This window comes from Falco peregrinus, chromosome 14 (assembly GCF_023634155.1).
Source record: "Falco peregrinus isolate bFalPer1 chromosome 14, bFalPer1.pri, whole genome shotgun sequence".
NCBI lineage: Eukaryota > Metazoa > Chordata > Aves > Falconiformes > Falconidae > Falco > Falco peregrinus.
Window position 1 is genome coordinate 12,817,673 of NC_073734.1, and position 71,193 is coordinate 12,888,865.

General features: G+C 38.8%; 4 protein-coding genes across 11 annotated transcripts; 2 read left to right on the forward strand and 2 right to left on the reverse strand.

Annotated features, from left to right (window-relative positions):
• Positions 1–637: 637 nt before the first annotated feature.
• Positions 638–17,892, reverse strand: TERB1 (telomere repeat binding bouquet formation protein 1). Its single transcript, XM_055818677.1, has 20 exons — positions 17,816–17,892; positions 16,773–16,883; positions 16,448–16,576; positions 15,827–15,958; positions 15,319–15,379; positions 15,111–15,226; positions 14,851–14,973; positions 14,179–14,331; positions 12,946–13,077; positions 11,431–11,556; positions 10,286–10,443; positions 9,167–9,525; positions 7,944–8,005; positions 7,136–7,228; positions 5,590–5,760; positions 5,032–5,112; positions 3,541–3,654; positions 3,029–3,141; positions 2,295–2,500; positions 638–1,730 (listed from the first exon to the last, which is right to left on the reverse strand). The coding sequence occupies exons 1-20, from the start codon at positions 17,847–17,849 to the stop codon at positions 1,700–1,702; spliced, it is 2,505 nt and encodes an 834-aa protein (XP_055674652.1). The 5' UTR covers positions 17,850–17,892; the 3' UTR covers positions 638–1,699.
• A 2,666-nt stretch (positions 17,893–20,558) lies between these two features.
• On the reverse strand, positions 20,559–35,499 carry NAE1 (NEDD8 activating enzyme E1 subunit 1). Of its 2 annotated transcripts, none has more exons than XM_055818675.1 (20): positions 35,339–35,499; positions 34,265–34,368; positions 34,117–34,177; positions 33,262–33,292; positions 32,557–32,628; positions 32,181–32,260; positions 30,997–31,106; positions 30,548–30,657; positions 29,894–29,956; positions 29,555–29,618; positions 28,351–28,442; positions 27,001–27,060; positions 26,779–26,912; positions 25,088–25,163; positions 24,684–24,723; positions 23,609–23,695; positions 22,488–22,580; positions 21,950–22,064; positions 21,824–21,873; positions 20,559–20,851 (listed from the first exon to the last, which is right to left on the reverse strand). In XM_055818675.1, exons 1-20 carry the CDS (start codon positions 35,392–35,394, stop codon positions 20,742–20,744), a joined length of 1,608 nt encoding a protein of 535 aa, XP_055674650.1. In that variant the 5' UTR covers positions 35,395–35,499; the 3' UTR covers positions 20,559–20,741. The 2 variants fall into 2 exon arrangements, with proteins under 2 accessions (XP_055674650.1, XP_055674651.1); XM_055818676.1 differs by having other exon boundaries at positions 34,113–34,177; positions 35,339–35,372.
• Positions 35,500–40,715: 5,216 nt separating this feature from the next.
• On the forward strand, positions 40,716–51,019 carry CA7 (carbonic anhydrase 7). 2 transcript variants are annotated; one of them, XM_005229354.4, is made up of 7 exons: positions 40,716–40,790; positions 42,789–42,986; positions 45,516–45,634; positions 46,998–47,093; positions 47,330–47,392; positions 48,819–48,974; positions 49,256–51,019. In XM_005229354.4, exons 1-7 carry the CDS (start codon positions 40,751–40,753, stop codon positions 49,376–49,378), a joined length of 795 nt encoding a protein of 264 aa, XP_005229411.1. In that variant the 5' UTR covers positions 40,716–40,750; the 3' UTR covers positions 49,379–51,019. The 2 variants fall into 2 exon arrangements, with proteins under 2 accessions (XP_005229411.1, XP_027640157.1); XM_027784356.2 differs by lacking the exon at positions 47,330–47,392.
• Positions 51,020–59,613: 8,594 nt separating this feature from the next.
• On the forward strand, positions 59,614–64,577 carry PDP2 (pyruvate dehydrogenase phosphatase catalytic subunit 2). 6 transcript variants are annotated; one of them, XM_055818909.1, is made up of 4 exons: positions 59,614–59,755; positions 60,203–60,343; positions 60,603–60,694; positions 62,457–64,577. In XM_055818909.1, exon 4 carries the CDS (start codon positions 62,513–62,515, stop codon positions 64,115–64,117), a length of 1,605 nt encoding a protein of 534 aa, XP_055674884.1. In that variant the 5' UTR covers positions 59,614–59,755; positions 60,203–60,343; positions 60,603–60,694; positions 62,457–62,512; the 3' UTR covers positions 64,118–64,577. The 6 variants fall into 6 exon arrangements, with proteins under 6 accessions (XP_055674884.1, XP_055674882.1, XP_055674886.1 ...); XM_055818907.1 differs by having other exon boundaries at positions 60,203–60,339; XM_055818911.1 differs by having other exon boundaries at positions 60,203–60,339; positions 60,629–60,694.
• Positions 64,578–71,193: the final 6,616 nt, after the last annotated feature.

A 71,193-nucleotide genomic window follows, 5' to 3' on the forward strand; every position in this document is an offset into this window, starting at 1 on the left:
GACTTGCACAAATTCACACATCAGGTTTCCGCTTGCTTCTAGGCCATGACTCTTCCCTCTTTGGATTATACAAGAATGCTTTAATGATGTCTCTTTTTGGCAACCTGCATTACGAGAGCAGCTGAAGCACCACAAGAGGTTGCCCAAAGAGGCTGGGGGAGTTTCATCCCTGAACATTTTCAGAAGTTGGCATTAAGCAACTTGACTAACTTGGAAATTAGCTCCGCTCGGAGAACATGAGCTTATGGACATCAGAGGTCCTTTCTGACCTAAATTATACATAGGATTAGGTAAACAGTCAGTATTGTGATATTCTGACTTGATGTCAAGTAAAGATTGACACCTTACGTATTTTCTCCACTTGAAATATATTTAGGACAGAATCATATGGATTACTAATACACGTTCAGTCAATCAATAAAACAGCAGCTCATCTAAACTAGCTTTTGTACAGTGTACAACAGACCAAAATCTCCCCGTTGTGTGTACCACTCCTCAGTACTCCTTTCGGCTCATACTCTGCAAATACATATGCCAATATTTATCTACGCTGCTTTGAAAAGCTCCATTTAAAGATGTATTTTATAGGTACTTGAGTATTTTAATAATATAAAAACCAAACTGCAACAGCTGAAAGTATTAGAAGACCTATTTATTATGTCATTGGCATCACTTTACTGCAAGTCTTTCAGTTTTTTGTTATCTTGCTCGGTTTTGAGCATTTAAGCTACATCATAGTGCAAACCTAGTGCCAATAAGGTAACTAAACTTTTTCCACAATGAATTAATTAATTAATCATTCCTTTATCAAAATAGATAAAAAAATACAAAATAAATACAAAGGCTATCACTGAAAAATCAATTTACTAAGGTTTTCACTAAAGCTTTCTATAGAAATTGTGTAATTAGCAGAAACGGTGGTTCTGGTCACTGACTTGAATAATACATTAAAAAATATTCAACTGTAAACAGAAACCAAATGTCACGAGTACATGCATGCCACTTAGTTCAACATTGAAGTACTTTGGGTAGGTCCAGCCATTAATATCAGTCAAGAAATACTGCAGCTGAACCACACTAAAACCTCTACCAAGAAGTTCTGACATTTCCACAACTTTCTATTTCAATTTAGGTACCAATCTAAGATTTGCCTACTATATGCAGCAGTGTTTAACCGTACATTTGGTGTTTTCTGTCAAATGTAATTTTTTTACACATACAGCACATTAAACACATGAAAAATATTTCACCTGCTTTAAACATTTCACTGATTAAGAGGAAAAAAATTCAGACACAACATTAACCTCAGCAGTTTCTGACATAAAATATTAATTTTAGTAATATAGCCTTTTCTTACAAATGATAAAGCAAATTATAAAAAGATTCAAACAAAAAGCCAAATCAAATGTTACATAAATCAAATGTTCAAGGTTAAATTAAGGTAAAAAACATCCTTAAATTTTACTGCTGAAGATTTTGTTAGCTATGTTAGTATTCTTAAAAAAAACTCAAACAACTCTTATCAGATTACATGCAATTTAAATTTACAAAACATAACTGTCAGTGAATGTTATCATCCGAAAATATGAGTCCAAGAAATCTAAATTCTTCAAGGGTTCATACTGTTGTGACAATACCTCAGTTAGGAATGCTATTCTTCAACATTCTGCAACAAAATCCAAAATCCTCTTGAAAGATATTATTGATGATCTTTGCATTTTTTCTTGCTTCTGTAAAGCAGAGATAAAAGAGAAAGTATCACAACAAATGTTGACACAAAACACTGCACAATTTTAGAAAACATTTCAATAGAAAAACGCTTGCCATGAAATGCTCCCACACATCTCCAAAGCACAGCAGAGATGCTATCTACTCCATCCCATAGATAGCATCTCTGTGTAATCTCATATTAAACATGGTGAAAACTACCACAGAGATTTTCACAAACCATCATCAGAAAAGAGAGTCAGCAGAGAAAATATCAACTTCCTAATAAACATAGGGATTAGTTTAGAGTCCTTAACTGAAATTCTTATCCTTTCTCTATCCTGTCGGATGGCACTGGAAGGTTCAAAGTCTCTCTAATAGTCTCCCAGTTTAGTTCTCCCTCTCCAAGCACAGCCCCTGACTGAATTACGTCGGAGACTATTCTAACGCTCAGCCTGAGCTGATACAAAGCACAATACCAGGGGCTGACAGCTTGTCTTTTCCCCCCAGGTCAATTCAGGGACAGCAGCTGGTAACTGAGCTGACAGCATATATGATCAGTAGAAAATTAAATTATTATTACTTACAACAGTAACCTGTGGTATTTCTTGGAAAGATCAACACTTGTCCGTCCTTTCTGAAATGGATAAGACCACAAAATTACATTCCAGTGATTACCCATGGTTTTTACTCCACTCAAAAGACAGTTAATTTCTTCAGTCGTAAAATCTTTTCGTGTTCTTCTCTTCTCTAAAGTTCTTGTGTTCATGCCCAGGAAACTTATGTCATTGTTCTGCAAATATTTATTTTAGTGTAATTTAAAATTATGTAAATGTACATACTATTTTGCATTTGGATGTAATGCATTATTACTGACAACACAATCTTAAGTAGTTCTACAGAAATGATCACTTTGTCAAGACAACAACGGTTCTTCAAGGATGCTTCACCCACTTACTGAAATACAGTATTTTGTACATGACTTTCACCTTCATTTCTGCCATGCCTACATAGTTTATACCTTTAGTATGTTTACTCCTTTATGTTTCTGTTATTTACTACGTAAATTTTCATTAGTGCCAGAAGAAGCACACTTCCATATCCATTATTCAGAAAAGACTGCCAACTGAAAAATACTTAACTCTTTTCAGAGATAATCAGTATGACTGGAGTAGAATCAACAGAGTATCTTTTTCATAAGGTTCACTTTGCTACTGGGCTCCTGTTAAAGCAGACTTAAAAAGAAATTAAGCAATTCATAGTGATTTCGTTTGGATATTTATAAATATATGAGTGTATGATCAGGCTTTGCATAACTTACCTCATCTTTGTCAAGTAAATATTTGCAGTTTCCTTTTAAGCGCTGACATTCCTGGCTGCACATTTCTTTGACTCTTTGTCTCTTTAAGTTAGCATCTTGGTTTTTCTGGAAAACTATGGAATTGTGAACAAAGCCATCTTTTAGTTACTTTAACCTAATTGAAATCTACTGCAAAGCTGAATATAGTATGAATGCTGTAAAGGAACATTTCTTCTAATGAACTTAAATATGTAAATGTTGCTTTATTAGTAATGTCTTATTTTCATTAAAACTTTTTCTCATCATTAACACATGAAAATTATTTATGCACTGGAAGCAACTAGCAAATAATAGGAAATAACTCAAACATCAGTAATACTATGATAGAAGGTACAAGAATATAACCTGTTTAAATTCCTAGCCATTTGTCTCCAATAGCAAGCACAGGTGCTTTTCTCAATGCCCTGACCTAAATATAAAACCTAATCTTAAAGTTATGCTTATTACAGAATTAAAATACTGGTAATACTCACAGGTCTTATATGTAGGTATCAAGTTATAGTCGTCAGCCAACCTAGTATTTTTACTATGTTCGTCTCTACTTGAAATATTAGATTTGTTTTTTCTAACTGGAGTCAAAAGAATACCTTGAAAAAAAAAGCCAAAATAAATACATCTCCTGTATTATGCGTCTTTCTTATAAAAACCCAACCAACCAACCAACAAAAAAAACAAAACACAAAACACAGGTAATGTTTTAGGAATTAAAATTTAAGAAAGAACCATCTTTTGAGCCATACTACTATCTACTTGGAAGAAAGGCTGGAAAATTCAGTTTACTTTAGCAAATGGTTACTTGCTAAAAGTTCCGCTTTTACCGGAAATTAATTAAATAACAATGTAAACAAGGTTTTTAGAAATACGAAGCCAAAAATAAGTTCCTGATAGGTGGGCTTATTTTTCAAGAGACTTTTTTTAAAAAAGTAATATTAATGTTTTAGAATTTTACTTCTGATTTAGAGAGCTGCTTCAGCCTACTTTAAAATTTCTGGTCATTGATCATAAGAAACAGTATTGGTTACTAGTTGATGAATGTGGTAATGTATGACTGTAGTTGGAGTTCTGCAGGATGTACCCACAAACACCACATTCTGAAGAAAATTCCTTGTGAATTATGTAAAAATATGTATCTGCAGATTAAGGAAAAAAATTATAACCGTTAACTTTTTTGATGTATTACAGAATAAAACACTGTTAAACATATGTACTTAGCTATTTACAAATGGACAGTTGTGTATTATAAAGAATATCAGTTTTTATGGGCAACTGATGGGTCTGTAAACATAGAGTTCCTAAATTGCACTGCGGAAACTGAGGGAATTTACATTCACTTTTCCACCTTCACCTTGTTAATAACACGTTATTCAACACCTCATAATGCATATGTGTGGTAAATACATTTCCTGTACTTCATTTTCTGGTAGGTTGTTTTCAGTTGCTTGCTCTAGTATTGTTGCATACATCAAGGTTTACCCTTTTAACTTTTCAGCACACAGAGACCCAGGTCCTTAGCAGAGCTCCCATGCAAGAACAGAAACAGGTATAATATGATAACATAGCTATAACTGTGTAATAGAGTGATGCTGAATCCAGGAACAAGCAACTGTGCTGTGTTCTGATCCTGACTATATCTCTCCATTTTAAAAATTAATGCCGCAAAACTGAAAAATAGCAGATGGCATGGAAGTAACCCTGACAGGATTCAGAGCAGTATCTACAAAGCAAGTGCCAGATAACTTCGTTGTGAACTAATATGTGTAACATAATTCCACGACTACAGAATATGCATTTTCTGACTGATTATCATACAGTTTTTTCACAGAATTCACAGGGGGGGGGGGGGGGGGGGGGGGAAGGAGTAATTCCCTATCCATAGCCTCCCATGGTAAAGTCCTGCAAATCCTGCAAAAGCATTACTTAGACAGTAAGGGCTTTCTGCAGTAATTTTGAAACCAGGCCCTTACTCTGGAAAATATCCTTTTTGCTCCTAAAAGTTGATATTTCTGTATGCAGTCTTTCTTTCTTCACTGGGGTCAGCAGTGTTTCTGGAAAATATAAGATAGACACCAGTACAAATGCAAGTAAATAACAACTGTTTAATTTTCAAAATGCCTCCTTTAAACTAGAAAAATATAGGATGCGCTTTTATTTAATTCATTAAGAATTATAAGCTTCTTACATCTTAAGTCTGTAATATTAGAATGGAATGACCTTGTTATGATGTCATACACCATTCACACTTATTTCAACTTAATATATTTCCTTCTGTTAGTACTTGACTAACTGGCACACAGGAGACTCATCAAAGCCTGTAATGAGAATGTATCACTACTACCAAGAAATAGACAGAAAAAGATCCCCAAAACAGAAGTGGCTAGTTCTGATCTCACTTAGTACAAATCACTGGTCAATCAAATGAGTTTACAAAAGCAGGACAATCAGAATCAGACAAAAAAAAAAGTTCAGAATTTTAAAGACTATTTAAAACAATAGCAACAACAAGAAAAAATAATCATAATTACTCTCAGGAGTTACGTATCTACTGTTGTTACAAACAGCCAGTTTGCGAAGTTCCTTTTTATATCTTTCTTCAGCTTCCAGAATTACTTTGTGACGGTCACACTGGTATGGACAATTTTGCAACATCTTGGTAAAGGTTTTACTATTGAACAATAGCCCTCCTGCTCTACAGCCTGGAAAAAAAAAAGGATTATTGTACAAACAACAACTGCAAATGTTAAAGAAGCCATCACAAAGTCCAGCATTTTATTTTGCTCACTATGATCTACAATTTGACCTCCTATTTTCCATATACACATTTCAAAAGAGGTTATACTTTTATGTATGTCCTTGAACATACTTACTTCTTGTACTTGCTCTCTTGTATTTGTAAAAAAATAAACTGCCAGGTGAAAAAAAGCTGTTTTAACATGACCTGTGGGACCAAATTACACTGCGCTTCAACTCCTGAAGTACTAAATGAGGCACTGATCCTCTACAGAAGTAAAAATATTAGTGGGATGGGAAGAAAGGGGCTCAATTCCTTTTGCGCATTTATCCAGAAGCCAAAATGTAAGATGTCGTTGCTATACTTCGAAACTTTCTGTGTTGTAACTTTTACTTGTATTAAACTGAATAAATGGTAAGTCTGGATTCAGTACGGATTTCCTCACAGGAAGCCTTCCTGTTCGTTTTTGAGGACATTCCTAGGGTAATTTATGGTTTAGTTATTCTTGGATGTTCTCACAGCTAGTTACGTCAGCTGAAGGAGAACTTCTGTACTTTGAGGAATTATAAGAAGGGCACTGGTACATACCTGCAATATTCTAGTGTAAGATAAGCAGTGCTAAAGCTCAGGTTGAATTTAGTTTGACAACTCAGATTCATATGCCAAAATGATGTTCAAAAGCAGGTTATGGGCTTTTTTTTTTCCTTTTTTTTTTTTTTTTTTTTTTTGCACTTTTGGTGGGTTTTTTTGTTCTGTTTTACTAGAGACACAAGCTTGATTACAAAACCCACTTCCAAAACTGTACCAGCAGCATTCTTGTATAACCTATATAACCTACTGAAAGACCATGTCCAGGATGTGGAAGATGGGGTAACTGAGGGCTACAATCCTGGATTACTGTAAAACTGACTGCCTGTACTTAGCAGCAAAGCAGAGAAAATGGAAGGGCTGCAGAATAGTTAGGAGGCTTACCAGGGGAACACATGATGGAACTGAGCAGGGCTACATGTTTTTCCTCCCTCCTTCCCATCAGAGGAAGGGTGAAAACACCCACTCTTAAGTATTCTTGTAAGTAGAGTGTCATCTTTTAAGCTACTACATACTCTGTTTGTTAGTAAAGGCACATTAAGAAAAGATATATAGACTGAAACTGGAATATGTAGGCTTTAGTTCAATATTTGTTATGTTTTAGGGGCAGAGAAAGGAAAGGAAGCAGAAAAGAATTCCATAATAGGTAATCCAATAGATGTGTTAAAATTTCTGTAATGTCAGTTCACTTACTGCATTGCCGACTCTTGACTCCATAAAAAGAAGGCTTAAAAACCTAAGATAATACTTACCTAAACACCTTAAGTCTGCCATTTCATGGGATGCAGATGTAGTTGAAGTACTTTTTGCTTCCTTGGTTATCTCCGAGTAGAACAAATGTTGATCTACATTAGGAAGGAAAAAACTACTAAGAAAATTCAACCTGTCTTGCTGTTATCATGCATCAGCATACCTATATTCAATCGTATTTTCTATTTGTGGACTATTAAATTTTAATAATCCATGCATTTAATAATTCCAGCAGAAAATCCATGTGAAATTCAAGTTAAATGGATTATATTTACACTTTTCTAAATCAAGAATAATTACATTTAATTCAGTGCTTTTTCATCACACTTCCAAAGCATATTAGTTCAACTTGAACACTACAAAATAACCCTGTAAGCTTACATTGCTTAACTAAGCCCTATATACTTTTTCAGCATCTGATTCCAAACAGAAATAAATGTGATATACTAGAACAATACTTATTCTCAGTTTAAATAGGTATAACCTGGAAATCAGCTTAGTCACCTGTAAAACTACCATTATGGCAAATACTAATCTAATGCATAATTCTAAATTTTATAAATCAACAGGAAACTAAATTATAAATAAAGATTTGATTGCACAGATCCCAATTCTGAAATAAGTGTATCGGACTAAGAAGATAAACGCAAATCTGAAAAACATTTCTCTTACACAATGTACTCTGCCATCTAATGATACATAACATCTAAAAAAAAGGAGTTATAATAGTACACAAACCTAATTAAAATCTCATTAAGAATAAAATTGTCAAAATTAACAAAAGAAAGGAATATGTATAGCTATTTATACCTGATGTGCATGTCTGTTTCATATTTTTGACAATCTCTGCTGGTTGTTTAAATAAGTCTTCACTGGGAAGATCAAAATGTGAAGAAATTTTTAAAAAAAAATCAAATTCACAACGGACATTTACCTGTAAATTAATACACATGTTCCAAAGGCAAAACAAAAACCACATTAAAGATAAAAGAATTTTAAGAACTGATTCCAATTATCCCAAGTTACTGGGCTTGTAGTATCCAACACGTGATCATCGTGTGTTAAAAATCTACTTACCAGAGACCTCTGATTAGCATTCCTTGCAGTGCTGTTCAGCATGGCTGTTCCAGCATTTGGAATGCAGTGCTTTCAAGGGAAGGTGGTTTCCAGAGTCATTTGCAATTCTGATTCACATAAAGATTACTTAATGCATATAAAACTTTCACAAAATCTTCAAAATACTGTAGCCTTCACCAGATGTAGCAATTGCTCCAAAATGTAATTATTTTCTTCTTTTCTTACACTGATTAACTTCCATGCAACCAGCATGCTCCTATGATATGGCAATCATGCTTTTTTCTATGTCATAGACTACTTCTGAATGCTGCAGGAGCAAGCAGCCTAATCCATGGTTATGCTTGGATAACTCCTCTTTTCACACAAATACATATGCATTCTTTCCCCCCCAAAAAAATTTAATAGTTTTGTGCTTCAGAAATCAAAACATAAATAAAGAAGCTGTGTGAAGGTATGCTAATTAGTAGCAAAGCAAAAATTACCTGAATGTACCATGGAAAATATCCTAGGCCCTTGATAATTTCTGTGGTAGTTGCAAAGTTATGGTATAATGCATATAAAAAAACTGTATAGGAGCAGGGTCCGGCCAACCACATTAAAAAAGCACAATAAAAATGAGGAACTCAAAAAAGGGAGAAATGTAGTTTTGTTCACACTCACTGCCTGTCTTGAGGAATAAGTCCGGATACAAATTCAAGATAATGGAATCTGTATTTATCCTTGCAAGTTGCCTATAGCTATTTTTTTGTTTATCAATAGGAAAGATAACCATAGGAAGCAATGATGAGTTAATGTCAAAAACACTTCCACAGAATATTCTCTAGTGATCCACCAAAAGGCTATGTCTTTTCACCAGAGGAAAAAGACATAGTAACAGCTCATTTAAAAGGCTGACATTCAGTTTGGAAATTACTAAAGAACAACTTAATATTTCTGCTTAGGTATAAGATACTTACCTTAGTTGAAGAATAGACTGATTTTTTACACAAGCAGTTTTTTCATTCATACTGTGACTTTGAAGTACGCTGTCTGTTTGCAGTTCATTCACTGAGCATGGAATATTAATGTGTTTACTTTGTCTAGTAAAAGCATTTACTGGACCCATAGTGTTCAGTATTTTACTCTTCACTGGAGAAGAAATTACAGATGAAGCAAGAACCTTATCATCTGACTTAGATGCCAACTGCAGACAATGCACTTTATGTGTTCTTTCTGTGTAAGCTTTTAGATCAGCAGGATTCACTTCATGGTATTTTGATGCTTCCATATTGGATTCTGAAGATCTGTCTACAAGTACTCTTCCTTGCACTCTTTCCTGTATTGAAAAATACTAGTTAGTGACTATACAAGCTCTATAACAATATTAAATAAATTCAGTAACAAGATTAACTAGGATAGACCAGTCTAACTCTGTAGGTAAAGCAAATTCCAGAGAAGCTTGAAAAATCCCAGACTGAGTTGAGGGCCAACAAGACAGCAGTGCTGCTGAAGGCATTGAAGGAGGAGTTACTAAATGGTAATTCCAGGCTGAAGCGATGGATTTGCTACTAATACAAGGCACTTCTAGAAAAGAAAAGATTTAATTAAGATCCAACTAACTCAAAAATTGCTATTCCAGACCCAGAGATACCAAGTAGTTATACAGCACAAAGAAAATGTGAAATAACTTTATTTCAGTTTATGTTCACATTTTCCATTACCATCTATCTCACCATACCTGTACAATCACAGGCATTTTGTGCTTGCAAATATTAAAATTATAGGTTCAAATGATCAACAGTTAAAAATAACTTTGTCCAGATGATCTCAATTTTGTAGAAAATCTGGGTTTATAATAAACTGAAATGCTTCATAAAAATACAGATGCCTGAGTTCTCCAATTGTCCTGCATACTTCTAACTCTGTATGATATACAGTAATGGTAAAAATTGCAGGTTGTAGTTTCATACACATCCAGTGTTTTCCCCCTACTTTTCTAGCTCACGCTGAAATTATCTTAAGGGTTTACTTTCTATTTCTCCCTAAACTCTGGAAGGATTTGCTTAGTTTTATCCTACTTCGGTAAATAGGCCAACCTCATCATGTTCTTTTTCCATCAAGTTTATTCTGTCCAAAATTTCTTTTGCTTTCTTCCAGTAGTCTTGTAGACTTCTTTTTCTGACTGGCATATCCAACTCTTCTGCATTGTTCACATTTAATGAATTATCATTTATTTTCAGGGACAATTGTTCAGCTTTATAAAATATAAAACAGTATTAATATTCCAAATTTTATCACTAAACACCTTAATAATTATTTATTGTATTTTAGTATGCTGAGGGACAGCCTCAATAAAATAATGCAAAATATAACCTCTAAATAGTAATTTTTATACAACTTAAATTTACACATAAACATAATTCACTTCAAATATAAACTTGCAAACAAAAAGTTACAAGAGACAAACTTGCAACTACAGTTACTACCAGCTCTTTACACAATGATGCTGTGCTCTAAAAAATTACTTTATCATTGACTTATTCCTAACTCTATAGGTCCTTTACTAGTATGGATGCGTCTGTTTTTTTAAAAACTTCATATTAATGGTCACTGCAAATCAGCACAGCCTCTCAATCTTAAATATAACTCAGTTATGTTTTCAGTACAAAAACGCAGATACATGCTTTTTACTAATTACCAATTGCATAATACCTTCCATGCTATAGAGATTAAAGGGCAAGGTGTCTTTCTGTTTCATTGGTAGTATTATACAGTTAATTTTAAAAAAAACTTAAACAGGGTACTTCAGAATACCCAACTTTAAAAATGAAGATCAAGATTTTTTAGTATTGCCAAATAATTGTAGACATGGCGATTTCCAGCTTGATTATTCTCTACATACAATGGTACATACCCAGGAATAGAGTACCAGTTGCATGGTTAAATTACTTTAGTATTTTACATATAATTTATAGATGGGAATGCTTTTAAGAACTGGCCCTACATATATAATTTTCACAAATGCATTATTGCAACATCATTGGAATATGTACTTTTCTTTTTTCTGCCTAACTGCCATAAGCAGTCCATAGCGGCAAACATGCAACTCTTTTTGCAGAAATCAGACATCTCTGAGTACACAGAATTACAAACCTCCTACAGTTAAAAATAATTTAGAAAGTCAACAGAACTTTAAGACGGGAATCATCTTTAATTTTTAAAGCAGTAACAATAACCTTACTCATTTGTTTGCAGTTTTGCAGCACAAAAGTAGCAGCTTTGTTTAGTTCCTCATCCTGAGACTCGGTTAATACCTGAATCATAAGTGGAAGACCATTGTTCTGGAGCAGTTCACACTGGTTTTCTTCTAAAATTGGACATTGTAAAGGAAAACAGATTGGTTTCAGCCTCATACACAATCTTAGAGTAATTTAGAACCTAATACTTAGAACTTTCAGGGAAATTCTGAAAAAGAGATTTTCATTACAGATCCAAGCATGCTGTAATTAATGACCTACTACCAGGGCTGCAGCAGAAGTGCTCTAGATCACACAGGATGATTTGACTGCAGCTCAAAGTTCTTGTAAGAAAACTGAAGGAGGATTGAGACAAATTACATGACAGAGATCCAAACTCATTTAGTTGTTGCCTAAAATATTGAATTATGGTTTCTGTATTTCTTTTCCTCTGCTATATACTCCTAAAGTATATAGGCTACATTTACGTAAGCCTTGAGATGCAGAAATACCAAAAGTGTAAAGTTTATAATTAGCAAAACTCTCATAAAATTAGTAGTTTAATCCTGGTCTAGCTAATCTGTTCCTCCTTGTTAACCATGTAATTAGCTATTTTTTTTTAATGTGATCTCATTTGTACTATGTATTCATAAAACTGACAACTTTCAAAAAAATAATTCTTTGTTGTCTAAACTTGATAAAAAAGAATCAGCAAAAGATAAAATATGATTTTGTTAGTGTTGACATTTTAAGAGAAACTTTTATTCTGTTGGTTTAATTATATTTCTATTTGAAAGACACCTTCCATTGAGCTTTGTTTCAATTCGTCATGGAAACATGTCTTAAAATAATCAGACTGATGACTTGCTGAGCTAATTATTGAACTTGTTATTGACATTTAGAGGATGATAATCAGATTTGTGAACATAATGCCTTTTCTTTGAATTTCTGAACATACATGAGCAAAAATGGTAAGTATAAATAATGATCAGTATGTCACAACTTCCTATTCTATTGGCTTGTACTAACATAAAATACCAACTTAAGTGTTACATTTCTACCAGATACGCTTGGGAAAGCCCGGAGGAGCCTGGCAAAAATATTTCAAGTTACCTACTGCTTATGTTACTTCAAAAACAATACTGTAATATAGCTTTTTAAAAAAACATCAATAGCTGTGTAAACAGTGGACAGAAGCCATATATATCAAGGGTCATCTTTTGTTATGTATGTATTGTAGTAGTTACCAGGTCTTGAAGATTTTTACCCTGTGACACCTAGGCCCAGCTCTGAGTTCTTGCATAATAGTCTACTTTTTCTAAGCTCTTAAAAATACTATCTGCTAACATGTTTTAAAAGGTAAAAATTGAAAATAGCAAACATATTTTTCTTAATATTAATAGTACATTACTTAATAGAACTTTCCCTCATGTTCCAGTCTTGATGACATCACACCATGGAAGTAGTGTGTGAGAATTTAATAGAAACTGAGAGAAAAAAAAAATAAAAACAATTCTTACCACAAACTTCAGTACAGTGTCCAATTGTTAGAATAACACTAATTTTATCTCCTGTATCCAGAGTGTCATCCGACAGCAGCTTCAGTAGCTCTGACACAGCGTGATACTTTGTCAAGACAACACCCATGGCAGCTATTATGTTAAAAATAATTTGAAGGAAAATAAACTAGATGGTAAGCGTACAGACATCACCTAAGTATAAAATGTTCTTTTCCAAGGGATCTCTACAAACCTCTAAAAGCCTTGGGACTGCACAGTCCTTCTCTCCTCTCTCTTGCATTTTAACACTTCAAATTACCACATCCCTCCTGGTGCAGTAATTCTGCCCATGCTGTTCCCCATATCCAACACCGCCCTTTCTGCCAGATTGTGTTACACAAAGATGTGGTAGAAGCCCTGATAAACAAGGGCTTTGCAATGTGCCTCTGCTGAGTTTCTCCCCATCCTTTATCAGCTCCAGAATACAGCAAGAGTGGAATAAAGTTTGACACATAAACTATCTGACACAAAAAGAGCTAGGAACGTTTCTGACTGGGGACACCACTGCTACTACATACATGCTGAAACCTAATCCTGTCACATACCAACATCTTTGAAACTAGGCTCAAAACTAGTGCAGGTATATGCTTTCAAACTTCGTTGAACTTCTGTTAGCAAGTACTTATGGCAGAAGTGTCAAATAAAATAATCATAGCCAACAGCCCAGTTTCACACTCCCAGGTTTCTCAAAATCTTCTGATGAATACACAAAGACCTCATTCGGATAGCACTGTCCAGGCAGCAAATCAGAGTAAAGGTGTGTTATGCAGACATACCATGTTTGTTCAGCTCCACACCTGAGTTACTAAAGCCTCTTAAAGCTTACAAACCTTATTAGTTTAGGCATAAGCCTACAGAAACACAGCTCTAACTCCAGGATATGACGACTGACACATCCAGTTCTAAGCTTTACTTACACAAAACTAGCTCTAGCATCTTATTTTTAATTCTCAGTATAGTTTAACTTTCACTATGTTTATTTTAGCAACAAGGAGAAAGTAACCCACCTCAGATGAACTGAACCATTGCCCATATACATGTTTGAATTTTTAAGACTGCAATATCAGCTGGGATATATATAACTTCATTGCCTTTTAGCATCCATTCATATCACTTTTCCACCAGACCCAGACCTTAAAAATTGTAGTTTAAAATTACCATATATAAAAAAAAGGTAGTAGTCTTTTCACTCACAGTCATTAGCAATGCAGGCATCCAGAGTCTTTGTTACTACTACTGCAAGTTTTGTGCTTGAGTGACTCATACAGGAATCATGCATAAGCTTGATGAGAACTTTAGCTAATGTATCCAGTCCTCCAACAGAAACAAAATATTTCTGCACATATGCTTAGTGACAAAAAGAAAAAACGTGTCTTAAATAATACAAATGGCAAATTGTTTTAGCATTTTATCAATTAGGCTCATCACAATTTTTCTGTGCATGTATTAATCATTATATTTCCACACATACAACAGAACTTGGATATATGTTAATCCTAAGACATGTAGTTACAGGAAACACATGGCCCTAATACTTCCATACAAATGGAAAACATTATGCCGAAGTTCTACCCGAGTCATTGTTTTCAGAGATATAATAATGACTTTTATTTGTAAAAAGCTTTTAATCAAAATAGCTTCCAAGTAATTTTCACTAACCTTACTAAATACAGCAGCTTGTGGCTATTTATGGACTTAAGCACAACACAGTGTAAGTAAAGATGGTGGAATACAGTTTTCAGGGTGAAAGTTGGGAAAACAGCAAATGAATTTGTAGAGATTGACAGAAGGAAATCAAACATTTAACTATCAAATTAAACTTGCTTTTACAAAAGAAAAACTATTTAAAGCTTGAGTTGCACTTACAGTTATTTGCAACTGTGAGACCAACGAATGAACAAATAGGACGAACTATCTCAGGCTCCGTGCAACTTTCGAGCCACTCTTTGGCATACGGAAAAACTGAACAGCAAATGTTTTGATTATCTTCTGGAAAAGTAAAAACAAATAACCCCAAATCAAAATGTAAAATGAAATTTCAGTTGAACAGTAAAAATAAAAACAAACTGTTGTCACTTTGGAGAAATATTTCAAACATTTCTCACAATTTTAACAACACCACTTACCATTCTGAGGATTGTTAACACAGGCACAGAGAGTACTGCAGACTGAAGACCACAGCTGATAGCACTGATTAGTATTTTCATCTGACAAATTAATCTCAGAGGTGGAAAGAGTTGTTCTGTTAAGAACAATGCAAACAAGTCCCAAATAGTCAAAGGAAGTCCTAAATAGCGTATCATTTTTCTGTTTGAATTACAACTGTTTGCTTACCTGAATAACTGCAGCAGAAGACCAATGCAGCCTGTATCTCTGACATAGGTTTGCCCACTTTCTGAAAAAGAACACAACTCCAAAGACACATGCAACTTGAGACAAAAATCTTAATATCAAGTTTCATTTACATATATATATATTCTATTTCCATTTCCTAATCATATATCCAAAAAAACCCAGTCACACCAACACATTGACAAAAATGTTCCATTTCTTTCTATTTTTTTTTTACTATACATTGGCAGAAACTACAGGTTTGCATTATATTTTTTTAAACTGTAATTTCATTTTTAGAACTAAAACACTTTCTGCTATTTAAGGAAATCCCAGTGAGTGATGATCTACTTACACAATTCAGGTTCAGTTACATGCAACCATTCATCTTACAGAAATTAACTTTACCAAAAAATTATTTATTGAATGTCCCAAATTTCTGTACTGCAGATTGGCAAAGAGAAGAAAGTGCTGTTATAACACAGAAAAAATAAAAACAAAACCAACTTACTATTATTTGAAACCAGTACCAAGATGACATAAACAGACATTCTTTTCAGGTTCACACCAGAATCCTTATTAATTAAAAATAAAATGAGGTCTTCAAACAATGCAGAAGTACACAAAGTTTGTTGACAATAAACTGAAACCAGAAAAAAAAAATCATTAGGTCCTTAAGCAAGCCATTCATAATCCTAAATAATTTTTGTAATATAGTGACCAGAGTGTAGGTTGAATCCAGCATGTGGTGAGTGGAGACAAAACAGAACTACAAGGTAACTAAGGGCTTCCCCCTGTAGTCAGTTCTGAACCAACCAGGAGGTAGGCAAACTTTGGAACAATCTAGGGGTTATTTAACACTTGCTGCTGAGGAAGAGTAGTAGTACAGCTATCTGGTATCATAAAGACATGCTGTCTACACAAATCAGCAAGGTACTTCTCCAGATCTGGGGATGGACAGTGACACAGTGGCACCTTTACTAGTGGCACCTTTACTGCCCCTTCCTTGAACTGATAACCTTGTAATCTCATTTTTTGAGACCAAAAATATAATGGAGATAAAGCACAAGCAGAAGTAGTAACATGGGATTATAACTTATTCAGGAATACAAATAATATTACTTATTATTACCATTACTCTCTATTATAATTCCTAATGTAAATAAAGCTGCTTCCTTTACTATGCAATGAACACTTGACTTTGCAAGATCACTTATAAACATCAAACCACCAATTTCTTGAAAATACTCGCTTGCTTCACCTGTAACAGAAAAAATGAACAAAAGTTAAACCTTTGCTTTCAGTTCTCTGTAAAATGAAAACATTCCAAGATTTTGTGACTTCTCAAACCTTGTAACATGTAGAAAAAAATTTTTTTTTTACAGTGACAACCAGCTTCTTAACATACATTGTGAACGTAAATGATTGCATTGTTTCTATGGAAGAATGCTTCTTACTGTTTTGTTGACAAATTGAGTAAATAGTGATCAAAGCCTCTTTCTGAGATACAGGGCAGTCCATCTGATATTTAAGGCATTCAAGCAGTAAGTTCAGATCTGTTCTCACATCTAAGAGCAAACACAAAAAACTTCATGAAAATTATTCTTTTCTTTATGTTAATCTATTTAGTACTACAATAAACTTGCACCAAAATGTAGTATGTATACATATTTTAAAGAAAAAACTGCAAAAAATGGAGCCACACCACTTATATCCATCTATAAATAACACACAACGTAAAAATCTTCCATTCCATAGTTAGCTGTTTGAGCATGATTTCCTTTGCTAAAGTAACAGCCTCTTTAATATTTCTGGCTTTACATCACACTAACAGTTGCTAGTAATTTACATTACTAAATAGTAAATTTGCAAATGCAAGGTGCATTAAGTGTATTTAAGTGAATAATACAGAACCATGAAAATATTCAGAGTGAAAATACAACTACAAATCTGCAGAGTGAAGAGGGGAAGAATCCAACAAAGCAAGGCTTGCTATATGGTATTTAGTTACAGAAGACTTAATCACTTACCACAGCAGCTAGAATCTTGAATCAGGTTGTTAGGTTATTAAGTTAACACAAAGCTTTTTCTGGGTACCCATATAAAACCTAGGTAGGTAAACCACTTTGAAAAACCTGTTTCTTAGTCTTTTGGATATAGTAAAAAGACTTACTTGAAAATTATTTTCAACAGTAACAGCAGATATTGTATATTTAAAACACCTGTAATGTTTGGGGTTTCTTAAAGAAGTTAAAATACAATAAAAATGCGGGTAAATATTAGAAAAAAAAAAGTGACTTAGTGGTGGTATTATTTATTCCTTGCAAGTTTGTAATTACATTTGCCCTTTAGCTGTTCAATACAGAATCAAAAAAATTGGCAACAAGGAAAAAGAACATGCCCCCAACAGCTCACCACCCCATGACAGACCTATCACAGTCTACTAACACTTTGTAAAATTGATGCAACTAATAAATGATAAATCATATGCTTATCTTACCACACTGTTTTTTCTGCAGCTTTTGAGTTTCCATTTTGGGTTGTATCTCTGTTCTTGTTCTACAACAGTAAGGAAGAAATGTCTTTTCTATTCAGATTAGCAGTGTATATCATATACTGTATGAATTAAATAATTATTCTTAAAATGCATGCTTCCCAGTTTTATGGGTTTACTCTATCATCTGACACACACAGTTTAATATGCTCTTGCACAGCAATGATTTCCTGTAGAAATACAGTATTTTAGAGTAACACTGCATTTTTAACTATTGTGTTATTATCTTTTGACAGTTAACCTTATACAGAAGTCAGGGGATTCCATGTTACTATTGCATGGCAGCAAAAGCGTCCCTGTCATTAAAAACATACCTAGCTCTGTGTCATTTATCACAATAAATCTGATCCAATTTTCATTACAATAGGTTGCCAACTTTGTCATCAGCCAACAACTAGCAGTAAGACCATAAAGTAACATTATGTAGAGGATCAGGTATGTCTGACATCCACAATAACATGATCAGCCTCCTGCTGCTACTCAGTGAGCCACTAAACCATGCGTTGTCTGTATTGCTCAACACCAAAGACAATGAGCATGAATTGAGACATTGTTAAACTAAGATTTTAGTTCACCAAAGAAACGATTACATTACATGAACCATGTAAACCAGAAAAACCCATGGCATTGATTCTACGCAAACATGTGCCAGCATCTGAGTGTTAGTTGAGTAGCAGAGTCAAATTCAGATTTGGAAACAGAAAGATGGTCCCTTAACAATGCCCTAAGTCCCAAACACAAAAGGTTGATGCAAGCGTCACAGTAACCTATTTTGATCTCTCAAAAATTACTTAGCTCCAGGTAGAAACTCTAAATCAGTGATAAATCCAGCTTAATAATGGATTAGTTATCCTTCTCAAAGTAGAACAAAGGCTCTAAGAGATATCAGTGTAATCTTAATGAAGACATCCAGCCCTGCTTTCCATTCCTGTCCCCATTCCTTGGATGCTTCCATTAGTTCAAATGCTCCATATACGTCTTTACAGTAGCATTGGTGAAGCGTGTGTTTTAACAGGGAAAGTTTAAAAATAGTTCATCTGCCTTTACCCTTTCAGAAGTGATAGCATACGTGCATTTTGCTTTCTTGCAAATCTAAGCCTGCCTCAATAGTGGAAAGCTTGCAAGTCTTCCTCGCCGTTCTTTGCCCCTACTGTTACTACCTTGCTAGCCTAAGGGAAAACAAAAGCTACCTACATATTCCTTAACAGAGACTGTAAAAATGAGCTCCCTTCAAAGCCAATTTAATTTCATTAAACTTTAGTTAAATACACATTTATACAATTAAAGAGCCTTTAATAGAAGCACAAGGTTTTTTAGACACTATAGAAAGTTATGTCCTGACATTAGCTGGATCTTTTTCTTTTGCAACACATGGAAGGTACACAAAATCGTATTTATAAGCCAAACGTAAATAGCTCAACTCTGTTGTTGCATCACAGGGCAAAGATGAAAAGATCAATAACAGGATTTGCTGCAACAGACTTCCGGCAAGTGTTGCACGTAAAAGATTACCTCTTTCTCACCAGTTATGGGAAATAACTCAGTAACATCCCTTCAAACCTCAAAGAAACACTCATAGAAAGAGTTTACATATATTAATCTCGTTCAGCAGCATTAGAGCACATGGCTTGAACATGCAGAAGGGTGGGCATGGGAGGGCAGGGAGCCCACCCAGAGGCTGTGGGCACGTCCCCTGTCAGCCAGGCCTCGCTGATGGCCCACACCAGGACAGAAACTGCCAGTGCCAGGGGGAGCTTTTCCTTTTCAAAACGCAGTGGCCAAATCCTATACAGTGGGAGAAGTCTGGATAGTTGGTGTCCTACTGAAAACAAAATTCACACCATCAGCTGAGGATGCGTCTGCTAGAGACAGTGTTCAGTGTGACAGTGCTTTGAAGTCTTCCAGTGCTATTTTAGCATTCATCTCCTCCCTCTCCAACAAGCCATGTATGATTTATAGCCCATTATCAGAGTTTGGCTTTGAAGTGTAAGTCATAGCCAGTACTCAAGATTATCCCAAATATAAAAGGGAAAGCACATAGAAAGGATTTAAAAAAAAAAAAAAAAGGGGGGGTGGGGTGGTGGAAGAGGCCAACAGTCTAAGGATGAAACAGCAAAATCATTCTGCCGGCTCTGGGGAAGGGCGGGAAGCAGGGCAGATGAGGTACCTGCGGCCCGGCTCCGGTCAGCCACAGCGGCGGCACCGGGCCCGCCCCGCCTGAGGGGAGCCGCCACCCCGCGCCCTTCGCGCCAGCTGCGCGCGCCCCATCCCCCCCCCCCCCCCCCCGCCCCCTCACCGCCCTGCCCGCCCGGGAGCTGGCCCGTCTGCAGGCCAGCCGGCCATCGTCCGAGGTGTGGAAAAAAACCAACACCCCTTTTACCAGATGAACAGAGCCGAACGCGAAGCCTTCAGGCAGCAATCCCTCTCCGTAACACCTCTGAATCCACTAAAAGCCCCTGCAGCTCTCCCGAGTCCTCCTCACTTTACCCCCTCAGACCGCCGCCTGGCAGGCGCCATTTTCCCCCCGTGTGCGTCCCCCCCGCCAGCTGAAGGGCAGCTTTAAGGGAACACACTCAGCCCTGCTGCAAACCAAGAAAACTCATGTGTAAATGCAACCTACCCTGCCCACAAGCAGCTGCGGCTGCTTTTTAATTTTCAAGGTGAATCAGAAAATTCTAGATTTAAAATATTCAGGATTTGGTATTATTTTATTTGTCCTCAGGAAAAAAAGAAAAAAAAAAGATAAAGTTGTTACAAAGAAAGGAACTTTAATTCGCAGGCAATACAGAACAGTCCCGTCAGTGGCAGAATACCACAGTATATACAGAACACAGCAGCAGCACCTGGTGGCAACAAACACAACATCATTAACCTAAAGCTGGAAAGTTGCTGATGTCTGTGACATCCCACTGTAAATGTAGGTGTTATTAAAAATTACAAACTGCCCTGTAATGACTTTTATAACCTCCTGTGCAGCTGCTCCTGTAAAAAAAGAGAGACAAACCAGAAGTTAGTTAGCACATCGTATTTAAAAAAACAGTAAAAGACTTATTTATCTTGACACAAATTAATTTGGAAGCACCTGATACAACTCCTAGAAGTAGTGAAAGGCATTTTTTCCTCCTAAGTATACTAACAGGCTCAGAAAGCTGCTACTCCAAAGGTCAGCTTTACATACACTGTGCTGTATATACTTCCTCTCTGTGTGTTTGTGTACACACACAGAGTAAAAATGTGAGCAGACAGACCCATGAAAGTTGTGAATTCTCCGAATGAAACAGAGAAGTTCAATTAAAAAAAACAACCATGTACAGTTAAATGAACTGAAGGGTCAGTTGACTGTGATCCCTTTGTGTTCTGCTGTAGCATGAAATATTCTGTTATTTCTTTAATAGTTATCTTCACATATTTTTCTAATGCACTGCACATACAATTTTTCACTTAATCAGGAAAAGATACCTACATCCATGGAGTATTTAGTACATAATTATCTTCAGCACCATATGAAGCCAAATACCATAAGTTAACTGATATATCAATTTTGAGCATCCATTAAAATGAACTCAGTTTTGGTAATACCTGCAGGTTGAATTAAGGTAAGCAATCTATATTTAATAGATACTTAACATACATATATTGTGTTAAAGGATTAACACAAAGCCTTCCAAGCATTTTATTTTTAAACACATTTTTAAGCTACTAGAATTGATCTGCTGAGATTTAAGTTTATCTGGTTTCTTTTACTGACTTTAAACCCCTGCTGTGTCTTTTTCTATACGTCACATCTGGAGTATGAAGTGGGAGGATTTTGTTCTAATTCTTTGACTACAGTCTGTGATTACAGTCTCTGCTCTGACAATACAAAGTAATTAACAGCGGAGCTTCCGACTCAAGTATGTACTACAGCAGGTTGGTTGGTTTGTGTGGACCTCAGAAATACAGTGGCATTCTTACCTCCCATGAAGGCAGCAATAGCATGTGGCTCAGCAGCTCCATAGCGACAACTGGACAGCAAAGTAACAATTAGTACTTTCAGGTCAGTTTTACCCACAAAGTCGACCCTTAAGATACAATACTTACAACTCATGAACATAGTCATCTTTCACCACTACAGACAACCCATGTTCTTGTAAGAAACCAGTAAGGCATGATTTTAGTTTTCCAATATCATCTTCTACCTGATAGTTGTAGACACCTGGAAAATAAGTTACCTGTTTCATCACAGAACTGTAACTCATATTCAAAGTTAATGGGTTTAAATAGCAGCATATTTTATTTTTCTGAAAAGTTTCTATGTTGATTACTATACTGGAGTATTAATACTACAGCAATAACAATAATTGAGTATTCTGTTGTTGGTACTCATTGTAACAACAAATTACTGCATAGCTGAACAGATTTATAACCCATGGAACCCATTTCAGTGGTATAAATTCAGACTTCCTAAGTTCCCACACAGAAAAAAATCTTGCTTTAATTCTCACATTCTTCTAGTCACATTAATATGGCAACAAAACTACAACTAATGCCATATTTGTAGCTTATAGCTAGTATTATAGTAAGTATTGGATCTTCATATTTCTTTTGATGACATGAAGTAACTCTGGTATTAACATACCTGGATATCTACCATGCTGCTTGTAAAATCTATCTACAGCCCGTAGCATCAAGTACAGCACTACTTCACTGTCTGGGTTATCCATACGAGAAACTGCAAACAGCAAGAGAACTGGTTAGCTAGTACAGATGAAACGGGAAAAGAAAGGTTTTGTATTACTTGAAATCAAGTATTTTCCATGTGATTGAACTGTAAAATCTGCAGTAAAAAGAAGTCTGAATGGAAACAACCTGCAGCTGAGGATCTCAGTGAGCCAACTGCCAGATACACAATTTTGACTCGAGAGTATACGACAAAACCATACCATATGTATTTGATATAAACTTCAGTAAAGATATTCACATTTCAACTGTGACAGCTGTTACAACATCAAATGGGATATCCCTTACTTGTAATTTTGGGATTTGAAACATATGCTTCATGTATTTAACTAACAACTGCAATTATAAAACAGGTCTTAAATCCCTTAACATACAGCTCAGTAGTCTAACTACTTAACTCACATTGCATATTACCAATTAGTTCAAGGCGCTTTCACTTAAGTTATAAATATTACAAAATGTACGCGTAAGCAAAATGCATACACTTTGTATATGCAAGTCCTCTGAAAGTTTTGGACAAAATGTATAAGCTTAATTTAAAAAATCATGATAAAAAGTATTTCCAACTTTTAAAGTTTTTAATATATGCAGGTTCAAAAAATAAAATGCAGTATTAAGTAACTAGTTTGCTAGTTCGCATACTGAAAAGATAAGCTGACAGGGACCAATACAGTTATTCTCATATCTTTAGTCAGGTGGAAGCACCTTTCCAGCTCTGTCAGAAACAACTGAGGTACAGAAAAAGAGAAATTTGAAGAAAGCTGTGTTTTATCATGTGCTATCAAGAATAAAATCTGCAATGACAAAAAAACCCAAAACATGCAATCTCTAATGCCATTCTTGAACTTTCAAAATCAAACTGATTTCAACATTCTAGACTTCAAAAAACCCATACTTCTAGTTGACACCAAATTATAAAACTGCATAATGAAACAGCACGTGTAATATACAATTCTTTGTGATAACAAAACCATTTCAAGCTGAAAATGCAATTAAAGTAGGTGCCAAAAAAGTACTTACTGATTTCATCCTTGTTAAAGGTGTTTAAACCATATTCTTCAGATAGAGATCTACATCGCACTACTCTGAGAAAAGCTGAGTTGCTGCCTAAGCAGAGGATGCAGAAAGGAGAACATTACCTACTTGAATGCATCACAAATTACTAAACACTTGTATCTCTGATGTGTTAAACATGAAAGACTGAAATTATAATTTCATTTAACACTTTTCTGTTTCTTTCAGTGGCCTGGAGTCATAAAATCAATTAAACTACATTTAGGTCTATGATCACAAGTATTTTAGTGAAATACTTCATGCCGCTTTACTTCTAGAATCTAAACATATCTGCCATGTTAATGTAACAGCTCACATGTTTAGCTCTCCTATAGTAATTCATCAATCACTGCCATCAACTTCATGTTTGCCTCTTCCATGCTGCAAATGAACATGGGTTCTCTCCGTGACATCTACCACTGCCCCGCATATTCGCAATTAACATTCTAACAGTACAGCTATGAGCACGAGAAGGTTCTTCTTCAGTATCATCGCTATGAAACAATCCGATGTGCAGCTGCTATGACCTAGCACTCGGGTATGAGCAACTGCGAGGTTCTCAAAACTCCCAGCATATGATATGTCAACAGGGAGGCAGCATGCTCTTGGCTACGCGCTTACAGAACAATTTTCCAGTTGCTCATGGATGGATAATCATGAGATGGATGCTCATCTAGGCTGCTGTGTGGACACGTACACATATCCAGAACAGACATAACCTAAAATGCCATCAACAATACTGCTCACTGCATCCCTGTTTTACCTTTTCAGACTACCAGAAGTTTTCAGAGCCTGCAAAAGTGGAGGACAACTGCTACCTGTTGTTTGGACCTGAAAAAACATCGTATCTTTTAAAAGCCAACTTTTATGGCCTCACTACTGAGAGATGCTGAACATATGTTACTTACACTAAAGATGAGGGATGCAACTGCTAAACACTCAAAAAATTCAAATACCAAGTTACTAATAACATTATAATTCAAAAGTTTTGTATTATTTGATCATTTGCATAAACACAGCAACAGAATCCAAGCATACTCACAAAGCAATTTTAATTCTCTCTCTGAAATAGACTCAGGTGCCTAAAAGAGAGAATATACTCATTCCAGTACATACAATGACCAGAGAATTTATATTTCCAGAGATACTAATATATTAATTGCTAAATAGCTTTTTTTTTTTTTACAAGAACAACTAGTTATCTTAAACTGCAAATTATACATCCCTGTATGTCTTATGTCTTAATTTTATATGGCCAAACCAGAAGTGATAAATAAAACAGACCACAGATATTAAATTTCATTAGAACTTACTTAAGCCTTTTGAAAACAATGAGGTAATTAAGCCTTCTCTTTTCATATCTGTCTCCTGCGATTTATTTCTGTACAGAATGTCAGGGAAAAAAATATTTGTAACCTGTCAGAATGGCCGAACATTTGTAATTACCTTGCCTAGGGATTGTAACAATTTAGCAGCATGGTTACCAACAGCAGCGATATCCTTCTTTGCTTTTTCACGGTATCTGTTAATAATAAAATAAGTCTTAATAATTAGAGTATAAAGCCATTGACCTCACAGTGAAGATAATTCTTTTTATTTTGTATTATGAAGATAAAATACAAGGCACATTAACGGATGTGAGCTACCTATTATTACCTCTGTATGATATTTTGGCATGGCTGAGCTGTTCATTAAACGTGTGGCTTAAAAACTACATGCTGAACAGTTTTCTAGAAGCCATTTAAAATTACAATTAATATTACTACAGTCAGAGGAAGAATATTAAGTAGTTTCAGTAAAACAGCTGTATGCCCTTCATTGGGTTTCTTTTATTAATTTCTGTATTTTTCTATTTTTAGCCATAGCATATTAGTTCTGTTAATAACTATGACAATGCAAACACCTCAACAACAGAGTATTTAATAAAATTCTATTTAAGAGCTCACTTTAAGGACTGCAACTGTTTTATCTGCAAAGTAAAACCTGTAATGCTTATTGGAATTGAGAACTTAAGTATGTAATGATTTGTAAATTCAGGACTAATGCTTACAGAATTCAGATTTGCAGGCTAGAGTATCTGCAAATCCAAGCAATTATGGTTTCATGTAGCAAAACAACAACACAAATTCTTGGCTTTACTGTCGTTATACAAAGCAACTTCCATGAAGCAATAGCAATCAATTATTTTAGACATGTAACAGGTTTAGATTCTTGATATCCATCTTTTTAATGCTATTTGTCACAGTTCTGAGGAATGCATCTCTAAAATTACAGATTCCATTTTAATTAGTAAATACTATTAAGGCACAAAATCCTTTTTCTAGTAGAGGCTGTGTCTCAATCTATGAAGAAACGATCAAAATATGTTAGAAATAATACTTTCTTACTTAAACAATTGAACAGGACAACTGCACAGACAGATTTAGAGTCTTCTGAAAGATAATGCTTCACTAAAGATTATAAAAAAAGAGGAGGATGAAGCAATCAACTGTGAAGAAGCTGTGGTAACACTGTAAGACAGTCTTTTTGCCCCAGCAGTTTGCATCATGTCCAGGATGCACAGGAACAGTAAGTTTATGTTGAGGATACACGCATTCAGAGATGGTCTCCCTAAAATCTTGATCCGCACTGATGCTGTTCAGAATTTGCAGTTCATGTTCCCCCACAAAGACTCTGCCCTTCCTTACCTACCAAGCACTCAATTCTAATGAATGCCCTTTGAAGGAAGTAACTAGTAAACTACAATTCCTGTACCCAGGTTGACATATATATTGAGGAGAAAAAACACAAGGTTGTCTTTAAGCAACAATCTGCTTTGGACAGCAGCAGCTGGGCTATGGGATGTACCTACAGGAAAGCCTTTACTGGACCTGGAACTAAGAAAAGTAGTCACTTACTAGCCAACCTTAGGAAACTGGGATGCACTGAAGGCTTAGGCCCTGGTTCCAAACGGCAAATAACACCTATACAGACAGCAGATAGTGCCAGGCTGCTGTGCTTCCCACACCTCGTCTCACTCCAGCCCCACATACACACTTTTTTTTTTAAATACAGGAATCCATGCACTTTGTGAGGTGTGAAGTCATCACTACTTACTATCATTAGTAACTATTAAAGGAAAAAAATTTTATACTTACACATTTTGCAATTTGATAAATCTACTGGAGTCTGCTATCATATCAGGAATAGTGCCCCGGACAGGCAGGCCTCCTTGCCCCTCGTTTGCCACAAATTCCTTTACAGCTCGAGCCAAAATCCAGAAAGAGGGTGACTGCAAATGCATGAGACACAGTTATGTACACAAATGTTACTCATGATGCTTTTTCTACATTTAAGTCTTAATTTAATTAATTCATTACCTGCTCTGTGAGTTTTATGCAGCAATCATCATTAAAAATCTCTTCAATACATCTCGGAATCTACGAAAAAAATTGGAAGTCGAGTAAATAAACAACCCAATCCAATTTCTTGAATTATCTCAACACTCATTACATAGGTGAGCCAACTGCAAGTGACATCAAATTCATGCCAAAATATTCTCCGAATCTTACATAGTGCTTCTCAGACACATTTCAAATAGTAGCACTGCCTGAGAACAAGGCACATGCTTCTGATCAAGATGAATGTTACAAACAAAATCTCACCTTAAAGATTTAAAAAAAAAACCTGGTAGCAAGCATCAGCAAAAGGTACTACCAGTCCCAGCTACCCATCCTATCTGCTAGAGGCAGAGGAGCAAAAAGGCTGGGGAAGTGAAAAGGGGCTGCAAAAGTAAAGTGTTTTGACTCCTTAACTGCTGCAGTTCACCCTGGCACAGAAACTGAAACCACTCCTTAATATCCGGGGTCACAGCTTGTAGTAGCTGAGAGGACAGCACTAAGTTTTACCTGCTGCTTCCTTGGGAGATTTAACATGACAATCCAAGCAAGGATCAGCACAGTTCAAATGAAAATGAAAAGTAATCTAGAAAGAATCACAGAATGTGCTTTTACCCCATGCAGCTTTTACAATTTACCATGGATGAGAGATGAAGGAAATCAGAGCTCAATTCTAAATCATGAGTTACTACTTCAGTATTATTTAAAACAATGAAAACGTCAATTTTTATGTTTTTAAGCTTGATCAGTTTACAAAAGGAATTTAACATGTTTCTTCAAGAGGTAAGTAGTGAATTTGCCGAGTCAGAGGTCCCTTGCAGCCCTTGATTTCTATACAGAATAAATACTGTATTTATTGAAGCAACCAGCTTCAATATGGCACAATTTCCACAAATGCTTTCCAGGTCGCTCGGCAATGTATTTCAGTCTATCATCATCCACACCAGTGACTGCCAATTCTTTGTAACTGTACCAAGCACTTAACAGATTTTCTTTTACAGGCTAAACTGCAAAAGTCTAAGACAGGAATGAACTACTAATGAACTCTGGTTACTGACTCACTCTATACTTGAATTCAAGTCTTCAAGAAGGAAAAGTAACTTCCTTGCATGAGTGAGGAAATAAAAAGAATTGCCAGGTCAATTCTGATTTCCAGAATTTCTAGTCCTGTATTACTTCACATTATTTCATTTAAAAATTGTACTAATCCTGCTTTACCTAAAAATAGATGTTGCAAATGGAATTCCTGTCCTAGAAGTGCATAATATGATCTGAAAAAAACACAAAGCAGTTGAAATTTCTTTAGTTTTATCATATAAATGTTTATTTTACCTCTGTTGTATTTAATGCTGTGTTCACATTCTTTATAGCTTCTTCAAAGTTTTCCTCATCTTCTGGGGTCCCATTTTCATTCTTTAGGATACCTTATTGAAAAGAAATTCAACATGCAATTCCCTGAATTACATCTTATTTATGTCTTACCAAGAGAACAGACTGGCTCTGCGTGTTTTTGTGGCATTAAAGCTAATCAGCAAAGAACCGAATTACCAGTAAGATGTATACATAGTTAGTTTTAGCAGTAGATTCTGCATATAATTCATTCTCCTGTGATGTTTAATAGCAGTTACTTGTCTCAAAAATACCAGTTTGTGTGTGAGAGATAATAAAATTTAACAATAACTAAACTAACGTAGATGGAAATAAAAAGGCAGTTCAATTCTCTTCCCCTTTCCCAATAATGTGTTGGGGTTTTTTTCCTTAAATTTTTCAAATACTTGTGAACCCACACAGCATGCCAGACCAAGGAACGGACTCTACTAAAAACCCGATTTAAGCAAAGGTAATTACTAGAGATCAGAACGTTTCCATGGCCCAGCCTGGGGATAAGGATGACAAAACCACCCAGCAATTTGCACATATGCCAACGTGAAGTGACAAAATATCAAAAATTTAGTTAATGTTTTTATTCTACAATCAAATATTTAAGACAGATGCATTTGTAAGATCTAGAAATACGTCAATTTCAGCACCTGCAAAATTAGATTAAAACACTTGCACCAATGACATCTGTTCACACACTGGTTATAGTGTATTCAGTAGCTACATAATCTGTCTCTCTCGACTGGTCATTCAGAGATGCAATAACCTGCAGTTTGGCGAGTCAACTGCCCAACCAACTTGCAGTTAATAATAATTCCAGTGTCAAAAGCCACCTGGTTTCCTCTATCACATTTTCCATGTTAATTACCAACATCTTCTACAGGATTTTCTCTTAAGGCCTTTCCTCCCACCCACATCAAAACACACTCCTGATCTTCAACAGCAAACAGTATGAAACAATGCCAAACTGCATTTATAAGCAAGTTTGCGTTCTTAAGATCCACCTGTATAAAACAAGCATTTAGCAGAAGAATCATACTGCATAGGCCAGCAGATTTTTCATAAATTAACCCCAAGAGAACTTCTGATTATTTTTCAGGTATTGCCTTATATATTTCTGCCAGTAGGATTGGGTGACCCCTAGGCCATATATTACCTTGCCGTATCAGCTGTCTGAAGGCTTCTTTTTCTTTGTAAGTCTTAGGCAACTGCTCACTTTTCTGAATTGAAAAACACAAAAAGATTTTTTCTTTAAAATACCTACTACTAACCTCATTGTTAGTTCAGACTGCTGAACTCTAGGAGTCTGTCATTGTTCGCATACATTCACTTGTATTTCAATTAGTTGGGTTTTTTTTAATGATTCTACCTTGTTATCTTTGTTACACAGTGCCAAAATAACCACCTAGTTTAGAAAAGACATCAATAATAAGAACAACAACAACAACAATAATAACAACAATAGACAGGTGACTTATCCAGTTTCGCAACATACCTCGTTGAACCATTTTGTTAGATACTTGGCTACAATCACAATCCATGGAGTGTGACTATGGTCCTGTAATTGAACAGCAGAGAAATCTTTGTCAAGTTGAGAAAAGATAAAAACAGGAAACAAATTAAAAACCTATTTTAAATGTCTCCTAACATCCCTTCCACTATTCTGAAGACACAGAACATGTTCCAGATTTTGATTCAGAAAGAACATTCTCTAACTACAACACAAACCATTAAAGTATTATTCTTTTACTTTAAAAAAAGGGTGTCTCAGCCAAGTTCTCCAATATTTTTCTGGAGTGGAACTTATGCTGTGCACAAATACCCACACTGCAAAGTTCTGCATAAGTAGGTAATCATAAAAATAAAAATTAAAGAGGGAGTGAGGGGGAATCAGTCTAATGAAAGATCAAGTCATTCAAAAATATTCCCTACCTCCCAAGGCCCTGACTTGCTTAAGGTTTAAATACACACTGTAACACTGGGGCAGAGATCAAAAATAGCACCTCACAACTGATTCTACAGTTGTCTCTGGTTCAGGTGAGACCTGACATCACAAAACCCCAAGTAATCTCTCAAGAGTCACTTCCATAGCATCCCTGCTCTATGCCTGCATCTGTCTTAGAGAATGTAGTGCAAACCACATACCAACCTTCTTGTCCATATGATCCAAGTCATAAGACTGAATGTGTTCCCTTAATTCTGGAAATGGTTTGTCCAGTCTCAGATCTTCTAACGTATTGTCAGGATGAGATTCAATAACTGTGAAAAAAATTATACAATGTATTTCACTGTGTTATGTTCAGCCCTCAAATCAGAGCTATACATCACATACAGTGTATCACCTTCTCACTGCTCAATTCTCAAAATAAGTGTTTTGCTTAAGTTAACTTTAATAGCAGGATAATCTCAAATTTCACTATTTGTGGCAATTCATAATTACTATGCATTCCTCAAAGAATGCTGCTGGTGATGAACTGCAAACAATGTAAGACTTAAATATCAAATACATCACAAGATGAAAAAAAAAATTCAGACTGACATTACATATGGAAGCTTTAAACCTTTTAGAAAAGTGTTTATTTCAGAAAACCCTCTAACCTGTATGTTCTTTAATAATGACTCTCATATAACCAACCAGTCCATAAGTCCTGCAGACGAGCAGAGGAACATTAAAATTCCAGAGAAGTTCAGCCAAACGCAGCAACGTACTGTAAGGAAAAACATATTTTAATTTTTTCCCAGATGTACAAGAGGACAACCGTTAATTATAACATTAACTCTTGTATGAGTTATTTGTGAAAAAGAAGCTGAGAGAACTAGTATTACCATAATTCTAAGCATATACGAATAATTTTATATGTGAACTTACACTAGGGCAGAAACGTGTTTATCCAGTTGCTTACTTATATTTCACTCCAAATACCAAACAAAAAACTTCTTTTGAGTTGTGAAAAAAATAATTAGATCTGTGTGTTGCACAAATGTAAATTCCAGTAGAGGCAGTTCTAATGAGAGATTTTTGAACAACACATAAGAAATACACTTTATTTGCAAGGGAATCAACACCTCAAAGATACAAGTTGGCTCTTATTTCTATGAGAGACAGTATCTCCAGCTCCGCTGTAAGGAAGGGGAGGAACAGCCACTTCCTTAGAAAAGCAAGATTTAACAATCATCCGTCCAGCAACATCTTGCTTCTGTGGAGGCAGCATGTCTGGTGAAACAGAAGCATGTTCTTCTCCCCCAGGTTTCTCAGTACTCAGAGCTGTCATTCTTGATCTGCACCTCTTACTGGAAGGCAGCATACAAGAGGCCTCTCATGAGCAAGAGGTAAAAAAAAAAAAAAAAACAACTCAAACAACCCCCAGAACTTCTGGTCTTGACAAACTTTACATGGGAAATATAATTACATACACATGTAAATTGGAAAGAGTTATACAAACGATAAAATAAATTTCCAAAGATCTAAAGTTATCACATACCCTATCATCTGATAGGTTTTACATTAGAAAAATACTTGTTACAGTGATTTTGGACCAGAAACAATTTTCACTACAAAAAAAGTATGTGACAGACAAATGCACCTGAAACAGCACCTGGGAGTCACACATGGATCTGAAACAGATTTTAAACTATGTATTAACATATAGAAACATGCCATTTACCGTAATTTTCCTTCACAGTGACAGAGTTCTGTTTTGCCAAGTTTTCCTGCAAGAATAGCCTGCAGTTGAAACCCGCTTTTACAACTGAACAAAATCAAACTTTAGATGATTCTTTACCTTTCTGGTAGTTGTGTTGCAACCACTAAGTTAAACCGACTGAAAAAGGAAGGGTCATTGTCCAGAAGTTCTTCTGCACTCTAATTAGTAAGGGGGGGGGAAAAAAACTGTCAGGAAACACTGAAAATTTCTGAATACACATTGTCTGTTCAAAATTGATCATAAAGTGTGAAGTGAAAGTTACACAATTATGAAGTTACAAAATAACGTTTAAAGTACATCAATTGACTTTTTGCAGATAACTTAAGATCTCCTTCCTCCAATGCTGTTTTATCATGAAGCTATTTCAACATTAAAAAGACAACACTTAGCTATTATTTCATACTTTTATCACGTTGCATAACAGGAAACATACAACTAACACAGGAAAACAAACCTCTTCAACAAAGTTTCCAGTAACATCATTGTTCAATTCTTGCAAGAGCTCAGTGGCACTCTGGGCACGATTCTGTTTCAGAACAATCAAAACAACATTTAACCACTTGAAATGTAATTTATACAGTATAACAGTACCATATATGTTACATACTAAAAACCCAAACAAAACCAAACACCTCCACTGCCACCTCCCCCCCAAAAAACACAACACAATTTCATCATAAGCTAGGGTTTTTTATTCCAAGCCCTGCTTATCTGAAGAAAAAATAAACCCCATAACAGCTGGCACTTGTTTGAGACCATTTTTAATAGTATTTTAAAAACAAAACTTATGTAACAGTTATTTATTAATTTCCAGCTTTACTGCAGAATTTCCAGGAGTCACCCATGCCTTTCTGCGATTAGCCCTCCATTTACCTCTCTACTCTTATCTTTACTCCTTCAACCTCAATGCTCTTCCACCTCACCCTTCCAAAAATTTTCTTAACCCTGTTGCATTCATTTTTTTTTGTGCAATCTCGCCAAAACTGAGCTTATTTTCTCACGAGCAACTAAAAAGTAAGCATGGGGAACTCCATCAGAGTAAATCGACTTTAACTTAAACATGCATGTTTTTAGCATTACTCATACTACTGTATTTCACTATTTATGGAATACTTCCATGCTTTCAATACATCTAAAGTGACATTTATTACCACCTTACCTGACCGATATGGCTTTTTTGTAGAAAGAAACTGAAAAAGAGACAAGAAAAAAAGCTACATGTCAATTTTGGTTTGAAAAAAAACAACATTAAAGCTACACTGTGTAGGGCAGAATATGTTGTTGACTCATGCACAACAAACCAAAGGGGACTGTGCTTTTCTTCTCACTGCTGCTGTGTTTTCCTCACCATTAGGTTCGTAAGGAAACTCTTCAATGCCCAAGCCACAAACCTTCAAAGTAAGACACACCAAGCTCCTCTAGAAGCCAGGATCATACAGCAGATTTTTTTTCACTAGACTAATGAAGGACTCATCAGTATTAATTTCTGCATGTAATGGAATATCCTTCTCCCTCATATAACCCCTGTAAGTAGACCAATTTTGTAGGTATCTACCTCAACTGTAAGAGAAAGTGATCTAGAATTAGTAGACTTTTTTTTTTTAACAGGGTTTGTAAAGAATTTCTTATCCTTTCCCCTGCTGCGCAGTCTTTCAAAGCTATGAAAGCTAATAAATGGTTATCAGTCACACTTTCACAATGATAAACTAATGGAAAGTTAATTATCTTCATCACCAAAATAATGGAAAACACATGTAGCCATGCTGAAACACAAGAAAATCTTGCATTATCATAGACTTGTAAGGTACAAACACAGCAACTAAGAAAAACGTCGAATTTAGCAGCTAACATGAAAGGGCACGCCGCATATGTCAATATCCAAAACCACAAAACACTTAGAGAAACACAGGCTTTTAAAAGTATTTTATAGGACTTCTTAACAAGTATAGAGATGGAACTATTTATAAAACCCTGTTACTTCTCAAAATGTAATGGAAATCAGTAACAAACCTACTTATTTCCAACATCTTCTCCAGAAACCTGATGCCCATCGACAATTGTAAATGAACCAATACCTTGGAGAAAAAAAAAATTAATACAACTAGGCATTATGAAGTTAACAGATACATTACAACGAAAATACAGAAGAGGTATCTATTTACCTGGTAGCACTAAGTTTTTGAGTATTTCGGTTCCTGTTGCTGTTGCATTTATCACACAAACATGGGCAGATTCTAACGCTTCTTGTCCGTGGTCACCCCACAATCTATATGGGGATGGAAACCAAAATTATGAAATTATTTCATTTCACATCATAAAGTCAATACAAAGAAAGAAATGAAAACAATTACAAATGGAGGCTAGTGTGCTACTTTCCATTCATTGTTGACAGAAGCTGAATAGTACTAACCAGTATAAGTTTTCCCTAATAAAATGTACTGTGGCAAACTTCGAAGTTTCTAACGAGCCCCCCGATTTTACTGACGCTTTGTTCTCTCCATCTTTACGCCATATGAATGCACGCACCTTGCTCTGTTGTCATGTATTTAACTTTTAAAAAAGTCACCAGGAGTCAAAACACTCCTTAGGCACGTTTTGTCCTAAACCTTAACACTCTCTTTTTCATCTGTTCTTATGAATAATGCCTTCCTGTATCGTTTATAATTTATAATACAAGACACTGAAACGCACAAGCAGATGGAAATGCCTCTTAACGAGTGTAGTCAGGTATTTAAAGCATCTATAAAACAGCATTCAAGCTGACATCGGGACCCGTCGGTGCTCGGTCACAGACGGCCCTGATTTCACAGGGACGGGCACGTTACCCGCCGCAGCCGCGGCGGAGAGAGTTACCGCACAGAAGCCGCAATCCACGGCAGCTGCTACCGACACCGTCAAGCGTACGCCAGCATGGGGGAGCGGCCCGGGCCCGCCCGCCCGCCTCCGGCCGCCCCGCGACCCCGGCCCCGACCCGGCGAGCCCCACACGCGGCCGGCCCGGCCCCAGCCCCAGCCCCGCCGCAGCGCACGGCCCGGGGCTCGGCGGCAACCGCGGCCGCCAAGGGCAGCGCCCGGCGGGGCCCCCGCTCCGCAGGCCCGGCGCCTCAGCAGGCAGCCGCTGCCGCGGGCCCGGGCCCGGCCTGCCGCGACAGGCGGCGACAGGCACCGCGGCAACCCCTGCCCGCCCGGCCGGGACGGCGGAGCCCCGCACAGCCGGGCACGCCGCAGCCGCGCTACCTCAGCTGCCGGTCGTATCGCTGCTCCTTGAGGCTGGCCCTGCCCGCCTGCGCCATTGCCGCACGGCCCCGCTGCCGCCAGGCGCTGCGCAGGCGCGGCCAGGCCCAGGCGCTGGGGGCCGCCGGCCTGTGAGGGGCCAGGGCACCACCCCGCCCCTTCCCACCGCCCGCGCCGCCTCAGGGCCGGGCCGCGCCCGCGGGGTCGGGCGGCTTGCGGGAGCGGCTCGGTGCCGGCGGGCTGCGCCCCGCACGGCGCGTTGAAGCACGGCCCCCCCGCGGCACCGGGCCCCAGGGCCGAGGTGCCCCGGCCGCTACCGGGCGTTACCTCCGGGCCGCGGGGCTCGACCCCGGGCTCCTCCTGCGGGTCCCGGGCGGCGCCGAGGCGCGGGGGAAGCGGCGGGGGCTTTGGCCGGTCCCCTGGGACGCGGAGGGGCCCACGCAGCCCCCGCGGAGCTGAGAGTGGCGGCTGGAGAAGGCGCTGCGGGCAGGGCCGGGCCTGGTGGCCTTGGGCGGCACATGGGGCTGGGGAGCCGCCAGCACGGGGACGGGGGGTGCGCTCTCCTTCGGGGAGGTGTTCCTAAAAATGCGGTACCAGAATTTCTGTTCCAAATGGGCCTTTTCCCTGACCGCAGCCCGCTCGCTGGTACGCGGCTGTGAAGCATTTTACAGCGAGCCGGGGCAGCAGCCCTTGCAGTGCCTGCTCCCAGAGAGACCCCGTTAGATCTGCTCTGCGGGGCGGGGGTGCGGGTGGCACTGGTTGGTACTGGGACAGTAACATCTGAACTCTCTGGTGCCTATGTACTGAGACAATAAAATCTGAACTCTCCTCTGCCGATGTACTCCTGTTAAGAAAATCTTTCTGGACAGGATCAATGTAGACTGCGCTATGAATGCGTACAAAAAAAAAAAAGAGAGAAAACTCTCCTGTCTTTAAAAGTTTCAACCAACATCTCTGGCACTCGGCTGCAACAACAAAAGAGAGGTCCTGAAATGTGTGCACGGCTCCTGCTGATGTGTTAGCCCACAGAGGGGCACTCTGTTATCCTTTTAATGTGCTTCCCTTCAGTAAATTTTATTTGCTGTACATCTGCTGGAATGAAGTATACGACAGTGCAATTATAATTTAGTGGTTTATGCCTTGCAGATGACCTTGTAATACAATACAGTGCTTCCTCTTTTGTTTTCCCATATACAGTATCTCCTCCCAAGTTCATTTTTCTCAGGCCTTGTGTTTGCTGTGTCACAGTAAATCCTTCCTTCTCTTGAAATTTCAGTGACTGTTGCAGTATTTGTAGGAATGTTCCGTTTACCAAAATCAAAAGTTCTGTTCTTGCTATCTGCTATAATTACACAGTTTCAAACCATAAATTATCAGAATTACTAGTTCAGACATAGTTCCAAAATATTGTCCCTGTTTCTGGTATAAACCAGCCAACTGTGTATAGCTTTAAAAGTCAAAGACAAGTAATAAAAAATGGCATGTGAAGGCTGGGAAGCTCCTGGGGAGCTTGGTACCTCATTCTTTTTCTGCCCCGCTTTCCCAAGAATGCTCTGCATAAATTCCTTCTTTCCCTTTGGCCCTCTTGGCCCATATTTGATTCAAGTTTTTTCTCTTGAAAAATTGTCTGTTATTTTTATGCACATCCTTTTTGTCCTTTTCTTCTCAATCTCTGCTTTACTTGGGGACACTTTTGTAAATTTTCTTTCCTCCTCCTTGTGCCGGAAAGAGTTTCCCAGGAAATAAATGTGGAGTTCTTGCCCTTAGAAATCTCACGAATCTCGCTATGCAGCTGTGGGAGAAGGATTACCACTTTCAGCTCCTGAAGTCACACTGGATGCCTGGGAATCTCCATATACAGTCATCACATTTTTGTGTTTGCAAAGAAAAATCTGAGAATATAAAATCTGAAATTTCTATTGTTCATCAACGAGTGTAGGCAGTCACTTTTAAAATTAAATACTAAAAAATGAAAAATAAAATCTGGAACGGTTCTGCTTTTTAATGCTTAGTGTTGGCAGTACACCCTCCTGTTTATATTTACCTTGTGAAGTATTTTTGTGCAGTTTCTGGATTCATCATAAATTATTTTAAGGCACACATAAAGAACAGATCTCACCTTGGTATAACTCCCTTTTGGAAACTGCCAGCGTTAGTAATGGCAATGTAAGAAGAGAGATGAGCTGCCTGGATAAACAAGATACTCTTTCAAGAACCTGAGGTATAGGCAAGCTCTGGAGTGATGAATGTTTTAACATTTAATCTGCTCCTACCTATTGTACTTCAGAGGCTCTAGAGTGAAAGGCCTGAACCCAAACTGTATTTCTGCCATACTTTTGTTTCTAGGCAATGACACATCAGACACATACACACTAAAGAAGGCAAGAAGGCACATGACACCTCGTTCAAAAGCATGTTGCCATTGTTAAAGATGCTCAGCAAAGATAATTGCAAGTTGCCTAAGCAAATACACCAAATGCCAAGTAACTATTCTTCCATTTTATTTTACATCTCCTAAAATACAACTTTGCCCCTCTACAGTGACGCAGTAATATATCTCGAAAGCATTATTCTCAAGTGACATCACCTCCTTGCACGAGTACCTCCCAATGACTCTAGATCTGTGTTATAGAGGTGATTTGCCTTAGAGAGCCAAAAATTCAATTTCCTCAAACCTGCAAAGCTTAGTACGTTCAGCTTCTGTTTGGCATTCCAATTTTTACTTGGAGCTTTCTAACCATAATTGTTAGTTCCCATATAGCAATTTTAGTAAAGGGAGCTCAAATTAAACTATAAAGAAGATTACTCCATATACAGGAATGGGAAAACTGAAGTGTTTGTTGTTAGTTCAGTATCACAGCACGGTGACGGGCCAGGAGAACCCATGTATGTGTCCTAGGCTGCTGCTCTGTTCACTCATCATTGCTGTCAGAGGGGAATAAAACTCTGAGTATGAAAGCTGGGGAAGACAGAATTATTCTTTAAGGTAGCTTGAAACATTTCACTGTAGTTGATGGGGTTGTGCCTTCCTCTGATTCACTGCTAAGTAGACACTTTTGAGATGTAGTCAAAGCCTGTGAGAATTTCTGGAAATCATGAATACATCACTTTTAGCTCAGCCTCAGCATTGGAGAAATCCATCCTTTAAGCACCTACCACTCTGTTTTTCTCACTTCCATAAAAGTTCATGAGTGTGATGTAATTATCCTCCATTCAAGCTAGTAAAATTGTGAGGAGAATTAGATTATTACTGCAACTTTTGTAGTAATAAATGACAATTTGAGGACAAAATCAGTGAAAATCCATTCTTAGAGGCAGCCAGTATCAAGAAGCATCAGAGTTACAGAATAATGTGGTATTTGTACAAGCAGCGGTGGTATCCTAGCTTTAAGGAAAACTGAGTATTTTCCTCAAAAAGAAAGAAGGCTGCTTGGATGGGGGAGCACATTAAACTGTCACATACACACTGGCTATCCTTTATAGGTAACATCTTATTCAAGATATTTTTTCCCTTCCTCTCAGCTACTGTCATTCTCCCTTTTCCTGCCATGTCCTCAGCACGTTTTTTGTTGCCTGGGAGTTCTCCCTGTGCCCTGCCTTTGCAGTCCACCTATGCAGACATCTATGTGTTTTTGAACGTGAGAAGATAAAAGCTGAAGTGGTGAACGGTGTCAAATGCCTGTAGGCGTCGGGCCACTTCAATGGCACTGTGCCCTGCCAGCAAGATCTGAGGCTCAGTTTTCAAGTTTCTCTTGAAAATAGTTGCTCAGTACTTTCTGTCTTGCAGACAGTTTCCCCCAGTCTATAGTCTGCTTTTTTAACATACGCAGCTCCTCTTCCATTTCTTCTTTTCACTGGGAAGTTGGCATTTTTTGGTACTTTTCCCCACCGTCTAGAACAGCTTTTCTGACTATTTGCATCTGACTGACTCTCTTCGCATCTGGCTTCCCTGCCTACAAACACAGCACAGAGGCATGCAAGAATAAGAACCAAAGCATCACCACCTCTTGCAGCTCCTTTGTCCTACTAAACAGCAAAGTACTGTAACCCGATGGCAGTGCTGCTGTCCTCCTGCCAGTGTTGGGGTCACCACGAGGACCTGTGTGTGCTGACTGCCCCAGACATACCCACAGTGCCAGTGCCTGTGCCCGTGTCACGCCTGTGCAGGCACCTGAGTAGTTCACAGTAGTTTAACAGAAATAAATTGAGAAGTTGACCTGAGTACGTCATTGCAGAGCTGTTCTGTGGGCACCTTTACAGCAGTTTCTTCCCTTATTGAGTGATTTAGCTTGTATCAGTGAATCCCAAAGGTTTTATAGCTGACTCCTGTGGAAACCTCCTGGAAAAGGAAATAAATTCTTACAAGGCAGTACCACAACAGAAAAGTTGCATAAAATGCTTTCATTGATTTTTTTTCTTCCATTTTCTTGATTGCATAATAGCCGAATCCCTATTTCTGTGTGCTATTGACTTCACAAAAATCAATATGTTTATAAAATGTAGCCTTGACAGAGAGCACTTCCTCAGATCTAACAAAATTACTACCAAGGAGCTATATTTCTTGCCACAAAGATATCTTAAGGCATTTTACAGCTGCAGACAGGGTATCTCGTTGTAGCCCCTTCATGGGTTTAGCAGGGTGCAGGCAACTACTGGATCATAGCGGGTAACTGAAGCTTCACAGACCTGCTCCTTTCTCTAGAGTCTGCTGTGTTCTGTTCCCTAATATCACCACACTTTTATTCTTGCCTTTTTAAAAAGTTTCTTTAGAGTTAAAAAGAAAAAATATCTGATTACTAATTTATCCTTAATTGATGTGACTTTTACCTTGTTTAAAAGTAGCACAGGTCATTTTTTTCTGAGGTGAGAATGTTCTCCATCTCATCAAAGCACTGATTCTGAAGTCTGAATTACAAATGAGGTCGAAATATTCATTTTTTGCAGCTGGAGGGAGTGTTTAAGAGAAGAGGCAGCGATGTTTCTCCCTGCAGCACACAGAAGCCAGAAGGGCAGTTCCCGCTGCAATCTGCACACATCACTGTGCCCTGGTGCTCAGAGCAGGTTACAGCTCTTGCTTCCTTGTGATGCAGAATGGCAAAGTAATACTACTTTTTCCTAAATTTGATCCACATGCCACCTGGACAGTCCTGGTTCCTGTCTAAGTCCTGGGACTTCAGTTTTCTCAGTTTTACGTTTTCCTTCTCCTGTGCTGAATTAGCAATCAGTGAGCAGCAGCAGCAGCAAAGCTGGGAGCAGGAGGAGCGCGGGTGCGTTCCCTGTCCTGCGGGAATTGCTTTGGTTGCTCTGTATCTTTAAGGGGCTGACCCGATCCCACGGTGAGCCATTATAAATGCAGGTAAGCAGCAGTGCCCTGATCAAAGAGCTGAGAGCAAAGCAGGGTGCAGCTCCCCTATAATGACTGGCCACCACAGTTGGGGATATGGGCAGGATGACGGTAGGTTATAGCATTTCCGTGCTGCATCTCTCTGTCTTCCCCCACTCATTTTCTTTCTAGAACTGTTGTCTGAGCCCTGCAGAGCTGCCTGCGTTTTGATGTCTGCAAGCATCAAATATATATATATATAGCAGGTAATTAATTACTTTACTGATAATAAATAGCACCCAGAAAGTGGCACCAAAAGATGCACAAACTTACGGCTGCTGCCTTTCGTTGTCGCAATCAATGTTCCTGGACTGAGGGAAGCAGTACTGAGAGGGGTTTTTTTCAGGCTGCAGATAATACAGATGGGTCCTCTTCCAAAAAGCTGTTACGAAAAGGATTAACTGTGTCTGTCTCGCCAGAAGCAATTCTTTAAAGCAAAGATTTAGCAGAGCAGTAATACATCTTCTGATCCTGTGTAGCAGTTGAAATGTGATATCTAGGCTTCCATAGAAGTGAATAAAATAAGTTATATGCTGCATATTTCTAGAACATCAATAAATTGTACAGATCAGTATCAGAGACCTCTTACAGAACAACTTATGCTTTCTGATTTGACAGTTTTTAATTTAGTCATCCTCCTTGGCTTCCCACCTCCAAGAATGTGTGTCACAGAGCGAGAGGATATGTGAAGCTACTGAAAGATTCCTACAACAGTGTTCTATAGTACCTGTATCCTTTACAGGGAAGGCTGGATGAGTGACTTGTCTTGCCCAATAAGACTGTCTTTTGCATAACTTTCAGGAGCCTCTCTCTTTTGACAGCAGTTATTTTAGCTCCTGAGTGTCCAACAAGTATTTTGCGTAACCTTCAGGAGCCAGTCGCTCCATTAACAGCAACTTGAATGCTAAGTGAAGCTGGCTAGTGCTAGCAGATAGTGACGCATTTGGGCATATAGGTAGTAGTAACAAAGCCATGTATACTCTTACAGAGCTTGTAAGACAAATTATATTGCCTAAGCTTGTGTAACAGCATTTACATCCTAAATCTGCTTTATAGGCAGGCTGAGAGAAGATATTCTTTTATAAGCTTAGCTTTTCAGAAAATTCCAAAGGAAAGAGTATAATAGATGACTGTTTTGTTACATAAACTCAAGGAGGGTAAATACCTGTGCTTGATTAACAAAGTTTCCATTTGTCAAAGTATGTGAGAATGCTACAATTAGAAATGTGCTTGTTGGGAATCTTAAAGTAAAATTGTTACTGTTAATAATTCATCAACGTAAGCAGTAGAAGAATTTAATTGCTTCTTGCACCACCATACCAAAGTAGAAAAAGAAGTCATAAGAATAAGTAATTCTTTGATGCAGATAAGGTTTTGTTATCTCAAGCAGCATGACAATGTTCCAACTCTGGCAGCAGAGAGCTGTGCTATTAAATTGGCCTTTCTTCCCCACTCCGTTGAGGTCAGGAAGTCCAAAAATGTTAATTACTGCACTGTACCCTTTGCTCAGGGTAGAGATACCATAATGGGCATGAGTGAAGAATGAAGCTGCCTCAAAGATTTACTGCAATCATAAAATGGTTTTAAAAATAACTGCATAGTCAGTATCTAAGAGATTGAGTCATCTGCATCTAATTTGAATCACTGGAGCTTTTACACCATCTTCCCCAGGAAGAATTAAATGCTGTTTCTTTGGGGGAGTGTATGTGTGCATGCAAGTATGTTCACACTGCACCCACCTTGGAAGGTCTTCAGATACCTTTGCAATGTAATTTCAAACTCTGCAGAAAATCAGTGGCACAAGTAACTGCGGATACAGCAGTCTGTTGATGTGCTGTGCTTCCCTCAGTGTTTCGTACAAGACATTTGAATCCCCCCCCATCTTGTTGCAGCCTGTCTGTGCTAATAAAAACACACCAGCATAGAATTTAAATGAACTTCTCAGATACCAAATATTTCAAGCCACTCCTGCTCAGCAAGCTTTACTCCAAGCCTCATGAAAACCTGTAATGATTATTTTGGGTATAGTAGGAAGAAAATAATGGTGCTTTCCTTTCTTTCTTTTTGAAGGACCTTCAGAGTGGCACAAATCTTATCCTGTTGCCCAAGGGAACCGCCAATCACCTATTGACATAGTTCCTGCAAAAGCAGTTTATGACCCTAAGCTGAAGCCACTTATTATCTCCTATGACTCATGTACGTCTCTCAGCATCTCCAACAACGGCCATTCAGTTATGGTTGAGTTTGAAGATACTGATGACAAGGCAGGTGAGACTAACACACAGCCAACTAACTCAGAATACCATTTTGTGACTTAGTGAGGGGAAACAATTAAGTACATGCTGTACACTATATGATGCATAATTGAGCCTCGCGTTTCCTGTCTTCAGTAGAGTCTCTAGCGTGGCAGCGCTGCACAGCAGAACAGTGTTTCTCTGTTAGGAAAAGCCTTTGCATCGGGGACAATCAGAAGTTTGCTTGCAGTGCTTCCCTTTTCAATTGGGATTGTCAGTTTGCTAGACAGGGCATCCATGCATCTCTCCAGCACTTCTAGACCACATCCAGCCTGCAGAGGATGTATGTACGCTCCTTACTGCCCGTTTCCATGATCATCCAAGTCAAAGATGCTAACACACTATGCCAGTTCTGTCTGGCTCACTGCCCAGTTTCCATCCACAGGGGTAGGGAAGAGAAGAGGATTAGCGGAGATTAGGTCATACAGCATAATCGTCATAATCATAGTCACTACACCAAGTTGTACCTGGAGCAGTCACTGTTACCTTGCATCATTTTCTTCTCTCCTCCCTGCCTCATAGCGGTTCAGTTTTTTCCGAAATTATAGAATCTTCAGCTAGTTCTGAGTTGGTAGCAGCTTGTGGATGTTGGACTATCTGCAGCTGTTTATTTTTCTTGCCTCTTAGTCCTTGGCAAAGAATACTAATGCTTTAAGTGATTGATTACTTCTGTTAATTCTACTTCTATGCTTCTATGTCTGGGGTGTAGGGTCAGAACATTCAAATAGATATGGTAAAGTAACTGATAAATGGAAAGAGTGCATTTAAAAACCCCCTCTGAACAATTTTCAAAGCTATCAGATGATTTCATCTTCCGTTTATGTGTGTTTATTGATTCTAGCTAAACAGGATATCTGTCCTAGGTAGTCAAAACAAGTTACTTGTTCTGTGAAGTGACTTGTCTGTGCTGGTAACCCTTTGAAATAAGGGCTGGGGGCTAAAATTCTAGCCATTTCATTTTACAATTTCTCTTCTGGAATGAATTTAAAACTGCCCAACTGAACAGTTCAGGTTTTCAAGCATCTTAACCAGATTTGAAAAGAAGGCTGGATATGTATTTTCCAAAATCTTACTACACAGATCCATTAAGCATGCCACCCTACAAAGAATATTTGTAAAATATACCTGCAGGTATTTTCTTAACTTGCTAACTACTTCTGCACAATTCTAAGCTGAACTGTATCTATGTAACAGTGAACTTTTATTCAGCTTCAGAAGTTTAAGATCATCATCTATTACTCTGTATTGAGAGAGATGGGCTCAGAGCACTTGCAGGAATGGAGATCTATCCCCTTTCTACACAAAGCACATGGCTTGTTTTAATAACACTTTCAAGGAAGATGACTGCTAGCAGTGGAAAACATGGTTTAAAGTGTCTTTAGTTGTGTTGAAACAGATCTAGTGACTCACAGCTCTGCATAAATGGCATAACAGAATTTTGACAGTAGCCCACGATAGCTAGATTTCTTGAAATAATATTTGAGACAGGTGTTGCATTCCATTGCTAAGTTCAGAAGAACATACTAGGAGATAGTTATATTCTTAATTAATACTAATACCTTTGCTTTGGCATGGCAAGTTTCCTGTGTAAAGGCCATCTGTGGTAGCACTGTCAGTCCCAGCTTTAATTCTCTTAAATAAAATGTTACGGACTACACAGAGGATAAGTGCTTTACAGATACTAAATGTAATTTTAATTCTCTTACTATAAGAATTTTATCAGGTTTTCATGTCTGAGCAGAATTTATTTGATTTAGTGCCATATAAAAGTACAGAAGAATTACTGGTGGTGTTGATAAAGTATCTTTTATAGGTGGCATCTTAAACATTCATCTGTTCTTAGGTGTTATTTCTAAATGATGTATGAAGTTCTCTGTAGCATTTCCTCACCTTTATAAGGTGATTTCAGATTCTGAATGGTGTCATGTAAAGTACAAGCTATTATATTACCTTTTTTATAGGATCGGGTATTTGGAGGAAACAGAATATAGATAACCTCCACTGGAAGTAGAGATACACTAAAGAGGAAATACTTAGCTGTAGTGTCTACCTGATGTTGAAGGTATCTACATTCTTTCTCACAAAATCTCAAGTAGCACTGTCAAAAGTATTTTAGGTACACAAGTTTCAAATTGTGATATTTTTTAATATTCAACATGGATTTATTGTGTTTAATAGGAAAAGTATAACTCTAACAATGGCTACCACATCTTCATATGTCAAATTCTCCTTCAAAAAAGCTACAAAATTCTGTACAAGTAGCCACTCAATGTTTTTAACTTATATTTTTACATGAATTCAGGTGCTTCTCATGAAGAAATCCAACCCTTCTAAATGTTTGGATGATGCATCTCTTTCACGTTGGCAACTGGGAGAGGCTGCTGGCTTTTCTTCACTGTTGGGCCAACAGCGGTTAGTTTTACTAACAGGAAGCTAAAAAGCTGGAACGCTTAAGCTTTTCCCTCTTTTCTTCTTATTTATTTCTCTTTTTCCCCTTGCCTAGCTATCAGCGGTGGTCCCTTTGAGAATCCATTCCGCCTAAAGCAGTTTCACTTTCACTGGGGGACTAAGCACAGCGAGGGATCAGAGCATACAGTTGACGGCAAATCTTTTCCCTGTGAGGTAATGACATGTTTTTACTGGTGGGATTAATTCATGCAAATGATGTTGACAAATGACCTCATCTGCAGCGGGGACTGGATGCAAGTAAGGATTCTGATTGCTTACCCACCATGGTTAGGTCAGCACAGACTTTAATGAGCTGGTGCCATCCACAGTTTAGAAATGGCTTCATCTGGGGGCTCCCGAGGAAGTTCTGCAGAGCTCGGACAAGGCTCAGGCCTTTCGCAGCACAGTCTATCCCAAATACTGCAGTAGCATAGCATCCAGCGCGTGCTGGAGCATAGTGCTGCATGGGATGCTGCTAGGGAAGTTAGGTCGTGGGTTAATGCCCAATTTGTTTCAAATTAAGGCTGTGTGGTGGGCTGAGCCTGGTGGGGGCCAGCTGCTCACCAAAGCTGCTCTGTCACCCTGCTCTTCAACTGGACAGGGGAGACAAAATGTGCCAAAAAGCCCATGGATGGAGGCAAGGGCAGGGAGATCACTCGCCACACAGCAGCACGGGCAGAACGGACTCGACTCGGGGAGATCAGCTGAATTTGTTACCAATCAAACGGGATCAGGGTAACGAGAACTAACCCGAGTGTTAAGAACAGCTTCCCCCCTCCCCTCCCCCCCTCCCCAGGCTCAGCTTGGCTCCCGATGTCTCTCCCTCCTCCCCGCAGCGGGGCAGGGGGACGGGGAATGGGGCTGGGGTCAGTCCCGCACACGCTGTCGCTGCCGCTCCTGCCCCTCACACGCTGCCCCTGCCCCGGCCTGGGGTCCCAGGGGCTGCGGGTGGGGGTCTGCTCCCCGTTACCCCCCGGGGCTGGGGGCACAGCCTGCCTCGCCGGGGGCTTCCCCACGGGCTCCGGCGCCTGGAGCCCCCCCGGCCCCCTCCTGCCCTGGCCTGGGGGGCTGCAGGGCTGTTGCTCTCCCACGGGCTCCCTCCCCTCTCCCCCTGCAGCTGCTCTTGCGCAGGAACTTTCCCCCTTTTGAAACCCGTTATCCCAGAGGCGCTGCCAGCGTCGCTGCCGGGCTCGGCCTTGGCCAGCAGCGGGTCCGGCTGGGAGCCGGCTGGCATCGGCTCCATCGGGCACGGGGGAAGCTGCTGGCACCTTCCCACAGAAGCCACCCTGTGCCCCCGCGAACACAGCCCTCCACACAGCCACACAAACCCAATGCAGGCTGATACATGAAAACTGTGTGGTGTCTGCCCGTGCTTATGGACTGGTCCAAAACTGAATTTGCTCATCTTTCCAAAGATCCTTTAGAACAAAACCTACATTCTGTTATGAATGGCTGTTAGTGCCTGTTAACATGAAACCACCTTTGTCCATATCTCCTATCACTAATCTGTTTAATTCTTATTTATTTTTCCTTAAAGCTCCACTTAGTTCACTGGAATGCCAGAAAATATGCAACATTTGGAGAAGCAGCAGCAGCTCCAGATGGCTTGGCAGTAGTTGCTGTTTTCTTGGAGGTAAGAATCATAAAAATAGCATGTTTACATGATGAAAATGCTGTCAAGTGTTGGAGAATCAAGCCACATATTTAAGATGTGCTTAAGGAAAACAGATGACTTGTTGGAAGCAGTAACTCACTGCAAATTGCTGTTAAACTTACTTCAGTAGGAATGTTGAGATTCAGATAAGGAAACAGCTATTCAAGTCGTAATTATTGCCATTCTTATTTAACCTGTCTGCTCCATTGTTTTAGATTGGGAAAGAACTTGCCAGTATGAACAGGCTGACTGATGCTTTGTACATGGTAAAATTTAAAGTAAGTTAAAGAGCTTAACTATTTTTAATTGTATCTGGGATATCCTTTAAAAAACAAGCTCATGTACAAGTTTGAGACAAAAATGGAAAATCACCCACTACAAATCCTCCTGTCATTAGAACATTGCTGTACTTGTATTCTCCTCTTCCCCTCCAAGGTCCATCTTACTTGTCCAATTCCAGGTGCCTCCCAAGGCTGTGCTGACCACACTGGCCATTCAGAGTTTCTGCTTTGCCCAGAGTACCTAAAATCAAAAGCTCCATGACCCTGCAGGCTCATGACCCTTTCCCATTGAGCATAGCCTTGAACAAACCAAAGCTGGCTGACTATCTTCTGCTGCAAAGCTCTGTCAGGGGACAATCTTAATGAAGTCCTGAGCTAGTTTCTTCTTACAGTGATGCCTCAAGGTTGTCTTTTACCAGATGTATCAAAGAGCTTTGCTGGACATTGATACCTGCTGTACTTTCTCAAGTGCAGACTCATTGGACCACTGCAAATGTTGCCCTTTCTGGATTTACATGAGGTTAATGTATTCTAGAGCGTGCACAAGTACTAATATGCAAAATAAAGCGTATCTAATACCTGAGTGGGCATTTTATTTCTCACTCCTCAGTATAGGCTTGTGAAAGATGGGAAAAGAAGGCAGTTACACAGCAGTATGTAGGCTGCAGACACACTAAATGACACTTCGATATCTAAGTGATTTCTTCCACTTGCAGGAAAGAAATGGTTATCCCTTAGTTGTAGTGATAGAAGGTCTGCAGGTTTGCCACTGGGGATACGCTGCTCATTCTGTTCCTTGTAAGCAATTTTACAGACAATTAGACTGTTTTCTGAGCGACTAAGTACCTTTCAGATACTCTTACAGGCTGAAAAATCTTGCACCATAAGGCAATCACTACCGCAGACAGCACCTCCTTCTGTTTCTACTGGTCTCGGTTGATTCACGTTCCTGTAATTTTAGACTTGAACACTTGGTTTCTTCAAAGCCAGTATTTGTCCTAGCAGACAATAACTGTTTGAGGCCAAGTTTTCAATAGTTTAAGTTTTCTACTGAAATAGATGGGAAGAATAGAAAACAGCAAGCAATGAGACAAGGAATTCTCCATATTATCTGTAGCGTGCACTGAACACTGTATACAGAATACACTTCCTGCGTTATTTTTAGATCTTTTGTGACAAGAACTGAACTTTGGTAGAGGCAATGGGGCAAGAACTCAAAGTGCAGGAAGCCAGCAGCAGACATCACATTTGCCATGCTACTCTTGGATAACAGTTCTTATAAGGCAGCTAAACCTTTAAAGACTTTTCCCTTTGCCCTACTTTTTAATACTATTTTAGCATTTTTTTCTCTTTCAAAGTTTTTTTAACTTACAATTAGAAGTAAAAAGATACATTTCAAGTTGGTTTTTTTTTTCGCCCACAGGGAACAAAAGCTCAATTCAGAAACTTCAACCCCAAATGTCTCCTGCCTTTGAGTCTAGATTATTGGACATACCTTGGTTCTTTGACAACACCACCCCTTAATGAGAGCGTAACATGGATAGTGCTGAAAGAACCCATCAGAATTTCTGAGAAACAGGTAAACTTTTGATACTCCTTCAGTTCTTGTAGGATTCAACACTGGATAAACAGCCAGTGACTGTTCTGACTTGCAATGGGGCTAAGTCAAAAGGCCATTAACCTGTGAATAATAATAAGCCTTTTCAATAATCACGTTTCTGTATTTTTCTGTTAATGATTTCTAGGATCTTTGCTTGAACCTGTTCTATTAACAGATTAAAATGTATTGAATACTTCCTTTTGGCCCTTTTTTAGTATTGATTGTTCTCTTAAGCAGTAAGTTTTCACCTGAATTTACAGCTGGAGAAATTCCGCATGCTCCTCTTCACCAGTGAGGAAGACCAGAGGATCCAAATGGTGAATAATTTTCGCCCCCCTCAGCCTCTTAAGGGGCGAATAGTCCAAGCTTCCTTCAAGGCCTGAAGAAAAATGATAACGGCCCTAAGATCCAAGAGCTTCCACATCTGAGATACTATAAACAGAAACTCTGGTCATCAGATCACTCATGGAACTGATAGATGATAGCCATTTCCATGAATACTCTGCTTGGAGGGGGACAATCTTCTGATTTTGTATTTTTTTAATTGCTCATTCTTTTGAGAAATGGGATCTTTTTAACTAGTGCTTTTTAACATAAGGGATAGTTAAGTAAACTAGAGTGTTCTCCAAGGCGTGTAACTCTAAAAATTAAGATAAAATCAAAATCCCACTTAATATAAAATGGGAAATTATGTAGTGATCTACTAGTACTGATGGCCACAACTTCTAATTGTCTCACGTGATACATGATAAAATGGTAGTCAAGAATTTGGGACACTTTGGACTTAATTTTTCCTTACCGATCTCTTGTTGGCATTTGCTGAGCTCTGTCTGATTTAAAGATTGCTTTCATTGTATTCTTGCTGTCTGTTGATACACACAGTACACATGAAAAGTTATTTTCTTGCCTCAAGTAGGCACTGGTATGAAAACTACAGACATATATTCTAAGGTTACTGTTCTAAGATTCTATTTTATAAGTAATTTAAATAGCAATGTAAATGCTGTGTTTAAAAGCAGGTCATTTTATTGCACCGTGTTGTTCAGACATGTTCTTTTAGCCCATGCAGCATACAGAACTATAATGCCCTTGTCAGTTTTGTTGAAAAGAACATCCATAGCAATTCAGGTATGTGTGCTGTGGTTCTCAATTGTTCAAATTCTACCTCAATTAAGTGATTTGCTCTGCAATACGACCTCCTTTGTTGTCTGTCCTAAAAAAAAGTAGATATCTGTTTGAGGGATGTAACATGGCTAGACCTTGACTACACTGAGTGTGCTTTGCTGCACAAATCATCCCCTCCCTACGGCAGTCTGTGAGGGATACCCCCTGCAGATACACGGTTTCATCAGTCCTGAGGCCTTTTACCTCTTGAAAAGAAAGTTGCTTTAGAAAATCCATGTGCTAGTATTACTGCTTCTGCAGCTGAGTGACAAAACTCAGGCTCGTGTCTCTGGTACTAAATACGGTGATATTACCTGTATCTACCTGCAGTCAGGGTATTTTCAGCTACCTTAGTTCTGGGTTCAAATGTTCTACTTTATCTGTATAGTTCAGATAGAAATTGCTGGTGTTTATCAATTTTCATCAGCTTAAATGGAGAAATCAAAGATGTACAATGTAAAGAAAAGCTGGGGGTGGGGTGGGTGGGAAGAACAGCTACTATGGGCAGTTCTCCTTTTTCAGAAAGGGAGAAAGACACTAGATGTGAAGCACTGTACAAGGAATGGAAGACTAGAATTCTAGACACAGCTTTTCTACGGTTTTTCTGGTAATCTGACCTAAAACTATCCATTCCTCAGTTTCCTCTCATAAAATGAGCGTAACCCTGACCTACCTCACAGAAATGTTGTGAGGGCTAATTCTGTGTTGTTTGAGATGTGAGATTCTGATACAGCAGATGCTAAAGGAAACAATCATTACAAAATGCAATGGTTTTACCTATTATGAATGTAACTTTACTAGTAATACAAACTGGTATTGCAGAAAATCTATTTAATGTATCTTAATTTCTTTGACAAATAAATGAGAATTTAAAATCAAGTGTGTGTCTCTTCATCCTTTATTTTGAATAGACTCACCTCTCCCTACTTACAGCACTGTTTTTCTTGGAATTTCATTAACAAAAATGCTGCTTAAGATCTTCAAATGATGCATCTATTTCAGATCAAGGAATGCTTTGATTTTTTTACCTTCATTTCATAGAAACTTCCATTATGCTATAGTAGAATAATTTAAGTACAGGTAATTCTGGTTTTTGTTTTTTGTTTTTGTTTTTTTTTTTCCCCATTCTAAAATTCTACCTCTGTTTAAAAATTGTTTTTAGTCTATATCATAATTCTTCCCATCTTTTGGAACTAACAGTTTCTCCTTCAGCTTAATCCTTTCATTCAAATGCTGATACAGTTTGTGCATCTTGAATGACTTCTTCCCCAGTAGAGTTAAATTATTCTTATCATGAATCATATGTCCCTGTTAACACTAAAACCTATATGAAGAGACTAATTTTAAAATGTTAAGTGTTTCAAAAGAAGTGTACGTTTTTGATAGCCCAAATACATTTTTTTAGGGGTAAACTAAAATACTTTCCTGATCAAAATTTAACCAGTATTACTTACCATACATAGCTTACTCAAGCTACCAAAGCGCTGCTGTATTGCTGTTGGTACCCACTGTCACAGAGCTGGTCACTGATCAGTATTTTCAGTATTTTCTCTCATTCTAGGTAGATTCCTGCTCACTCAGTGTTTTGCAAAAGGCAAAGAGGGCTTGTATACCAAAGCGTTGTTCAGTTTTTCCCCAGCTACAACCACCCAGGCTAAAAAAATTAAAATCTTATTTACCCATACAATGTGTCCATTCTGTAACCTTGAACACAGTACTTAAGCTTCTTTAAGGGTGGTTTATTCATGAGCAACAGAAGGATAATGTTTAGTTCACAAGGTTATTGTAAAGAGCTTTAAATGCTGAATCCGCCAAGGTATTCAGTTTCTGAAAGGAATTGAACTATACCTTCCTTCAGAAATAAATTTCACCTTATTTATGGTTTTCCAGTTGTTGGATTAAAGAACATGATCTATTTTTACCATGGTGAAGCAAAATATGAAAGGAAGTTTTTATATTCTCTATTGTTTCTTGGAACCATGGTCATCCAATATAAAACTACAAGGTTTAAATTTCTATATGGTTTTAAACTTATAAACTACATTCTAGCATTGAATGTACTTCATGTATTTTGAGATTATAAAAGCAAACTTGGAGAAGAAATATAAAATATTACATGAAATAGTAAATTTTACTGTATATTCAATGAATAATGCAATCAGTATGATGAAGGTATAGTGTTCAGTTAATTTAAGCTTTGCAGTACTGTCTTTTCTCTGTAACTGAAAATATAGTCCACCAGGAAAACATAGCAAAAATAACAATAAAACTGACCGGTGCTTTTAAGTCCTTGGGTGGGGAACAATCTGTTATTTTCAGAAAGGGCAGTACAAAGAACTTTAGTGATGATTCTTTCTCATTTAGTAAAGTTCTCCTGTAATAATATTCTGGGGTACATGGAACTATATTTATTTGTATTCCTTATAATAGGTTCTTGACTTGTTAACATATTGGTTGAAACACAGTTAACTTGAGAGCCTTGTAGCAAGAACCTTTTATTTCTTTTACCGTTACTTTATGTTGTTGTCCACGAGATGAGTATAATCAAACCCAAGGACTGTGTACTATATTTATAATATGCTTTGAGACCCTCAGAAGATATTAACTATAACAGTACAAACTTCCCTTATTTAATAATTTCACCTTTGATCTGAGCTACATTTCGGTGCTTGCATATACAGGCACGACCATCAGTTTGAAGTGCAGTATTTTATAAGACCATAGGTATTGAGCCACTGTTACCAGTTTGCCTGAACTCCTACCAGTATTCTAGCTAGTGCCTCTATTATAGATGTCCCCAGCAAAGGCAATTCACAGGGCCAAATACCCATGCTGAGCATCAGTACTTTTTGAGGATTTGCAGAAACTTCATTTTCTCTGTCGTCTTTCTGAACCCTCTTTCTCTGCACACAAGCCTTACGCAGCAAACCTCCTCCATCAAGCTCATTCAAATTCTAAAACATGTGCTGTCCTTATCTTCTACAAACAATGTTGAAGGAAAACCAGCAGTTGAATCTAGCTGCTGCAGCAAGACTTGGCTTAGCTCGGAGTAGGGTCACAGTTGTCAGGGCGGAGAGAAGGCCAGGCCTTACATCCAGGACAGGGACTGAAGCTGCACAGCTGTAAAAGCTGCCTAAAAATGCCATCTAGTGGCTGGCTCTTTCCATTTCTTACCACAACGCTTAAAACTATTTTTACGGCCAATTCAGTCAAAATAAAACAGATAAGAGAATGTGATTATCGCAATAATTATTTTTAAAGATATGGGTGAGTGTAATTGAAATCTCTGTGCTGCCTTTACATACACCGTCCTTGAAGCTCCTTTATCAGATAAAAATCAGTCTTCCAAAAGGCACTCAATAAATCAGTTACAATTTTTTTTCCTCTTTTCACTGACGGAGTGGAGATACCCTCTGCCTGGTAAACCTCACACTATCTTAACTTTTAAACTTTAATAGCTATAGTTAAGGTTCAGCTTAGTTGGTTTTTCCCCCCATCCTCTGCAAACAAAAAGATTTTTAGGCAGTTTCAGTGATATCGTTGATCTAGCAGTGATGACGATGATAAATTTCATGATGTGTGTAAATGAACTCCAATACAAGCATCAGCAGGAAAGTGTTGCAAGGTACCTTATCACCAGACGGTGCTTTTGGTAGTGTTCAAAGGTCAGAAAGATAAAAAAGGGAGCATTTCAAGAAAAAAACAGAGATAAACCTGACAAAATCAAGATGTTACCTTATACCTTGGATTAGCTGTTTTCCTCTCTGAATCCCTCCTGCATGCAGAGGTGACCATTTAGTAAAGACACTGAGTATCCAAGCATGTTATTCTATACTGCCTGTAAGAGTGGGGCACTCCAGATTTTCTCACTTATCCTGAGAAAAAGACAGGGTACTGGTGAAACCTGACTGGCTTTAACAGAGCTACTCCCAGTTTGCATGCCTGTAAGGCAGAGAATGTTTATACCTCTGATATTCCATTTATATTGCTACTTGCATTATATTTGAGTTTTAGTAAAATTGCAGCGCCTCACTCCAGGTTGTGAACAGCAACATAGTAATGCAAACTGTCCTTTTGTTTCATTTCACATGAATATAGTGGAATATTAAATGCAGCACTTCAGGAGTCAACTCAAGACTGCTCATCTGTTGGACAAGAAGGAGGTGGAAGGAGGAGAGGGAGGAATGGAACTTAATTACTTTTCTACACATAAGCACTTCATACCAAGTCAGAAGACTTTCCTGCACTTGTAAGCTCTCCCCGGGAAATTTAAACTCACTGTTACAGTGGTACAGAACCTATACATACAGGATACGTATTTCAGTTTAGCTCAAACCAGTTCGTAAGCCATGTCCAGTAAAAATTATGTGTGGATTTGAGATCCAGTTACAGCAACTAGATAGGCTTTTGCACCAATCCAACTACAGCAACTTAAACTGGATCTTCAGTTTAACCCCTGGAACTTCAAATATGGACACACCGCTTCACCTCTGCTGTAACAGCGGAGGTTAAATGAAGTTGGAGAGTTGGAATGGCATTTTTCCTACAGTTGTTCACTGTGTTCACCTCTGCTCACTGACATTTCTTGCAGTTTGTTTGCTTTCCTAGCATTTGAGTATTTGTTTTAGGTTATACAGGATGATCAAAGACTGGAATTTGCAGTAACCAAACTAGGAAAATGCAATTATTTTAACAGACCTAGAGGAAATTTATTTTTCCCAGTCTCTCTCTCTTTTTTTTTTGTTTGTTTGTTTATAAGAAGAGATCTCTGCATCTAAGGTGCTAATTTGCCTTTTGTGAAAATTCAAACTGTGATTTGCAGCGAATGAAATGTATGTCATTATTCACAGGGCAAAATACATACAGCAAACAGCTGACATTTTTAAAGGCTCTTAGCAGGAAGGTATTAAAGTATTTTGTGGACTGGTGTTGCATTTGTTTCAAAAAGCTGGTTGACTAGGCTGTTGTGCTTTTTGTGCAAAGGCAAGTTCTGACTCAGTCTGTGTTCTCTGAGGTGGACCAGAGAGTGAGTTCTTACAAAGGACCTACCTTCCTTTGCATGATGGCCGTTCACAAGTCTCCAAATGGTTTGGATCTATGGCTATTTTTAAATGCATATCACTAGACAAAGTCTTTCTTTCCATTTCAGGAAAACTTCTAGTAAACTACTTTTCTTTGGATTCAAGTTGTGTTTGTTACTAGTCAGCTTTTTGGAGAAGGATTAGTTATTTATTAGAAATATTATTCTGATTTTTAACTTGCTTTCTTAGAAACATCAGACTTGTTTAATGGTTCTGCTCTTCATGTGTCTCCACAACACGCAATGTTTACACTAGGAGTACTAGGAGTCCCACACCTTTCATGAATATCAATTAGTTTGTGGAAAGTAATCCATCACAGCACCTGCTGTGAAGGCAGTGGTAACTTACAGGTATCTGTTTGTAGCTTCTAGAAGCAGAAGCTGTATTTATCGCACCAAATTAGCACACAGCCACAGCCAGCTGCCCAAACAAACAAGGGAGAAAAACCCCTAATGTTCCATGGGAGCAAAGGAAATGCCAAATAGTGTGGTATCACTGTAAGGAAAGTCAGAAAACTTGAAGTTTCCCTGCCCAGTTAGTCACAGAATTAGCCTCCTTTTATAAAAGGACATGAAAAATAAGAAACAGCTGTTCTTCCACCTCCTAGATATGTTCTGGCTGTTTCTTAACTTCAACTAAAGACTTCATTATCCCAAACCATCAGAGCTATACCAAGTACACTTTCATATGCCATTTCCAAGTGGTGCATACATATGACATATCTTGCCTTCTAAGTTTTTCAGTTCTTCTAGGCAGAGTTGGATTTTTGGAGAAAAACGGTGATATAGTGCTGTTGGGAGTTCAGTTACTATGGAACCACAACTGAATGAACTCGCATTCACTAGAATTCTTTCAGCAGCGTAGATGCTCCTGGAGTTGAGTTGGCTGCTGCTCTTTTCAAAGTAGAATACAAAGTGCTAAAACCCTCAAGCAAATTTTACAGTCTGTGGGACACCTCCCTGCACTCCCTCCCAAGTAAGTTTTTCTTACCTGTTTTGCAGATATCTCCCTCCAGTTCTGTGTACGAAAATCCTCACTGTGCAAATAGTCCCTGTTATCACTGAATAACTCAGGTACTTCTGTATTAATTAACTTGAATCACTCCAGGCATATAAGATTGTTCATCTTCTATTATACTTCATTAATTTTGGGGAACAAATGTCTAAAATTCAGAGCAGACTGTTGAAATATGTCTGCTTTGCAAAGGCTGCAGAAAGTAATTTACTTTTGTCTTTGTAAACAGATTTTGGGAACTGATGAAGCAGAACGAATGCAATTGTTTCTGGGATGGCATCAGCAGCTTCAGTCAATTTAATCTTGAGCTATTCTCCTCCGATCATTCTTAATGCTTTGCTAAGAAACTTGATATAGCTAAGATAATGAATAATAAGACTCATTTTTTGCCTTAATATTGAGTTCATCATAGAATCTGAAATTATATCAAGGCGTAAAAGATAACAAAACAGTAAACCTAGGCTTATTTTAAGTCCCTGTATGCAACAGGAGGTATGTAATATAAGCAGAAATAGAGCAATTTGTTAATATTTTTGTAATCCCCCAGAGCGCTTGCCAATATACATCTCCCTTCAGTCTTGGAACCCCAGTTCTGCAATAAGCATCCAGTATGTGATAATTATAACTCCAAAAGTTTGCGAAGATACACCATGGGGAAGAAGGAAGCACTAGCTTTCCCATCCTTTGTACCTCATATCCAGAAACGTGCAGCCTAAGGATACAGGTTCAAGTATCATTCATCCAAACTAACGGAGGACCAATGCCAGAAGCAGCAGTACCCCTCCCCACTCCACATTTGTCCCCTTTCCCTACATTTGATCTAACGATCACGTTACCATGCAGGAAGCTGAGTCACAACTCTCCCTTGAAAATTATTATTTTGTCAGATCTGATGACAGCCTGACTTGCTGTAGGGTGTCATGTGATAGCTGAATCTGACGGAAGAGCTGGGTTCTGGGAGAGAATAGGATCAGGTCTCTAAAAGCATCTAGTAATTACATCAAATTCAACATACAGTGAAACTAATTAAGCCTCTTTCACAGTCTCACACTTCTCCATTCATACAAACGTTCGAGTTGGCTAAACTAACTTAAGCAATGTACCCTTTTCTCACATAACTGGCCAGATTTATCTGTTTAGCAGCTCCTCAGGTAGTAACTTCAGTCAGAAGTAAATACACCACGTGCTTGAGTGGCCTCATTGCAACCTGTTTGACGCAATGGCTTTTCTCAAACTGACCTTTTAGGCTCTAAAAAAAAACATTTCAATTTATCTGAAGCCTATTGAAGTCTGCTGAAACTATCACTGACTTTAATGAAAGCTGGATCGTGGCCTAAACAAGCAGCACAGAAATGAGCAAAGAAAATGAGAGAAGCTGACTGTACAAACCAACAGATAAAATTATACCTTGAAAAAAATCTAAATATAGCATTTGTTACATTTTAACCTATCACTGCACCTTAATACAATGCTCTTGGAATTATTTGCTTGTTAAGAACTTGCTCTTGGCATAGGACATTTGATACTGAACTTTAGGTCACCTATAAACAGAGAAGTCAAAATCAAATCTTAGTTTTATTTAAAGAAATGTAATTTTTTCAATGCAAATTAACAAGATAGAGCACTGTGGCAACCAAGCCATGGTTACCACAAAATTTTGCTATTTTAATCAGCTATTCCTGAAGCCATAACTACTGCAAGCCTGACCTAAACTGTTTCTTTCCTCAAATCGTATAAAAGAGTAGCATTTCTGCTTTTTTAAACTTTAATTATATATCAGTCTGGTTCATCAGCATAACCAAACACTCCAAAGCAGAATCTAAATCTCAATTCAACTTAATATCCATTCCTGTCAAGTACTGGATATTAATCCTGAAACCTGTTAAGTTTCTTGGAAGCTTTCAATAGGGCATTCCTTCTTGTGTTTAGAAAATATGGGATGAAAGCCACACTTTCTTCTGCAGGACTGTTAATTGTTTCACCTTCATTTGCACATTTCCTGAATCACTTCAGTTTATGTATATGAGTGCATGAAATTACTGCATGAACATGTGAGAAATAAGCAATAGCTTTCAGCTGAAGATAAGCATTTCAACACACCAGGAGCACAGGAAACTCAGAGCAGCTGTATGAGGTTTTATCACTGTTGTAAATGGTACAAAACCTGAAAAAAAGGTGTAGGTCAGAATGAAGAGTGCCTTGAGACCCAGAAACTACTGTTGGTATACCTGAGCAGCACAGCAAAGCAGAGAGATGCAAGCAAGGGCTGCTGTGGGTGACCTCCTTCAGTTCAGCAGATTTGTCAGGCAAACAATTACATCAAACTTAACTGTTTTCCTGTGTGCTAAGATATTGTCCCGAAATTTTTCTTTAAGGTGACCTATTTTTTTTCTTGATATGGTCTTTCATTTGATATGTTTCTTTGTATTAATAGGAAACAACCCTCATCTGCAACATGTTATTTAAATGAAAAATGCTTCTGTACAAGAAGCCAGGAGAATAAAAAACGCACTTGTAACGTTAAAGCCTCTAGTGACTTAAGCCTTTGTTTCTGCGAAATCCCTATAACAGGTTAAAGCAAAGGCTACTTAGTAACCAATCCATAACACACAATAACTACTTATTAACCACCATGCACTTTGGGCCCATTCCTTGTCTTGGTACACCGTATAAAACCACCCAGTAGAAATTTTAACCAGGACAAGCAGGTGTATGAAACCAAAAAAATAGGGAGGCGGCAAAATGAGACTTCAGTTTTTATTCTCTATAATTTAGATGGGCTATCATGTTCAAAAGGGCTTTGTGATTTTGAGCCTCAATCAGCTGGTGGCCTCAAAAAGTATGCAATTGCTTTTTTAAAAAGTAAATAAAAAACCCCAAACAAAACCCCTAAGGACCCTTCCTCAAGAGAATACAGTTTTTTGAACTTTATTAATGAGAAGAAAATTCTTGCTGGTGCGGTTTTTTTCTAACACACCTCAGTCGCCTGCTTTTATTGCTCACGTTATTATCGTGCTTAAAAATACGCAGGAAACCGAACGGCGCAGAGCCGCGGCGGCCCGACCGGCCCTGGGGGCCTCACCCGCGCTGAGACAGCGCAGCGCCGGGCCCTCGGGGCGGCGGGGGTGCCGGGGGCTCCGGCCCCGCGCATCGCCCCGCACCCCGGGGCCTAGCGGCAGCTCCGGACCGAGCTTTACCTCGCTCCCCCGGAGCCGTGGCCCAGCCTGCCGGCGGAGGCGCTGGGCTGAGGCGGGCGCTGCGGAAACATGGCGGAGGGGCGGGCGGCAGGGAGGACGGGCTCGGCCCCGCCGTGTCCTGACAGGAACCCGCGCACCGCCCCTCGGCGCGGCCGTTGCTGGGGGCGGGGCGCCGAGGGGCGGCGGTGGCGTCGGAGGCGCGGGTTGGGCGGCGGGGCCGTCAGTCAGCGCCCACCTCCCGCGCCGCGCCGGCGAGCCCGGAACCTGCAGGGCGGCGGGGGTCGTGTGGCGGCTGCGGCGGCCGGTGGGTGCGCCCCGGGGTGCCGCGGACGGGCCGCCCAGGGCGGGGAAGGAGGCGCTGCTGGCGGGGTGGGGGGGCGCTTCAGCCGCCGGCGGGTGAGCGGTGCCGGGCAGCGCCGTGCCGCGCTGCGGGGGCTCGCCTGGGCGGTGGCCGCCGGCCCTTCCGCCGCGGCACCGGCTGAGCCGGGCGGGGCCGTGCCGCGGGGTAGCGGGAGCCGGGCCCGGCTGGACGGGGCAGCGGGAGGACGGAGCCGCGGGGCAGGGAGGCCGCGGGGAGCGTGCGGGGTGGGGGCTGGCGGGGTGCGGTGCGGTGGGGGTGGCGCTGGGGAGGCGGGGGGCGCGGGGCGGGTGGTGCGGGTTGTGTCAGGAGCGTGTGTGAGGGGAATGCGGGGCGGGGGCAGGGGCTGGAAAGCTGCATGTAATGGATATCTGGGTTTTTTATGGGAGAAAGTGGGCGTTTCTCGTCCGTGAGCCCCCAGCTGACACTGGCTGCCCAGCAGCGAGCGGGGCGTGCTGCGGGAGCACCGTGGGTTTCATTGATTACACGAATTGACCTGACGAGGAAGTACCGCGTTTGGTGCTGAAGTGGTAGGTGTGTGTAAGGTTTATGTAATTGGCTCTTATATAATGGCCTTTAGCACATTGCTTTTATTAGCACTTGGTACTGTGTTTTAACGTGTTTTGTGCTGGAGGGGCTAATGGATGAGGGTGGGCGTCCTGGGCAGGAGCGGCGGAGCCCGCACACTGCGGCTGGGTGGGAGCCCGAGGATGTGGAAACTTGTCTTTATGGGCAGTGAGTAGGGGTGGCTCAGAAACGTGCTTCGGGACTGATCGATGCTACCTGACCTTAGGCCAACACATGTCTAAATGGTGTTAGGCAACTGTGCTGCTAGGGAAAAACCCACCACCTTGCTGGGTCTGTCGGCCAGCTGATGTGAACAGGGTAAGTTTGTATAAAACACTGTTTCTATTGGTGTTTGGAGTCGGGAGCGTGAAAGTTGTCATTGTTTCAATCTCATGTGGCTCGGAAGGGTGGGAAGAGAAAGAAGAAAAAACCAGAACAGTATGGGGAATGGCCTGGGAAACCTTGACAAACACAAAGGCTTGTCTTGCGCTGTTGGTGCTTCTTGGGTTTAGCTGATGCTGGTTTAGCGCTATTGGCTGTCTTCCCATTAGCTTTATTTTGGTTGTGTTCTCCCTGCAGTAGAGCAAAAGGTGTCAGTTGTGTTGGGAGGTGCTAGTCTCCCAGGAGACTGCTGGTGATCCTCCAGCAATGAACTGGCATTGCCTTTCCCATCTGTTCTCCTGCCATTGGCGGTAAAATTATGCTTCATATTTGCTTGTCCTCATAGGGTCCCCAGAATTATAGTGGTGGGGTCCTTGTTGGAATAGCTCATGTGCTCTTTTCTGTTAAGCATGGATGGTACGCTTCAGAAATGTATGGTGGCATGTTGCTTTTGTTTTCCAAATGGAATTTCAGTAAAATTCTTAGGTTGTATCAGTAGGCCTTTGGTTTAGAATAGTTTGAGCTTGTTTTTAGCTCCTGCTGATTTCTTAGCAGCATTTTCATGGAAGTGGCCAGGCTCATAGCTCATGAAGTGCGCTGCTAACAAAACCAATATTGCAGTAGTATTTAGCATATCTGGCTGGGGACCTAGAGCATGTGGTGCTACAGGCCACCTGAAAGTGTTTCAGAGCTCACAGAAAACTGTATTGTTCTAACTGGCTTCTAGCATGATCTTTCGGGCTACTATACAGTTAGGTTTTGAAATCTGTGGGGCAAAATTCTGCTGTGGAGTAAGCATCTGGTTGTACGTAGCAATTTCCCACAGCTTAAATACCTTCTGTAAAGAACTTCAGGTCCTCAGGTGCCATAGGTTTTAGCACTGTTGGCAGCAGAGCTCTTCACAGCTGCTTATTCTAATTGCATTCTGAATGAACACACTAAACTGTAAACCTGTAAAAGTTGTCAGTGTAACTGCTATAACTTTCACTGCATCAAAGTGCACAATGCCATGATAAATGCATTAACCACCAGTAGAATCTGCCTTCAGCTCCACAAAAAATCCTACTTGCCGGAAGGCTGGTTCCAGACCCTGAAGGTGTATTTAAAAAAAACACCACCAACAAAAACCAGTTGAGCTTATAAACTGGAACAGAATTGGAATCATAGACGAGCTTGCTCTAGATGTAAGGATAGTGACAATTCATAAAAATAATTTATTTGCCACATGTGCTGATCTTCTCTTGGTTTTGATATTTAGGGTGTGTTAATAGAATATATATATCTAGTTTAGAAAGTCTGCTGGAGTTATTGTATAAGTTGTGCATTAATTGTCACTTAAGTTGCTGTTTTCTTACTCATTGGATCAGTTTGTTCTGTGTCATGTTGGACGAGGCTTTTCACTGTACGGTTCACAATTACATTTCTTGTAATGTTGGCATTTCTTCTTAGCCTTGCCACAATGAGGAAAAACGTGCCTGCACAATAAAAATTAGCTTTTCTGATGAGTTAACTAGAGAGGGGTAGTCCTGTCAAAAGTTATAATTAAATGATGGAAATTGTATCACTTCTAAGATGCCTCTATCTATAGCGGTCTATTTTGGAAAAAAGTTCTGAATGTTTCTGTGAGATCTAGACTGGCTTTTGTATTGCTGCTTGCAAACCTTCTAAATTTTTTACCTTTCCTATTCTTATATTCCAGGCTGTAAGGACATTCTGTGTTACTGGAGGAAGGTGCTTCTATTTGTGGAGTGACTTATGATGTCAAGAACTGTATCATCCTGGATCTTGAGCTCAGCAAGAAACAGCATTGTTTTACAAGGAAAAGGATGTTTTTACTCCATCTGTATCCCAAATAGAAACAATATAAAATGGAAGCTTGTTTTCTCCAAAACACGTCTTCACCCTTCTGGGAGCTGCAACTTAGACAAAACTTTCTTCTTAAAAAAAGCATTCCGACACACTTCCACTGAAGAAGAACAATTCTCTTTCCAGTTGTCTCCATCACAAATCAATGATATACTCAGAGCAGGTGAATTATCCCATAAAATACTACATTTGAATGGTAGAAATGCAAGTTCTGTCTTGAGGTTTGAAAGTAACCAGTTGGCATCCAACACCCCTATCGAAGACCGCAGAAGTGCAGCCACTTGCTTGCAGACCAAAGGGATGATGTTTGGAGTCTTCGATGGCCATGCAGGTTCTGCGTGTGCTCAGGCAGTAAGTGAGAGACTACTTCATTATATAGCGGTTTCTCTCATGTCTCGGCAAACCTTGGAAGAGATCGAGCTTGCTGTGGAGTGCATGAAACCAGTTCTGCCTATTCTGCAGTGGCACAAGCATCCAAATGATGTAGAGTATCGAGAAATAGCTTCACAATATTTTGAAAACCTCAGAGTTTACTGGCAACACCTACTGGACCTAGACACTGAGCCAGGATTTAGTTTAGAAGAAGCCATGATATGTGCATTCAAAAGGTTAGACTCTGATATATCACTGGAAGTTCAGGCTCCCCAGGAAAACGAATTGATGAGAAATGTTGCCCTTCAAGTAGCTTTTTCTGGTGCAACAGCCTGTGTAGCTCACATTGATGGTGTTCACTTACATGTTGCAAATACCGGTGATTGCAGAGCAATTTTAGGGGTTCATGAAGAAGATGGAACGTGGTCTACTCTCCCTCTAACCAGAGACCACAATGCCTTTGATGAATTTGAAATTAGAAGACTGAAGAGAGAGCATCCTAGATCTGAGGAGAAAACCCTATTTGTGAATGACAGATTACTGGGGATTCTCATGCCCTCCAGAGCTTTTGGAGATGTGCAATTAAAATGGAGTAAAGAATTGCAACACAGCATTCTCGAGAATAGCTGTGATGTTGAGGCTTTAAATATTTATCAGTACGTTCCTCCAAACTACCATACACCCCCTTATTTAACTGCAGAGCCTGAAGTCACATACCACAAATTAAGAAGCAAGGATAAGTTTCTAGTTATTGCTTCAGATGGACTATGGGAGATGCTAAGCAATGAGAAGGTTGTAAAACTTGTTGCTGGACACCTTACAGAGCTTAATGCACAGAAACCACAACTGGCTTTTGAGAAACCAGTCAATTTGGGTTATATGCACAGCTTGTTACTGCAGAGGAAAAACAGAGGCATTGCCTCACTTGATCAGAACATAGCTACTCATTTAATAAGGCATGCAATTGGAAGTAATGAGTATGGGGAGGTGGACCAAGAGAAACTTGCTGCAATGCTGACATTGCCTGAAGACCTTGCAAGAATGTACAGAGATGATATCACAGTTACTGTGGTGTATTTTAACTCAGAAACAATTGAAAATTACTACAGAAACAATGAATAGAGACTTGCACTGCTGCTGTTCTATACCACTAGCCAGCTTTGATGCTGAAACCATTACTGGTTTTTCTCTAATAGTCCACCTGTTACCAGTGTTATGGACTGGAAGTTCCTAAATCCTTTTGTTATTTACTAGTCTTCAAAATAATGATCTAGAAGCAAGTTGGTGAAAGTTCCCTGGGTTTCCAGGTCTCTACACACTGAAGAAAAATGTTTCAATAAAAGTTTACAGGAATGTAACTCAACTAGACTGCTGACCCAGTTCTGCTTCCATGGGAACTACTGGTAAAACTTTTCCAAATGAACAAATGAGACAAATTTCACTGAGACTGGTACAATTTAATAGAGAGCTGAGTAATACCTGTAGCTGTGTGAAGTGTAAGAAAGGCTCTGCTCTTGTGGAAAATGAGTAGCATCCTATTGAAGCACTGTAACTGAATTAAATAAATAAACTACCAAACCTCTTTATGATGTAATAGTGTCAGATACTTTAATTAATTACCTTGTATATGTGAAGACAACACTAAAGAAGGCTGTTCAGAGCACCCTGGGATTTTCAGATGTTTCTTTCCTAATCTTTTTTTAAGATAGGAAACAAAAATCTTATTTTCTTCTGCAGTTATTTTGAAGTGTGAATGCCTATTCTCTTAACTCTGTGTGTGGACTTCTGTGGCAATTTACAGCTCAAACACACATGAAGGGCTTTATAATTCCCTGTTTAGGAATTAACAGTACTAGTCTTTAAGCGATTAAGTGTTTAACTTGCGTAAAGTATATATGCTTTTATTGTGTTGATCTATGAAGTGCTGTGCATCAAATGCACCAACTGTAATTCAAATGAAGTTTGACAAATCCAGAAGTTCAGAAATTCACCTAAATGTAAATACAGCAAAGCAGAGAGCAACATTCTCTTCAGAGAGAAACAGCAGTGCTGATATTTCACTAAGATATGTTTAATCTTTACTCTTATTCTTGCTTTTGGATGTCAGCTTTTCCTTATACGTGCAGAGTTGTTTTCTCTAACGAATGCATGTTCTGATCTCTGAACATACTTTTCTGTATTTCAAAGGTTTTCTTCTATGCTATGCTTTCTAGAGTGTCAATCCAAGCTTGCAAATCAGCTGTATTTTCTTAAATTTTACATAATGGTGGTCTCTAGTGACTCTTTTCCTTGTTTATGCACAGCAGTAACTATTGCCTGCAAGAACGTGGGTACTGGGAATATAGGACTGTTTACCACTTGCTACTGAGTAAGAGCTTGTGTCAGTGCAGCAGAGCAGATAAAAATACAGCTTTTTTTTTCCCCCCTTCTGAACGTCACTTAAAAGCATTATCTTTCTGCACTTTAGCAGATGAAAAAGTACTTAAACTTTCCTTAAGATCTTAAGTAGATGAGATCTTGGGGCATAGACCAGTAGCAGTTGTGGATTTGAAGCTTTTTGTATACTTTTCCTTCAGATAAAAATTCTCAGTGCTTTTTCAGGTGTTTAAATAATCAGTTTTGAAGATGGATTAGAAGGAAACTAAAACTGTTTAAAAAATATCCATGCTTTTGACTATTCAGGATTGACCTGTAAGTCAATGCTACAACTGCAATCACTGAATATATCCTTAAAAAACTCTGTTCTGGAAAACTAATGTACTTTTTTTTTTTTTTTTCTTTTTTTTCCCCCCTCTTTTACTATTTTCCCCCCATCTAGTACACATTGGAGCACACCCAGCAATTTAACCTGGAGGCAGGTAGCCCTATTTTTCAGATAAAATGAGTAGGTCTATTCCCTGACACTTAGATCTTGGTGACGGGGACTGCAGGAAGACTTTGTATGTGCAAAATGTTGCAGAGGTTGCTGAAATTCTGGCTGCTTGGGTCCTCCTGAGGTTGGTATTGTGGAGCCTGAGCTTTCATCCACTGGAGAAAGGCAAACAACAAAGGTCAGGCCCTGTGCTAACCTCAGGAGGAGTCTGGTCTACCTACAAGGCAGTTGGGTGAGGAGGGGAGAGCTCTTCAGCAGCATTCCTAAACTCTTTTGGCTTTAAGTGGGCAGTTTCCATTTGCTCTTACAAATCTGTTTGTGTGGTCAGTTACATGCTTCATTGCTTGAAATTTAGACATAAAGCAGTAAAAGAATGAGTTTCTAGCCTACCTCTTAATAGAGAAGTTACCAGTGTAGCTAGAGGAACAAAGCGGCTAAACAATGTTAGAGCTGGTACAGTGATACATTTTTTTAATGAAGATAATCTAGAAAACTTCTAATATAGAGCAAACCTGCAGCTGCAAAAGTAATATAGCAAACCAGCTAGTAGAGAGTCAGAAAACAAAAATAAGCTGTTTTGTTCTTTTCACCACTTAGTGGTGAAATCTAAGTTGTCTTCCAAAAGAGTCATTGTGATACTATGTCATCTAAGTGTGACTCCTGGATCTGTTACTGTGTGTAGGCTGTTGTAATGGTGAATTAATAATGATTGTTTTGGGAACGCATTTGAAAGTAAGAGGGGTTCTACTTTGATTTCACATTAGTTTTGCTTAGTTTAATATGTAAAGCTATAATTATCCTACAGTGGAAAACGATAACATTAAGGTAGTTAGATGTTTAGTTTTTTGTTTCTTTGTGTTTCGTGTTTATTTTTATTTTTTTTAACGCAAATCATGGATTTAACTGCATGCTCCGGGGAATTTGTTGCAGGGCAAAGAAAGCAGCTATCCATACTTCTGGTAAGGAAAATAAATAACGATCCTACCTATTTGAACTGGATCATAGACATTTTTATTTCTAACGGCGAACACAGCTAATAGGCATTAATAAAGGTAGTATTTTGTGACTTGGAGAATCAACAATGTTGAAATGAGTGAACTAAATGCATTAATCTGCTCCTGCAAGCACAATGATGTAAAGATTTGATAGTACATTTAGATAAAAGTCCTTCAATAATGAAAATATGTTGGAAGAACATCTTTGCAGGCAGTCTGTTTGGTTTAGGTTAGATAGTTCTGCCTGGCGTTTGTTTTTGTTATTTCCACAGCAGTCCAGGAAGCAATAGTCAAATCCACAGTCACACAAATTCTGTGTCTCAAAATATGGCGTTGTGACTCTTAAGTAAAACATCTGAGGTTAAATACTGATGTAACTACTAGAAAAAATACTATTTTCTTCCCTAAAATTTCTTGGGTTGAAATACAAATCTGTCACTTTGATTTTTTTTTTTTTTTTCTCCATAGCTCTTATTTCATGTTCCTAAATTATGGTACTTATTTATATTTAAATATTCAGGCTTCCATAATGTATTTGGAGTTTTGGGGGTGGGGGTGGTTGGTTGTTTTTTTTGGTAATGTCTTTGCAGATAGTGAGGGAGATCACTATTTTGGTAAAAACATTAATTTCACACTTAAAACTAATCTTTATTAAATGAGTGAAAGATTTAATGTTTTGGTTGCTGTACTGGAATCTGGCATTCTTTCTGCTGAATGCTCATACGGAGAGATGCTAGATTCCAGGTCAGAGAGCATAAATGTTCAAGCTGGGGTAAAGGTAAATAGTATGAGCAGGCGTTGTGAGTTTCCTTAAGTGTTTGTAGCTCTGTGGTTTTCCTACAATCAAAATAATTGTTAATATGTAGAATTAGGGATTTCTTGATACTACTGAGTGAAGCTCAGTAGGTTCCACTGAATTGATCAGTCAGCAGAGGGAGCACGAGTTCACTGGCCAAAATACGTAAATCGTGCTTTAGGTAATTTGACAATCTACATAAAAATATTTTAACTTTGATAGGCTTGTATGCATATGTGTTCATCAGCAGTTAAAACATCATTGCAACATTCACACCAAGTGTGTTGTAATTGTCTTAAAAATAATGCAAAAAACCCCTACAAATACAACAACCATAGAAACATTGATTAAATCCTTGAATTACAAGGCAAGTGTTTAAGTGTTTGTGTACTTAGCCTTTGAGGCTTACCTTTATTTCCATTAATTCCAAGTGTGGTTTTTTTTTTGGCGGAGGGGCTGGGGGTGGTGTGTTTAAAAAAAAATAATTTGGAACACATTTTTTTAAAAAAATTCTTTTCTTCTTTTCATTCCAAAAGAAGGTGGTGTTTTAGTTGAACAGAGACTCTCTGTTCAGAGCTATAATTGTAAACTTGTGGTTTTGTCAGGTATCAATTGGTGACACTGTTGGTATGTGCTCTTTACTACCACAGGCTTAACACATCGGTAGGAAGTAGAAAAGTAAGAATCCAAGGCATGTGTTTCTCTTGGGGTTACAAAGCGTGGTGTGATGTAAAGTTACATTTTAAAAGTTTTTCCTTCTGTATATCTGTTGTAGAGAGGTTAACCTTCAAAGAAATACTATTGTCAAATAAAACACTTAAAATATTACTAAATCTTTGTCTTTGCCCTGAAGAATTAGTTCAGACTGCTACTGTCTGATCTCTCTAGTTGTCAGTCAGGCAAGAGTTAGTTTTATTTATTATTGCATTAGTTAATTGCTGCTCAGGGACTTTATGACCCTTTGGCCTACACTACAGCACCATGCTAGCAAGCGGGGGGGGGGCATCTGCTTGAGTTTGGCTTCTTTGAGCCTGTGTTATCAGAGACTCTGAACATTTGACTGAAGCTCTTTAACAGCTTGGAGGAAAAAGATGACTGGGAACCAAGCAACTTTGGAAAGGAAGCATAAATACAGTCTCTGGGTTAAGCAAACTGAACTGGGCACTTCTCTCTTCTTAAAGAGAAAAAGTACGTTTTTTTGCCTCCTGGTGAACTTTTTTTGAATTGGAAACAATGCAGAGGGGGGAAAAATGAGCAACGGCTGAAAGGGTACTGGAACCCTAGGTGGCAGAAAAGTGGGTCTTTTATATAAAAGATAATTCTTGTGCCTCCCTGCTGAAATTTTGGAGTTAATCCTATAGGGACCTGTTCTACAGTGGGTTGGTTAGTTCAGGCTCTCAGTTTGTACTTCTCTCAAATCAACTGAAAGATGATAGCTGTTTCTTCCTTGTTGTAAACTACTGAAGTGCATTAGAAACCAGCAGCTTACTGTCAGCTTGGGGGTGTGGAGCCTTTGGCATGCTCTCTTCTATATTTGTTCAGTGTGCTTTGCTTCGTGCTTTCTGTAGTGGTCTTTGTTGCTTTGAGATGGTTCTGACATCACTACTTCATGCTCCACATTTCTGTGATGTTTTTCTTAACAAAAGAGATTTCAATTTCAGTATGTTACTAAATAGATCTTTGATTTTGTATCTGCAGAATCGAGGTTGGCCAGAAGATGTCATCTGAGCTTTGCAAAAAGAGAGCTGCGTTGTGCCCAATCTCTCTTCACTGTTCATAGCATAAATTTCAGGTGCTGTGGAAAAGTGGAGAAAAAAACCCCACCGATCAACTACACACATCTTAAAAATTCTATGTGATTTATTAGTACTTCCAACTTATGAACTGAGTAATTTGAGCAAAAGTTTGATTAATTCTTTTTCAAACCAAGTTTTAATGGCCCAAGTACCCTAAGGGGTTAAGCTTTGTGGAAAAGAGTCTCCTTGTACTGACACTGCTAGGTACAAGTGCATGAAAGTGAAGCCAAGAGGCACCTGAGTTTCCTGAAGAGTCTTCAATTGCACAAGAAGAAAAGATGCTTCCTAAATGTAATGAGTAAATCTTCGCTCAACCATTAGCTAGTGTCTAGCTCCTGCTGTCCGCAGCTCAGAAGCTGCAGGTGGCTATGGCTCCTCCATGGCAATGCTATAGCTTAGGTTGTTTTCATTTGGATGAACTTCTAGTCTGGAAATTACATTGAAATGCTCCTGGAGGAGTTTGTTGCTGTGAGAAGATGGAGATCTACTGTTCATTCTAGGTGTTTATCTTGGTTCAACCTCCTTGTCAGCTGGGACTCCTGAGTAAAATGTGGGTTTGAGAAATAAAACTCTGGTTTGTTTGGTGGTGGAGGTTTTTTGACATCCATCTTCCCCCTGCCCCAATATTCTGGATATAGTTGCCTGCAGCTTATGGAGACTTGCATCTCTTATGCATTCTTATTGTTGCTCTTTCCATGTCCCTCCTCTCTCTTTCTTCTCTTCCAATTACTCTATGGCGTTTCATTTTCTATTTATTCTTCTGGGCAACTACTTCAAGAAAAAGGAGCAGCACTGCAATTTTGTAGAGCAATATGAAAAGGGGGATGTGACTTTCTTCCATGCACAGCAGGTGAGGGAATTCTAGTGTGACAGGATGTGCTTTTAGCCAGGTGCACAAGAGACTGATCCTACAATCCTACAGAAAAGCTTTTTCAAGTTTTCTGCTTCATATGCAATGCAATATATAACAGCAAATAACAAAGATCTGAAGTGCTGGGTGATACAGAATAATTATTTGTTTTCTTTGTTACCACGGTTTAAAGTAATGCACCCTCCACATAGCCCAACTTTACCTTCTGTTTAATCTCAAATTTCAGCCTGAGATAAATTTGAATCTGTTTTCTAACCACTTACCATGAAAGTAAAATAATAGGACAACACTGACAACTCAACTGAAAGATTAAAATGATGGGCTGTTGTGGGGTGGAATAAAGCTGCAGTGTCTGGGTTACAGAGTTGATTCTCCATGGACTTGCTCCACACGTGGACTTGGGTCAGGTTCTGATCTCAAACCCATTTGGTGTATTTGCTAACTGAATCTTTTCTGTGCTCTCTATTATAAGTGAAATCTAGTCATTTGGCTAGGTTTTCAAAGTAACTAGGTCATGATTAAAATTTTTCAGGATTGGGCCTCATATTGCATCCATCTTAAGTTTAAAGAAAATAAAATAGTTATCTCTTTCTGTTTGCAAGCGTATGTAAAGTACATAAAAGCTATGCATCCATTCCTAAATCTGATGTTGCCATACTTCAAGAAGCATACTGTTTGCCAGTGGTTCTTTGCTGTGACATCCTCTGTGAATTCCTAAGGCATGTACATAGGGCCTTTCTCTTATTTGCTGCACTGTCTTTATGAATAAGAGATAATTGCTGTATTTTTTTAAACTATGGTAATAGTAGAGAGCGAATTCCCTAATGACCCTGATCCTTTTTAAACTATGTGCCTAACACTGCTGAAA

Bases quoted from the DNA above. Each gene is read 5' to 3' on its own strand.
- CA7 (XM_005229354.4), top strand. From the start codon at position 40,751: ATGACTGGCCACCACAGTTGGGGATATGGGCAGGATGACG. The intron at 45,635-46,997 runs GTAATGACATGT...TTTTCCTTAAAG, and splicing joins GCAAATCTTTTCCCTGTGAG to CTCCACTTAGTTCACTGGAA. The intron at 47,393-48,818 runs GTAAGTTAAAGA...TTTCGCCCACAG, and splicing joins TGTACATGGTAAAATTTAAA to GGAACAAAAGCTCAATTCAG.
- PDP2 (XM_055818909.1), top strand. From the start codon at position 62,513: ATGATGTCAAGAACTGTATCATCCTGGATCTTGAGCTCAGCAAGAAAC.
- TERB1 (XM_055818677.1), bottom strand. From the start codon at position 17,849: ATGGAAACTCAAAAGCTGCAGAAAAAACAGTGTG. The intron at 11,557-12,945 runs GTAAGAATTGTT...GTCCAATTTTAG, and splicing joins ACACTGTACTGAAGTTTGTG to AAGAAAACCAGTGTGAACTG. The intron at 5,761-7,135 runs GTAAGTATTATC...TTTTTTTTCCAG, and splicing joins GGCAGACTTAAGGTGTTTAG to GCTGTAGAGCAGGAGGGCTA.
- NAE1 (XM_055818675.1), bottom strand. From the start codon at position 35,394: ATGGCGCAGGCGGGCAGGGCCAGCCTCAAGGAGCAGCGATACGACCGG. The intron at 21,874-21,949 runs GTAAGTATTGTA...TTTGCTGTCCAG, and splicing joins GATGACTATGTTCATGAGTT to TTGTCGCTATGGAGCTGCTG. The intron at 20,852-21,823 runs GTAAGAATGCCA...CTTTTTTTACAG, and splicing joins TATTGCTGCCTTCATGGGAG to GAGCAGCTGCACAGGAGGTT.